At 39.5% G+C, this 61,169-nt stretch overlaps 1 protein-coding gene across 1 annotated transcript; it reads left to right on the top strand.

The window, feature by feature from the left end:
- The first annotated feature begins 1,810 nt into the window (after positions 1 to 1,810).
- On the top strand, positions 1,811 to 60,467 carry hcn4 (hyperpolarization activated cyclic nucleotide-gated potassium channel 4). The gene is made up of 9 exons (XM_068313171.1): positions 1,811 to 2,490; positions 17,939 to 18,362; positions 29,363 to 29,524; positions 32,367 to 32,585; positions 47,746 to 47,892; positions 48,143 to 48,383; positions 56,195 to 56,359; positions 58,162 to 59,105; positions 59,469 to 60,467. Exons 1-9 carry the CDS (start codon positions 1,811 to 1,813, stop codon positions 60,465 to 60,467), a joined length of 3,981 nt encoding a protein of 1,326 aa, XP_068169272.1.
- The last annotated feature ends 702 nt before the right edge of the window (positions 60,468 to 61,169 follow it).

The raw sequence follows: 61,169 nt of genomic DNA, 5'->3' as shown, positions 1-61,169 counted from the left end.
CATCGCATATATACTGTGGTGAGATGAAGTTTGAGAGCTCCAGTAACTACACTGGCGAGGTAACAATCTGTACTCCCTGGGTGCACAGACGCGAATCCTAAAACAGATGGGCTCCATGTATGCAGACAGAACTGGGATTGTTGATGCATGCTTTCCACTATCTGTTCAGGGTACGCTTGTGAGCATGTTCATGCTCCAAAGCAAGAGTTTGTGAACGTTTGACAGAAAAGTCATTTTAAGGTAATAATATACACATCTTACTGCGGTTTTTTTTTTTTTTTTTTAAAATGTGGATTCTGCGTTTTCATGCATTCTGGCCTTGAAATGAGAATGAAATTATATCACATATATACTGTATATCACATATATATGACATATTTACTCCGATTTCAGTGTTTGATGTGTGTGTGATGCATCCTTCATGCGACCATAATTTAAAAGGCAGCACTTTTTTTTTTTGAGTTCATTAGAAGTTTCCTTTAAATAATTCACACCCACTCACACTGGACTTACATTAAATTGCCCAGTGAATTGACAAGAATATTGTAATTATGATAGTTTGTATTGTTTTAGGCTGGTGGTAATTGGTGCACCGTCTCACTTAACTAATCTTCCATGTTGTTTAACACCAAGCTTGGCTGGGTTTTTGTCGTGTTTGGCAAATCATAGTTAGAGCGAGACCCCTTTTTTTTATTCTCCCACCCAAACACATTTTTTTCTGAGAAAATTCATTTATTCCTGACAAAACTGTTGTTAATAAAGTGATTTATTATGTTTCTCCTGGATTTCATGGACTATGAAAATGCAAGCGCTTAAAACGAACCAGTGCACAGAATAATAAATACATGTTTCGCATTATAGAACACCATAAATTTGACAAAATAAATACATTGTAGAAAAATTAGGTGCAGTTATTGATACTAATTGTTGTTCTCACTCGAATCACATAATATATATATAATAATAGGTAATGACATGAAGAATTCCAGTTTACAATAAGCATACTTTATTATTTGTATTGCAGCTGCATGTAAACAATGCTGATCTATATAATCGTCTGGCTGATAAAACACCGGCTGGTAATATCACAAGTCTTTTACTGTGTTTGTGCGCGCAAATTACGCAGTGGATCAGACCGTCGTAGGGATGGTCAATAGGCTCGTTGGGTGTCCCCGGTGAAGCTTACCACATACCTGAACAATAGGTTTTGCATTGCCTACCTGTAGCCTTAACTCGAGAGAGCATGGAAGCGTTTTAAGAATGGAAAGAGCATTCCCCTTTAAACAAGATGGGCTGAGCTTATTTGCAGTTCTCGCTCCTATGGCAACCTAATATATCAGCATCATGAATATTCACAGTTCGCCAAAACGCATCATGACTGTGGTTGAAAGCCGCATCCTTCATCGTGCATGACCTTTCCCTCCTCCCTTCATCACGGTCCGTCAGCACGTCCCTCTCATGTCACGTTAAGGTGACTTTCAAGCAGTTTTTTCCACTTTTGCGCACAATGTCGGAACGGCACAAAGATGTACAACGGGGACGCAGTGGCCGGGCAGAGCTCACAGGCTGTGCGTGAGGACATATCCAAACTGTCAGGTAGTGTCATTATGAAACTGAGTAGCTCTCGTCTGTTTCAGTAGAGCTACGGTGGTCCGTGTCATGTGTAGCAGGCTTCCATGGATTCAGATTAGCTCCAGACTGATCGCTCTCACAAACAGAGAGGCAGCGCAGGGCTGGTGGCAATAATCGCTCCAATCCAGCCTTACAGCCTGGATTCATTTCATTTTCTCCGCTGTGTCTCAATGTCATAATGGACAGGTTGCACTCCTCCATGCGTAAAAGGCTCTACAGTTTGCCTCAGCACATTGGACAGAAAGCATCAATAATCGGCGAAGGAGAAGACGCAGACAAGGACACGCGGAGAAAGAGCATCAGGATGAAGCCTCTACCGTCACCGTCGCCGACCTCTGGGGGAAGCTGCAAAGGCATCGGCGAGACCAAAAGTGGAGAGTCTGTGATCATGGAGACGGACATAGGGAAACAGATGAAGACCAGCTCAAATGGAGATTGTCGGAGATTTCGGGGCAGCCTCTCGTCAATCACGAGTCGGCATGTGCACGACTCTGACTTGGCGGAGGAGAGGCGCCTAATCGCCGAGGGGGATGTCACCCCAAGCGAGGAGAGCCCCCCTGGAGCCATCGGTGATGGGCCGCCGGAGCCAGGCGCGCAAGGGGCCAGCGGTGGCGTTCACAAAGACTCCCCTGACCAACAGCCGGGGTTTGTAAAGTTGGATGGCATCGATCAAATTCTGCCGGACGACGAGAGATTATATCAAACTGGGTTCATACACAGACAGTTGGGAGCAATGCTTCAACCAGGGGTCAACAAGTTCTCCCTAAGGATGTTCGGAAGTGAGAAGGCGGTCGAACGGGAACAAGAGCGGGTTAAATCCGCTGGATTTTGGATAATTCATCCGTACAGCGATTTCAGGTAAATGTGATACCTTCTGCACAGCACTCCAAACAACAAAAGCGTCACGTCAACGTCATGCATGACAGACCCAGATGTTTTTCTCAATGTGTGGCTCGTTTATTAATGGCGTTCATCAGCTGACAACAGCTCATTCATTGTTTCATCGAACCACATGGCACTCTCTCAACATGTTCGACTGCTTTTCACTGAAATGATGTTATCACATCGAAATGTCAATCTCAAATTAATTTTCTTTTGAAGATGAGATGTCTTACCATTAGTAATCATTAAATAGATCGTTAAGGGATTTTCAGTGCTGTAGTTATTCTCTTGATTTTAAAGGCACGTAGTAATATTAATCAGGAGGTCTTATATACATGATCATTTTTATTGTCTTCCATGGGGGAGACAACTTTTACTGATTATCTATTTCTGCAATACATTATTCATGAAATTACATAGCTGAAGACCTTCAGTGTTTATCTAATTTATTTAAGAAAAACTTGTGCACAAGGGACTTGATTTATCATGGATTTGGGTTAGTGATCAGGCCTTCACCTTACATTCTCCTCAAAGGCTCACTGATCTTCTCATTCTCTTTCTACATGTGCGCTTTTGAAAAGTGGGTTAAGTCATTTTATTTGTGCTAATTTATGTTTTGTGGTTATTTTTAATTGATCGACACAGTGAGTCACTGCATTTTCTACACTTGTCTATTCTTGTTATAAATAGACATAACTTAACAGAGAAACTTAATGCACTCCTTTGATGGTAAACATATTTTACCTTGTAGTTATGCGCTTGCGTTTGTTGTCATACACGTCTATTTACGTCTATTTTGCAAGCGACTGGTCAATTTTAACCCTGTAATTAAAATGTGTCATGGACACTTTTAGTAAAGCCAATATCTAAAAACACAAAAAACAAAAAGTAATCCTGTGGCTTGAACAACACACTAACACACTATTGTACACAAAAGTTTGTACAGTAGTATAGTATCAGAAAGGGGTTTTAATTGTACTCTCAGAATATCTAGCTGAATTTAAGGATAATACAATTTTGTGTACTTCTTAGTTTTCACTGTAAATATTAAAGGTAAAGGTATTACATTATAACCTATCTATAAATGGTCAAAAGGAGGACTGTTCATGATACACATCTGTTTCTCTCTGTCTGAAAAACTGAACGTAGTTCAGCATGTCTTGTGGTTGACTGACTCTGAGGGTGCTCTGGCAGATAATATAGAAACCGACTTCCTCGATCAAGAACAAGATGTCTGACTTGACGGAGAAACATGTGAGTTATGGCGCGAGTTTGTCACAGGCCCGGGGTGTCAGTGGAAAAGGCTAAATGAGACTTTTCCTAGATTAGAAAAAGAACAACACATTTTATCTGGCTGTTAAGCTTGAAATAAATGACACTGTGATGGTTCATATCACTGGATGTTGTCTCCTGAAATTTGTTTTTAGGGTTGACTCTTACATAAGATGTCTTATGTTGTCATAAAGATGTATTCTTTAACTGTGTAATTATACAGTGAGATCTAGACAGAGAAAAGAGAAATAATTGTACAACGTTTCATGTATAATCAGATCTGGGTGATTAACTCGATATTGTTTCACCATTCCAATGTCCGACCGTTTTATTCTGTACAAAGAATCTTTCTCTGTACATGGAGGTTCAAAACCACTCAAAGATTTTACAGGTCATCATCAGCAACAGAGATGTGTATGAGAATGTTTGTAATGTTTGTTATACACCTCCCAGCTGGTTGTGTTTCTTCTGACCTCTTCTGCTTTCTTACTCGCTGTGGTAAATGTCATGAAGAAGGTTGATTTGAGGCATAGGGAGTCTGCCCTCATACTGAAAAGGTCAGAAACTTGGCTCAAACCATTGGTTTTGAAGTGTCTTTGAGCAAGATGCTGAAACAGCGAGTTCATACAGCACTGAGTGAAACAGATGTGTGTTTGATTATCATACCAAGACGAATCAGAGCAAAGAGAGGAATAAAAATGCACCAAGAGTGGAAAATTAGGCTAGCGAACCACTTGTTCGGGGTATTAGCAGAAATACTGCATATTACCATAATTAAACATTCCAGCAAAGTGATAGCAGTTTGCCTGTGGTTTAGTCACTCAGTGATTGCAGACTCACTTAACTCTCAACTTAATCTACAGATGAGTTCGTCAGCCAGATTTGCCTGTGTTCTGGCCAACTCTGTATGACCAAAGGTTTTTCTGCATTTATAACCTACTTGAGAAAGACAAAGCAACATCTTTATTTACAAGTAGACTCAAGGAAAATCGCTCATTACTGGTGGAAAGCAGCTTCGATGACACATATTAATCAGTATTTAAATGCTTTAACTAATATTTGAAGCCCATCTCCTTGTGAGATGGAGAAAAATGGTACCTTATATTAGTCATTATGTCAGTTAACCCAGCATGCTGAGATGATAGCTGCTATTTTATTTTTAATGAACTGAAGGAGAACCATGAAGCATCCTCCCAAATCAGGATCAGAGACAGGATGAGATGACTGTAATTAAAGTACACAAGGAGATGAGTGGGTCCGTTTAATGAGCCCAGAGAAAAGAAGGGTCTCTGTGACTAAATGTTTTATTCCCATGTCTGCATTAAAGCTTTGGCACCATAAGCTCAAATTAGAGTGTCACAAGAAATCATATAGTCATCACCGTACCAGAATTCAGCAAAATCTTGGCTTGTCGAGTTTTGTATAATGCTAAGAAGCAAGGGAGGAGCAATATCTTGCAAGGGGAAAAAGACGGATTAAAAATGGCATCATAATCCAATCTGCAGCCTCATTTCCAGATCCAAGGCTGAACAGCCTCCTTCAGTTCTGAGCAAGCATCTCCCAGATGTGGTCAGTTAACCAGAGAACTATCCCCATCCCAACCCCCCAAAACAAGCAATCCTCCAATTATCTGATTTGTTTGGGGTTTTATAAATAAGGACAAGTATTACTGGGTTAGCTGAAAAATAAAATCAGTGCAAGGATAACTGCCCATTTCTAGTGGATGCTTCTGCAGGATGTATGCTCTATTCTGTTGGCCTACTTGTGTCAGCCTTAAAGATGTGACTTTATGTTTCTATTTAAGAGCTGCTGTATGAAGTACACTCTGTCAATACCCATCAACCTTGGTTGTCCTTGGTCATGTCAAGATTGAAAAAAAAACATGTTAGAAAGTGTTTAAACCTAATGTCAGTACTTAATTAAACATTATCCTTCTCAGAGAATGGATCAAACATCAGATTATTTAATGAAAACAATGACTGTCAAAATTAATACAACATTTTGCAGAGTATTAGAGTATTAGACCAACAATGCCACACAATGTTTAAATTTTCCACTGTTAAAGTGCCTCTGATTAATTTGTAATTCAGAGGCCAAAGGACATATCTGCTGGAAAAGTCTTCTACATTTTCCTGAATAGAGAAGAAAATGTTGTACCGGTACATTAGATCTTATTTTTGGTCTGAAGGTTCTATTAATCTCTTAATTTCCCTTTAGAATCATGCTGTCCATGCAGTGTCTGTCAATCAGTTATTGTATATTTCTCAGTTGAGCCCTTCCATCCCATCTATAAAGTTCACTTTTTTCAATAGCCTTTCATTCCACTCGCACATCCAGTTCTGTGTCCCAAAACGTTTACCTGAACAGTGGCAAAAACAAATCTTCTGACAAAACATCTTGCGATTTTGCTTCTGTTATATTCCTGCAGGGACTAAATTAAATAAAAGATGTGTCCACAAATTGAGGCCCTTAAGGCTGTGTTTAGTTAAATGAGCTTTAACACCAATGAAATCGTGCTTTATGTTCATGAAAGTGTTTGTTACCGATTCATTTAACCAGTTTCAAATGTTGACGTTTTCATCCTGTTGTTCAAGTGAGCTATAGCATTTTAATATGCTCCATCAATCCAAATAGAAACAATGTTTTTCTGGACAGATACTCACAGTATTAGCATAACAATGTATACTTGTGCGTATTTGCATATCACAGTCTTCAAAAGACTGAAATGGTAACGATAAGCACCGTCATCTTGTTGAGAAGAAAGGAGAGCGACGGCTGCTACTTTCACCTAGAGCACCTGCGTATTTACTGTAAGATACTGTGTGCGATTATCAGTCGGTATCAGTGTGTAATGTGTTTGTGTGTGATCAGCTTAAAAAAAGACTAAGCTTTCCATTTCAGTCAAGTTGATTACTGTTGATTTCAGAGTACATTTGTTATTGATTTGTTTGGGTCTCTTGGGGCCTCCGGCTTTTCGTCTCTAGATTTATTGAAAAATGAGATGGAGAACCGTACATGCCTGTGGTGAGGGTGATTCCCCTTCCTGTGGCAGTGGCAGAAGTCATAGCGCAGGTGAGATTTACATGAAGTTAAAGGTGAGATGTTGTACATCCAATAGAGCAATTAGATGGCTGCTTATTCAAACCCCCCCCCCCCCCATTTAGACAGTTTTTTTTTTTTTTACAGTTTTAAGCCTATTTAGTGATGAGTGTAACCAATTTAGGGGAAAATATTCTCCACAAAAGATGAATGAGTTGAGTTGATGCTGAAGATAAGTTTGTGCTGTTCTGGACTATGTCTAGCATTAATAAACCTCATCTACAGGTGAATGCCAGAGCAAAAAGTGTTTTTATATCTCTAAATACTGTAGGTCAAATAATTCCTCCTTTAATTAAGTAAGGTTAAAATACGGGGGATTACAGATGCTTCTGACTAGACCTGAAAGTGGGGTAATCAAAATAGACTGCTGTGCTCATCCACGAATATTAAAAGCAAAGAGATTATTACAGTACAATTTATTTAATGGAGGGAGCCAGTGGGGGACGTTCACAGCCAGTGAGTGGGTGGGCGGACACCTGTCATCGTTGCAGGATGATCGAATGGCACCATATGACCTCACAAGGCAGGCACATTTTTGTGGGAGCGTCAAAATGGCACGTGATCCCAACTGTAAAAAAAAAAAATATATATATATATATATATATATATATATATATATATATATATATACAGTGTATATATATATATATATATATATATATATATATATATATATATATATATATATATATATATATATACAGTATAATGTGTGGGTGCCTCCTCTTGTGATGTGTTATTTAATTTAGCTTTAGATATTAGGCAGAGAGCTGAGTTTAACCTTGGAGAAGGGATGGTCATCTCGAGGTGAGATTATATTGATAGACTGGACATCATATGCATTTTGAAAATGGGAAAGCCTGTCGGGAGCATTTCTGTTAAGCACTACATGTCACTCAGCTGGAAATGCTTGATGCATTTTGGTCACCTGACAAATGTGACGCTGATCTCCTGTTCCACCTTCCTGTGCACTGTTGCGTCAATTTATAATCTTTCCAGGTGGATACATAACACACGTCAGCCAAGAACAGTTATGAATTTTTGTCTTTGTAACACATTTCATGGTTGTTGTTTTTTCTGTTGCCAGGTGTGATTATTGTTCCACTGACCAACATGTCAAAAGAAAATATGCATCTGTTCACAAATGACCATTCACTGCTTTTGAGACAGAGTATACAGAAACAGTGTACGTACTATTTGTGAGCCTTGTGAATTTGACAGCACCTCACATTATGCTTCTTGTTTTGGGAAATTATTTTCAGTGTAATAGCAGTTCTGGTTGTAATAGTTTTACACATTTAGTTTCAATTTCAATCCAACATTTGACATGTAATCAGTGTTGGTCAAAAAGCAATCAACATCAAAAACAGATTATGTGTGTGTAATTTTCCCATGATACCCGAGAGGACATTTTTAAACTGATTGCAGCTACAACAGTGACTCAACCTTCTGCATCATCACTTAATTGATAACCAGGCTGAAGGATGTTCCTGTATTATTGCTTTCCCTAACCCATTTGTGGTTACTGAAGAATTATTGTGAAAAGTGTCAATTTTCTTTTGCTTTCCGTGATCAAGAAATCACAAGGACTTTATTTTATGCTGTGTCAACATGAGGGAATGAATAATTAAGATCTCTTGGGTTAAAATTTCTCTTGTAAGCCACTCATTCTCTTTGACAACTGCCATTCATTCTTCAGGCACCTTGTTTACTGACATAATTGGAGGAAGTATTGTATCGGCTACTTTTTTCCAGTTCCTTCTAAGTTAGAAGGTAGATGGAGGGATTTACTATTTTTTAAAAATGCTCACCTCAATATGTCATTGTTGACCTTGCACGTGAAAGGACGTACAAATGCCTTCATTTTTCACCTCATGTCAATGTAAATTAGTAACAAAATACATTTAAATCCTGATTTGTCCTTGGTTGGAGAATAGTAGACCAGTGTTTATTTTCCCTCCCAAATCATTTAATGTTTCTTTTTTTGGTACAACAAATCGCCCAATCCCATTGGTTGACCTCTGCATCCCCACAAAGGTTTGTCCGTATGTCATATACATTAATCTTTGCAGCCTATTCTATTCTATTCTATTCTATTCTATTCTATTCTATTCTATTCTATTCTATTCTATTCTATAGCGCATGGACACAGTGTGGGTAACTCATGTTAAAATATAAGATGCAGTTTAAAATAAATGAAAGGGAACCATTTCAATGACAGCTTCACTGGTTGGTTCACTTTAGGTCAGAGTCAATTAGGCGAATATGCCAGGGACAGTAATCAGTTTCTACAGATGAGTCACGGGCAAGACCAGTTTTATGTGACTGATATTTACTTCCCAGCAAGACTGTAATTACCTTTTAGTCTTTTACATCCTTTCTCAGAGTTTTACAAAATATTATCGGATTAGGCTGACAATTTTTTTTTTAATTTTAAAGTTTGGTGTTATGTCTTAAGTTACAGACAGTAAATTAGTGCACAATACAATGATACATTTACTTTCTCCACCTACCACTGCATAAAAATGAAGGCAGGTTAATAACCTTTCTTAGAAAACTGCACAGTGTACTCTCTAAGAATGTATTGATATTGGGCTTTCTCCTTAGAGAAGATATCTAGAAGAGAAGAACTCTGCATCTGGCTGGTGCGATACACAAGAAATTCATCCCTGGATCAATGTTTATTGCCTGGCCCTACCTCACGTTAGGTGTCCAGAATACTCAGACAAATGACGGGATTATGAGACGTGAAATGGTGGGAGACAGATTGTTGCCTCCTCTTCTCGCAGAGGGAGTATATTCTCTTTATTTATCATCACCATGTTGACAGCATGTCCTCTTCTTACAGACATCAACATCATTCGGTCTTACAAAGTTACCTTGTGCTTGATTGAAGAGGGAAGCAGCAGAGAAGTTGCCATGTCCAAATTAATACCTGATTATGTTTAGCATGTACAATCAAGATATTATAGAGCTAACAAGTCAGCATGATAAATCCAGCCCTGTTTGGTTTAACACTCAGATAAGCCTCCCCTTTTGCTCAGTCGTGCAAAAAAACAAACAAAAAAATCGGATATATTGAATCTCCTCTCCCTGACTTGATTTCATTTATTGCTGTGGGTGCATTCTTATTGAATAAGTTCTATCAGCATCCCAGCGTCATTTATTTATCTCCACGACTGCATGATGCTTAAAACACTCATCTGTCCAAAGGACCTCACTGTATCTTCATTCACTTCCAATCTTTGCTGTCCCTACACTTCAGTTTTACAGTGTACAAAATAAAATGTTCTCTCACTATTACAATATGTTCTCTTCCCTCATTTTCTCCTTTTGTTCCCCTTCTCTCCTTGTTGCCCTTTGACCTCAGATTTCAGAGATGGATTGGAAAAGGCTTTTATTACGGCTGCTCCATTTGCTGCTTCCAGCATCTGATGTGATGAAGATAATGGGCCAGTGTGGAGCAGCCTAGAGCAAGGGCATGAGGTGATAGTGTACAGTGTGACCAACTCTTGGTACAATAGACATAGAGGTAGGAAGCTTTTTGCTTCATTTGTCTTCTCTTTCTGGCTCACTCATTTAAAATGGAGCAACATGGAGGATGGATGTGTTTGTCCTCATCCTGTTTGTGTGACACTGGTCAGTGTTTCCTCTGCCACACTTTGTGTTTGGCTGACAGGGGACTGCTTTGACATGACCCGTGGGACCTCTGGGAGATAACATGGCATCACGATGAAACACAGATGCAATTAGCGGCAGGATGACAGTCCACGATACTGGCGGCAGATACTGGCATATGCTAGTCGGATAAGTGCATGGTGATGGCACCAGCTGTGGATATTTCTGTTTACTCTGTCTTTTACTGTATAACCCTGCTACTCAGTGTCTCACTATTGAATGCCCCATGGAGGACTGACAGAAGACTACTTGTGCAGACTACTTGTGCAGATAGATAGTAGGCTGTGCTCTGGGAAGCCATGAAGAAATATGAAGGGTGGCAGAAACAAGAACCAGGAGACACAGTAACCACCAGTGGTACCAGGTATCTCTGCAGAAACAAAGCAGCAAAGAGAAAATCCCACAGGTATGGGAGGGGGACAAGAAACTCTGACATGGCTACTTCAGAGCAGTCCTCTCAGTGGGATTACATCTGCTCTGTTTGCAAAGGGGTTCTTCTGGTTTCATGAATTAGCAGCACAGAGGTCCTCTTTGGACCCCCATGCTGCTGGTCACCACTGATGACAATCAGTCTCCCATTTGAATATATTGGGGTCTGTCTGTCAGGGAGCTGGTGATATTCATGGACAGCATCTCTTCCCTGCAATCTAGTACTGTGGCTGGCTGGAGTGGGTTCAGGTGGAAGCTGTCCGTAATAAATAATTGTAGGATAAAAACATAGCAACACCCGCGTGGAGCAGGGGAAACCTGCGGGCTACTTGTGTACTTGTTGTGCGCAGTAGTGCAAACTAGTATCGAGCATTGTTGCTTGTGTATATTCTTTTTACTTCTGTCATTGCTCATACCTTTATCTGTTGGAGAAAAAAAAACTGCAATGAGTTGACATTGTGTTTAGCACCGTGTTGCTTTTGCTTTTTTGAATAATGATGTGAATAAGGAGTCCTACTTTGAAACGTTACCTTCATGTCCTGCCACAGAACTACCTGTAATCTTATTTATAGATCTCTTTTAGCAGTGTTAGGTAAGATTAACTTCTTTCAGCTGATTTTGCTTCTCTTCTCTCCTATTTACTAAATCCGTCTGTCAAAGCCTGAGGTTGGGCAGATTTTCCTCTCCCTCTGATGAAATCTTCTTAACCTAGGTTTGATAAAACAGTGTGCCTCACCTAAATATAGCCACCTTTGCCTGCACAGCCACAGTGTCAGTGACATGCTTGCAGTGTGCCTGTTGGCAGTGCTCAGCAGAGAAAGCACCATTATGACAGTTCATTGGAGCGGGTGACAACAAAAATAGGATTAACCCTTTTAACCTGATTTTTCTTTTCTTAGACATTCAAATCTTTGTTTGTCAACTGGCTTGTTTAAAACCAATGGGCTGTTCTTTTCCAGGCAATACACACATTGTTACAGATGTTGTTCTCCAGTTAAGTGTGACAGCCTTTTTCATAGATTGCCTCTCCCTGTGGCTAAGTGCGGTTTATATAAATTGAGGTGATTTTTTTTTTTTTTTCTCACAGAGCTTTTTGTGCTTGATTTTCATTTTGTCTCTCTCATTCATTCATCATTACAGAAGCCTGGGTTAGCATATTAAACATCATAGATGGCAGAATATATTTATGCACTGAAATTCGAGCAATATCAGCATTACCTCAAAGATAGATTTAGAATCTTTGCCTTTAAGTAACTTTGTGTGATTCAGGTTTGAATTGTACAGATAGGATAACATCTAATGGTTGCTAATTGGCCTCTGTAATTAAATACAAATCAAGGAAACATTGTTAAGATGCATCTCTTTTCATATCAATTGTATTACACAAGAATGGGAAATTCCATCTCTTACCCAAGTAGTTTTATCAGCCCAAATTTAAGCAAATCATTACCATATTGTGACAAAAGAGAGAACACTCCAGTTTGTTTTAGCAAGTCATATTGGGTTGTTTTATTTAGAGGACCGTAAGAATGACTTATTTGTTAGTTAAGGTGATGATAAGTTGGTGCCAATTTTTATAATTTTCACGCATTCAAGCTTAAGTCCTGTATGCAGTTATACGGTAATCCAGTGCACAATGCTATATAGATCAGGCAAAAAATTTTCATAGAGAAAAGCAAAATACAGCATCATGACCATAGGTCTTGTGAACATTTCTGCTTGGAATTCCTCAATTTAAAAGGCTCACTCAAACCTGACTAGTTCTGGACACTCAGCTATGCTAAAAGCAGTGCATTAAAAATAATTTTAAAAAACCCCAGCTTGTCTTGAATTGGCATATTTGAATAAGCTATAACACACTCATTTACATATTAATTCTGGAATTTGATGCTGGGACAAAATATTTGTGAACTGTGTAAAAGGTAGCCTGACTCACACACAATTTAATCAAAAGGCAAACTGCTTTTTCATGCAAAAACTTTATTTTCAATCATTTAATCAGCCCAAATCACATTTACGCTGTGCACTGTTGGAGCCCTTTTTGGAAGTGTCATCTGGGAACATCCACTGATGTTCTGCTGTTCCCATTCAGTCAGTATGATGCAGAATGAAGGAAGGCACTGCTAAATGCTGTCTGCCACTACCTGACATGACAGCTACTATGCCATCACGCCAAATACGATAGCTAATTTCTCTCTCCGTCTCGTTTTCTCTCTCTCTCTCTCCATACACACAGACATACTAGCGGTAACCTGTGGAAATTCCATGATTAAACAATAATATTAGACTTAGACTTAGTTTTTTTCTTTTTTCTTTGATGCCACTTTGATGTTACGGCTTCGTCTGATACCGCTATGTGTGTGTGTGTGTGTGTTACCTGGGGTAAAACTGAGACACCATCTTTTCCTCGCTGCTCAGGATGGGGCACCCTGGAGCATATACTCAGTAGCTGGCCAAAGACCCTTGAAATGGTCGCTATGACTGGCGCAATGTCCAGGTGCTTGGGGCTGTTGCTGACAACATAGCCAACACCATCAACCAGGAAGGGCAACTTCAAACATAGAACTATCAGGTTCCATTGAGCTGGACAGAAGCCCAACATACAGTCATGGTTGCATGGATGAGGCCAACTAGAGGAAGTGTACCAAGTACCAGGAGCTGGTGGAAGAATGCAGGAGGCAAGGCTGGAAAATGCTCTATGAACCTCTGAAGGTGGGCCGCTGGGGCGGAGTTTTCACACGCCTGGGACTCATTGGGGAGGCAAAAATGGAAGATAATAAGTATAGTTCTTATGTTGTTAATCTGTGCATGCGATATCTATTGTTTCGTCTGTCTGCTCCTGGAAGAGGGTTCCCACCTCTGCAGTCTTCCTGAGGTTTCTCCCATCCAATTTTTCCCCCCTGTTAAAAGGGTTTTCGGGGGAGTTGTTCCTTATATGATGTGAGGGTCGTACTGCTCGCAGTACACAAAGGTCAGAGGGATATCGTCCATGTGCAGATTGTAAAGCCCTTTGAGACATTTTCTGTGAATCTGTGCTATACAAGAATAAATAAACTTGAAACTTGTATTAGATGTGCAACTGAAGCCGCAGAGAAAGCCACGGGGTGGTTTGGATCAACAGGGCAGAACCATGGGCAAATGCTGCTGGGACATAGGCCGGGGACTGATCACCCCGGCCTGTTCACCTGATGTTGAAAGACACAAAACCCCCAGTGACTTCTGGATACATCACTGATGATGTGTCTCAGCAGATCTGCAAGATGTCATTTAAATACTAACACATAGAAGCCACTTACCCGCTCACTGTGCTGTATTTTGCTTTATTGTTTGGCTTCATTTGGTTTGGAGTCATGCATGTTTGTGCTTTGTTTTCATAATCAAATTTAAGTCATAATATTGATTCATGTAGACACAAAAAAAGGCAGCCATTTTCATTTTTCTTCTCTCTTAAAAAAAGCATTAGAAGCTTTCATTAATATAAAATATATGCATTCATATATTTTCTGTACCCGCTTTTTCCGCCTTTGTGGATCACGGGGTGTTGGAGCCAATCCCAGCTGACTGTGGGCATGATGCAGGGGACACTCCGGGCGTGACGCCATTGCACCAGGGAGCCACATAGAGATAAAGGGAGGAAGCCGGACAGTGACAGCACTACTTACTTTGCCACCCTTATCAACTATATATACGCTTCAAAATTGTATCCAGGGTTCAGCACATTAACACAATTTTTTTTCATGCCGCTATCTAACAATACTGCCAATACTGAGTCAAAAAAACAATAACCACAAATTAGATATTTTCCTCCACCTGAAATATTACCTTTATCTCACCACTGCTAAGTCAGTACATTTTCATTATATTTCATAACGAAGTGCGAGTCTGCTTTATGGGATGCACACAGATATTTGAGATGTGTAATGTCTTTGAAATGTCCACCTCACATCACACGTCCACCCAGCCATATTTATAGAACAGTGTTCTTCTATGTGGGGATTCTAGTGCATAATAAAGCACAGCAAATGGATCCCTACTATGTTTAGGTGGTCTAACCCCCATTAGGAGGAACCACAAGACTGAAAAGAAGAAACCATGAGCGTACACTTGCATGCACGCACACATACACACTATTGAGCAAGGGTACGTTCATCACTATACACAAGGATTCTTCAACAGTTTCTTGATATTGTGCAAGTGTTTTGTATTCATATCCCAAAGAATCTTCCTGTAGTAGGTTGTAGATACAGTTTTTATTTTTGTTTTTGAACATGTAATTCGCTTTTCCTAGTGAGAAAGATGCTATTTCAACAGTGTCCCACTGATACCTATTCAGGTGGCAGCAGTAGCTGGTGTTTTTCCAGAGTGATATCCACAAGTTTTAACCATCAGCAGCCTTATTATGTTTTCTGGATAAAATAATAATAATAATAAAAAAAAAAAAATATTTGTATACATATACTGATGCAGTCTTTTAAGTGTTAAAAGAAGTGTTGTATAACCTGATGAAGTGCATAGTATAGTACATCCAGTACGGGCAAGAGGCGAGGAACACCCCGGACGCGTTGCCAGCGCATCACAAGGACACAATATAGTCCATGACTTGAAAATGTTACAGCAACTCAAACAAATAATTGTATTTCTTTATGGACAGTCCTGTTGAGTACTGGGAACAAGTTTACAATTGATTATACAGTAAATCTGCATGGCATATGCACTGATTCTCATGATATGTAAAAAAAAAAAAAATCATTTTGTTTGTGTTTCTTTCACTTTTAACACAGGCAAACAATGTTGTCAAGACTTGTCTGAAAATACCTCCTCTTGACAAGAAACTGAACCAGTGCATACCTCATTTTGAAGAATTCCAATTATCGACACTGCTTCCTGAGTGTGTATGTGTATATACACAGTGTATGTGTCTGTGTGACCGACATGCGTGTCTCTGTATAATGTGTATTTATATAATGTGTAAGTGTGAGATTCAAACTATGTTTAACATTTCCTGGTTCTGCTACAGAGCAGCTGTAATATTTTACAGTAGTTATTTATTGAGAGTGATGCACTGATTATCATGATAGAGGGAGCCTCTAAAGACATCTATGGTAAATAATAACAAAATGAGGCTCGTGCTTCCCTTCATTGATAACCTTGGATTTGACCTTATAATATATCCCCAGCAATGTGTAGCCATACTGGCATAAGGACAAAGGAAATAGAACATTGTCAGAAAACAAAGCTTCAATCTATTAGCTTTGATCAGGTCTGCACAAGATGAGACTTGTTATCCAGCCCTGTGAAACATCAGTGATTGTGGTAACACAATGGGAATCCAGCACTGCAATTGAAAGCAGCTGTGTTACCGCTTCATCACAGGAATGTCTCAAAGAAAAAAGACCATTTTAGTTCTTAATAATCATCGATGAAATCATAAATTAAAAATGATCTGAAAAGCCAAGCACAGGGCACAAATTCATATTCACTAACCTTCATCTAATAAAATGTACAGCAATGTTAAGACATGAGTTCAAGGACAACATGACAGACACCCAATCCAGATTAATTTTTAGCTTCATGCTTTTGTTTTGTGAGGTAGACAGTATGTACCGAGCTAAAAATGATCACTCAACCTGATGTGATGTGATGACCAGAGGTATTTATTCACTTATTTACTTCAACAATCTGTGAGTCAATCATGTAAAATGTTGACATCGGCCTCAACAAGAAAGTGAAAGAGCTGATATCACTCACAGAGGTTGAGTTAGCTCCGACTGAAATGTATCCCTAATGTGTGTAATGCCCTTCATAATTTGTTATGGTCCTGCTCTTGAAATTGGTTTTCCGGAGAGACAGAACAGTGTAAGTCATCCAAGTTCACCGGACCAGTACACAATGCAAGAGCCTCTCCATAGCCCAAAATGCATCAGCTTTAACAAACAAAAGAGCCATTCTGGAAGCACTTACCAAGTCAGAAGAGGGAGTAATTTATATCCAAACACACAGACTGGTAGATGGATGAGGTCACGGTACAGCCAGTAATTAACAGTTATCCCTCATTGACTTTTGAGATGTGATTTACAGTCTAAACGTAAATAGGTTTTATGTGCAGCTGCCTCCTGACCTGCTAGGGAGGTTGAAAATGTACTTACACTTCATCATACACTTATGTTATCTTGTTTCAGCCACAGTAGCACAACACAAGCAACACTAAATTGAGCACTTGTATTTATACACTTCTATGGCTGACAAGGTCATATTACGAAGAGGTCATTTTTTGGCAGTAGCTTAATAATTAGCACAATTATAATTATAATAATTTAGCACATTTAAAATGTGTTTTTATCAGCAAGAATTTTGTTTGGAAGTTTGTTTCTATTAACTTTTTGCAATATTTATGGTAAAAATATGTTATGCAATTTCCTCCGGGATTAATAAAGTATCTATCTATCTATCTATCTATCTATCTATCTATCTATCTATCTATCTATCTATCTATCTATCTATCTATCTATCTATCTATCTATCTATCTATCTATCTATCTATCTATCTATCTATCTATCTATCTATCTATCTATCTATCTATCTACCTGTATTTTATTTTTGTTGCATTTTTGGTGATCATCTCCTGCCTTTAATCTCTTTGATAATTTTCTGATAAAGTGCCTTAAATATAGATTATACTATTGTCTATTGTCATTGTAATGCATATATATATATATATATATATATATATATATATATATATATATATATATACACATACATACATACACACACATATTTAATGCAAAGTGATCTACAAACAGAATGTATTTCATATATTAGGTAGTCCATCATATATCAACTACTCAATTTAACATTATACAGCACACACAGGAGACTAATGCTGCTTTTCACTTGGGCAGGACACTGCTGACAACTCTGACTTTCTCTACTTTCTCCAAAAAGGTTTTACTGGGACTTGACTATGCTTCTGCTGATGGTTGGCAACCTTATCATCATTCCTGTGGGCATCACCTTCTTCAAGGACGAGCACACACCTCCCTGGATTGTGTTCAATGTAGTCTCCGACACTTTCTTCCTCATGGACCTAGTTCTGAACTTCAGGACAGGCATTGTCAAGGAAGACAACACGGAAATTATCCTGGATCCACAGCAGATCAAGATCAAATACTTGCGGAGTTGGTTTGTTGTGGACTTCATCTCCTCCATCCCTGTGGACTACATCTTCCTCATTGTGGAAACACGCATCGACTCAGATTTCTACAAGACTGCACGCGCCTTACGGATTGTTCGCTTTACAAAGATCCTCAGCTTGCTGAGACTCCTGCGCCTCTCTAGACTTATTCGCTACATCCATCAATGGGAAGAGGTAGGAAAATGTGTTAACCATATGTAGTCCTGCAGTTCTGCTGAATGTTACCCATCATCCTGTAGGATGTGTGTGGTGGGCCATTTTTAGTTGTCTTTCAAAACTAGATTCCCTACATTTCAGCAGCAATAATTATAGAGAATAAGCTAAAGCTGCAGAGATACCTAGGAAAGTACAAGGAATGCATACTATTTGCTGAAGCAAGTCAAACACTTCAAGTATGTTTGCTGAGCTCTCTGCCATCCCTTTTCCCTTTGCGAAGGAAATATGGATAAATGATCCTTCTGATTACATAAGAGGCTCTTCAGCTGTACCCTAGTCACTAATGGTCTGATGAAGTTGGATTATTGATTAGCATTTTCCATCTGTGTACGTATTGGGTTAGAAGTGGGACCACACAGTGCAGAGAGGCATTGTAGCAATACAGGACTGATTATAACTGCATCATTCATTTAAAAGAAATTATATTTTCATTACTGTCACAGATGAATATTGTTGTGTAGTTTCTGAGGTAACATGAAGCAGCCTGAAGTCAATAGGAGGATGCCCAACAAGCCTTGACTGTTTAATATGAGACAGTCAGAGCTGCTCTGGCGGGTCAGTGACACAATGAGAGGAAACACTGGATAACAAATGCAACTCACGAGTAGGACTAATTCTTAGAGGCTCAACACTTCTGAATATACTACTGTCTGTCATTCCACATATCCTTCCTTTAAAAAGCCCAAGCCCACTACAAGCTTATTTCTTTGAAGCGGTGGCAGCGCACATCAGAGGCTTCACTCCAGGGTTTAGTTTCTCAATGAAGAGTGTGCATGGCCATAATACAGATGTTCTGTTGCATTGCTGCAGTTCACACTGCTGCTGTTTTCAGACTACAAATTTCAATTTTTAATTAACAGAATTTTTGTGAAAATTAATTTTAAGCGTCATGAAAGCTGTCCATGCATCTTATACATGCTGAAATAACTGACTGACTACAGTGTCCAGCCATTCATTTTCTGCTTTGTCAACATATGCGGGTCACAGGGGTTGCTGGAGCCTATCCCAGCAGTTTTATGGGCATGAAGCAGGAGACACTCCAGATGCAATGGTGCATCATGGAACCACACAAAAGATAAACAACCACTCACATGCACACTCACACCTATGGACAATTTGGAAACAACCTGTTCAGCTAAGCTGCATGGTTTTGGGGGTGGAAGGAAACTGGAGGACCCGTAGGCAACCCACACAGACACTGGGAGAACATGCAAACTCATAACAAGACTCAAATCCGGAACTGTCTTGCTGTGAGGCGACAGCTCTACCCACTGCACCACCATTTCACCCAGTGTCCAAGGACATTTCATGTATTCAAAAAGCTTCAAATTACTTAAATTTCTATTAAACTGATCAATATTTTGTTTATAAAATTATGAATATAAAAATATAAATAAAAATAAAAGTAATTACACTGTCTTCATCACAAAGGCATTTATCTTACTGCAATTTTACTGAAATAGTCTTTTTTTGAAACAGTGAGAAACTGATACGCCAGTTGCTGTTGTTTTTTTTGCACTATTGATAGAAATAGTCAAGGATCCTTTCTGAAGAACATATATTTACATGCTGAATGAAAAATTGTTTTCCAAAAAATAGGTCATTTATTCAGCAATGTTGTGCTACAAAATAGATTATTTTAGAAAATGCTCAGAGGATTTTCCAAGGTTACATGATTAGTATAGTCTTTTAGTGTGAACTTTTACTCAAATTTCACATTCAAATCAACAACCCTGTTTTCATAATTCATGATCCTATTTGCATGCAGCTTCCCCCAGCTGTGTGCACCTGAATGCATGAATTGGACAAATGAGAAAAACTGTATAGCAAGCTGGTCTCCAATCAAATAGCTCCACACATGCCCAAGGGCACTTTAAAAAGTTCCTGGTTTTCAAATATTCAGTTGGCACTAGAACAGTTTATGTATGAGTGGTGACATTAATCACACAGGCCTCTGCGGTGCCATTTCAAAGGCAAAGGGAAAGTTCAAATGAACCACTGGGGAAGATTCTGGGCCTCCATGCATGCTGCTGTACTGTCGAGACCAAAATAAAGGAAGGGGCACATGCAGGCTAGGTCATTGTTTAAGAAACCCCACAATCAGCTATCAGATTTTCAGTGTGTGTTAGAGGGTCACAAAGGAAAGCAAGGAGTAGATAGAAGGCAGATGGATGGATGGATGGATGGATGGATGGATGGATGGATGGATGGATGGATGCATAGGTGGGTGGGTGGATGGATGGATGGATGGATGGATGGATGGTTGGAGTGATGGATAGATAGATAGATAGATAGATAGATAGATAGATAGATAGATAGATAGATAGATAGATAGATAGATAGATAGATAGATAGATAGATAGATAGATAGATAGATACTGTAGATAGATCAACCTACTATTCCTCCACTAATGTGCTTTATTCCACAAGTACACAAGTACCAGCTTAGGTCAGCCAAACAGCATAGGATGGTGGTGTGTAGAAGGACTGTGGTGGTGAGGAAGATGAAGAGGGCAAAGGCAGAGCACAGGACGAAATGGTGGAAATTGAAAAAGGAAGAGTGTTGCATGACTTAGGAAAGAGTTAAGACAGGCTCTGGGTGGTCAGGAGGTGCTTCCAGATGACTGGACAACTACAGCTAATGTGATCAGGGAAACAGGTAGGAGAGTACTTGGTGTGTCATCTGGAAAGAAAGTAGATAAGGAGACTTGGTGATGGAATGAGGAGGTACAGGAGAGAAAGAGGCTAGCTAAATGTTAGAAATGGGACACTGAGAGGATTGAGGAGAGTAGACAGGAGTACAGGGAGATGCAGCATAAGGTGAAAGTAGAGGTAGCAAAGGCCAAACAAGGGGCTTTGATGACTTGTATGCTAGGTTGGACAGTAAGGAGAGAGAGACTGATCTATACAGGTTAGCAAGACAGAGAGTCAGAGATGGGAAGGACGTGCAGCAGGTTAGGGTGACTAAGAATAGGGATGGAAGTCTATTGACAGGTGCCGGTAGTGTGATGGGAAGATGGAAAGAGTACTTTGAAGAGTTGATGAACGTGGAAAATGAGAGAGAACAAAGACTAGAAGAGGTGACTGTTGTGGACCAGGAAGTAGCAAAGATCAGTCAGGATGAAGTGAGGAGGGCATTGAAGAGGATGAAGAGTGGAAAGGCAGTCGGTCCTGATGATATACCTGTAGAGGTATGGAAGTGTCTAGGAGAGGTGGCAGTAGAGTTTCTGACTGGGTTGTTCAACAGGATCTTAGATAGTGAGATGGTGCCTGAGGAATGGAGGAGAAGTGTGCTGGTGCCCATTTTTAAGAACAAGGGAGATGTGCAGAGTTGTGGCAACTACAGAGGAATAAAGCTGATGAGCCATACAATGAAGTTATGGGAGAGAGTAGTTGAAACTAAACTAAGAGCAGAAGTGAGAATTTGTGAGCCGCAGTATGGTTTCATGCCAAAAAGGAGAACTACAGATGCAGTTTTTGCTCTGAGGATGTTGGTAGAGAAGTACAGAGAAGGCCAGAGGGAGCTGCATTGTGTTTTTGTAGATCTGGAGAAAGCTGATGACAGGGTGCCCACAGAGGAACTGTGGTATTGTATGAGGAAGTCTGGAGTGACAGAGAAGCATGTTAAATCGATGCAGGACATGTATGAGGACTGTAAGACAGTGGTGAGGTGTGTGTAGGTGTGACAGAGGAGTTCAAGGTGGAGGTGGGACTGCATCAGGGATCAGCTCTGAGCCCCTTCTTGTTTGCTATGGTGATGGACAGGCTGACAGACGAGGTTAGACAGGAATCTCCATGGACTATGATGTTTGCAGATGACATTATGATCTGCAGTGAGAGCAGGGAACAGGTGGAGGAGAAGCTAGAGAGGTGGAGGTTTGTCCTGGAAAGGAGAGGAATGAAGGTTAGCCGCAGTAAGACAGAGTACATGTGTGTGAATGAGAGGGACCCAAGTGGAAGAGTGAGGTTACAGGGAGAAGAGATCAAGAAGATGTAGGATTTTACAACAGTCAACTGTCCAGAGCAATGGAGAGTGTGGAAAAGAGGTGAAGAAGCGTGTCCAGGCAGGATGGAACGGGTGGAGGAAAGTGTCAGGTGTGATGTGTGATAGAAGAGTTTCAGCTAAAATGAAAGGAAAGGTGTACAAAACTGGAGAGACCAGCGATGTTGTTTGGTCTAGAGACAGTGTCACTGAGGAAAAGACAGGAGACAGAGCTGGAGGTAGCAGAGATGAAGATGCTGAGGTTCTCTCTGGGAGTGACTAGGATGGATAGGATCAGGAATGAGTACATCAGAGGGACAGCACATGTTAGAGGTTCTGGAGATAAAGTCAGAGAGGCCAGACTGAGATGGTTTGGACATGTCCAGAGGAGAGATAGTGAATATATTGGTAGAAGGATGCTGAATTTTGAACTGCCAGGCAGGAGGCCTAGAGGAAGACCAAAGAGGAGGTTTATGGATGTCATTAAAGAGGACATGAAGGTAGTTGGTGTGAGAGAAGAGAATACAGAACACTGGGTTAGATGGAGGCAACTGATTCGCTGTGGTGACCCCTGAAGGGAAAAGCCTAAAGGATAAGATAAGAATTCACATAGAGGATACCTCCACCGGGATACGCTGAATCTTGCTGAATATGTGATTCTGCAATAGGAGGTCATAATGATTTGATTGAATGAATAAATGGCTTTACTGGAGTAATGTCCTGGCAATTTTCATGGTATTTTATTTATGATAGGTTTATATTACATCAAGTATTGGTCGTTAGAATAGTTGATGTTATCCTTACAGAAGGAGAAGTGTGAGATTACAGGTAACTAAAAAAAACCATTTATTTTGTGCTCACTCCCGGGCTCTGAATCCCACTGCCACACATAAGGAAGGAAAGCAGATACTCCCAGTTTTCGCTATCGCTGTTATGTTAAAATGTCTTACTTTTACCTGTAACTTGAAAGGATGCTGACTTAATGCAATGTGTTTTTACCAGTATAACCTACAGTTTTTGAATCTGTTATAACACATTTGCTAAAGTGAATAAAGATTTTCAAGCATTTGGAGGCAAATTTAGGAATGACACTAAGAGATGAAAAGGCAACTTGTATCAAATGCAGTTATAAAACAGAGCCAAATTACAGTGAAGGTGAAGAGTTTAAGCATGGAGAAGTTGTCAAAAATTTATACATAAATCATAATGGCCCACTGACCAGACTAAACAGACACCAATTTCAAAAGGTGACATAGCTAATCAGTTTCTCACTATCTCTCTTGCATGACATTGCACCTTTATGACCTGTACTTTCACAGCAAAAGGTCAGTTCAACATATCATAAATGTTTTTTTTATAATCTTTTGGGAACATTTATTGAACTGACATAGAATTGCCTTTGGTCATTGTGTGAGTATTTCAAAAGTAAAATGGGAATCTATCACAGAGGCATAAAGAATCATCATCAGCTTTAGCTCATACATGGGTAAGGTCTATTGCGCTGCTCTTGTGTCACAGCTGATTTTAACATTTTAAATAAATAAGTAAATACATATAATAATTAATTCACACTATCTTCAGTGCTTCCACCTAAACTCAAGAATCTCAGTTTTTAACCAGTGTCCTTTTTGGCAGCTGTCATAAATTAGCTCTCATTGCTTTAATTTCAATTCCAAACACTTCAGATTTTAAGGACATTTTTATGACCGATATCTTGACAGCATGTTGTTTACAAACAAGGAGGTTTTGGTGGTAGAGGCTCAATGCCAGTGAAAGCACCGTCTCACATCAAGACACACATCAGGGGATGCAAATGACACACACACACACGCATACACACTTACACACACACTCACAGAGAGAGAGAGAGAGAACAGACTGCCATCATGGCGTCTTCCCCTGTCTCCCTCCTGTCAGCTTCTTTTTATCACTTTTCATCTGGATAAAAATAAGACTGTGACCGGATATTCCCCTCATTGGAGTTATCTCCCGTTGACGAACCAGTGACTGGGATCAGATTAGTCATCCTGTGAAATCAGATTCAAGGCAGTGCACTAATGATTACGCTCTGTGGGCTTCCTCCCATTTTGCCTGATACCTACAACATAAACATCTCAGCCAACCCAGTAATTTTTTTTTTTTGGCGTGGGTGTAGTTAATTTTGTGTGACAAGTGCAGAAACCTTTACTTAAAAGTTACAGAAAGTTTGAGAGACAAAGAAGGGAATGGTAAAGTTGTGTAGTTAATTTACTGAAGGAGAAATGAAATTGACCACAACACCTACATTTATTTATAACAAGGTGACATATATTTCTTTTAACATCAACATCAACATCTTGAATTATGAAGATTTATGTCCTGGCTCACTGAAGTGGCTGTGTGCTGCAGTTGGGTCCAAACAAAACATTTAATGAGTGAAACACTGAGGTGCTTTGATGGAAGCTAGCTATGTGACTGTCCCATAGGTCCAAGGAAATGAAGTGTCTTTCATTTCCACTCAGTAAATCCATACAAAAACATTTAAATGAGGTAAATCAGCTAATCAGCCCCCTACTCAGTGACCCATTACCTTAGCCAAGGACTGCTCTTTCAGAGATAAGAAAAGCAGGAAGAGCATATTTAATGGGCTATTATTAAGTGAACAATGGGACTTGCCAGCAATAGTGACAGGTCCTCAACACTGAATAAACCTTGTCTGATATCAATACCCACAGAGGATTTGCTTAAAAAACTATTACAGAGAAATGTGTAATCCTGCATAAAGCCAATGGCGCATCTTTGTAGGGAGCAGAGTGAGAGTGGTTTTTGTGATCCGAGCCCTCCAGGCCTGTTCAGACAGATGATGGAAGGGTGTTCCCAATGGTCCACTCCCAGGCCTACTTCTCATTCTCCACGTGTCCTACGTCCACCATGACAGCTTGCATGAGTGTGACATTTTGGCTGAGGGCATTTATAGTGAGAAGTCTAACCTGTGCTCAGAGTCTGTTCCCAGAATCTGCCGTCATCATGGATGGCTAAAAATAACAATGAGACAGACATGGGTTGATTTAATTGATATTCTAAAATACTTATGGAGAAACCATGTGTCACTCAAACACAGGAGGATGAGGATGTTGCAATCAATACAAAAAAATCTAATAAACACCATACAGACAATACTGTTTCTGAAGAATAAATACAGATGGGACATACAACCAGAAACTGCTGATAAGGTTGTTACTAAAATATTAAATTGTCTATTAGGGTATTAAATATAGTACTTTATTAACTATTGATTAATGCAAAACTAGCTCAAGTCAATCAATCAAGGTTTTTAATTAAAGCATATCACTCGACCTTTAAAAGTCAAAAGTAAATGCCCATGAAGTAAACAAGATATTTTACAGATTCAGTTGCAAAATGGCATCAGAAAAACACAAGTGAAGACTTCTGTGTCCTTCTACTTTTCTAGTCACCATCATGGCAGACATTCATCATCATTAGCAGTCTGAGCTGTGAACGCCAGATGCTTCAGAATAGTGCTAAGTCATCTTTGTCTGGGCAGTTTCCATTAACACCATGGGACATATGCATCTATTCTCTCACCTGGCTCCCACTCTTCTCACTCCACATGTCTGATGACTCGGCAGCTACCTTTATCCACTCAGTGCATGTCTGGATCTGATTGCTGGTTCACAAGAAGAGAGGACATTAAGATTAACAAGCTTTAGTTTCATCATACAATGGTACAAAGAACTTGCAAGGTTAAATGGAGAGTTGGTCCTGAGCTGCTACACCCTGGGTGCGCCACCACTGGGAGCCAACATAAACTGAAGTTCCTCAGAAACATGTTTTTTGTGAGGATGGGTGGAAACTGGAGTCCAAAACTACTTCTGGATGGATGGATGGGTGGATGGATGGATGGATGGATGGATGGATGGACGGACAGATAGATAAACAGATAAATACTTTTTTAATCCCGAAGGAAATTGTGTCATTGCATCTATTACTATAGTTGAAGTACTAGCATTGGTCCTAATCTCACCAACTGTAGTTTAATGAACAGTACAAATTTTGTTGTTGTCAACTGTGGTTTTAGTAACTTTTTTCACATGATTAATGTTTGTAAAATACAGCCTCCATCTCCAAGGACTTACAACCACATCATCAACCTTTCATTTGTGTTTATGAAAGCATTACATTGATGTTAATTTAGGTCATTTGACTTGACGCATGTATTTCATTTAAGAAAATCAAGCACAGCATCAGCGTGGTATTTCATATAGAGAGGTCCTAATGAGGGTAGTGAGAGTAACACCAGGCTCCTGTAAAGAAACTGTAGTCTTGGATTTGCATGCCTACATCAATCAAAGCTCTTGTTTATGCTGATGCTAATACTGCCAGACTCTCTTTGTGTCCCTATCAATTACATTGAAGTAGACAGCGATCCATCATCCCCCACATAACACAACATTATGCAATGCAAACGATGTGTGCATTCACATTTTTCTTCTTTCAAGTATTTTATGGTGCAGTACGTTTCCAGAGACCTTCCTCTTCATGTGCCCATTTTCTTATATACGAGAACTTGCTGAATTGAAAAGAGACTGAGAAGAGATACAGCGACCTAATTCCTTTGCCTCGGTATAATGATCCTTCAATAAGGATCCAACTTTGTAACAGAGCCAATCTTGGGAACACTTTTTTTTGTAAGTAGAATAATGTTCCTGGCTGACTAAATGTGAATTGACTATGGCTGTGGAGAGAGATAGAGGAATCACCTTCCTCCAGTGACAGTACAGATTGGGTTACAAACTGGAGATTTGCATGGCATTACTGTGACAGTCCTCATAGGCTTTATTCTCCACACAGTGGCTAAGTGGCAGAGGTCTTTGAGGGCACATCTACAGTGGAAATATAGCAAGACTTATTTGTTGAACAGTAATAAGTCTTTCGTGCTTTGCTTTAAGATATATCTTACTTCATGAATACTGACATTATAGAGTTCAGCAACAACCTATATTATGGGATTAGCAATCCCAGCAAGTAGATCAATTCATGCTCTATGAGTGCAGATATACCATAAAATTAGCAGCTAAAATTTAGGTGATAGATGGAACAAATGTAAAAGAAGAAGACTCAATAGAAATGTTGGAAAAAAGAAAATTGAGCAGCATCTTGACTTTTTCCTTTTACGTACCCAGAAACACAGAAAACTTAGTGCAACTTTTGACAAAAGATAAATGATCTTATGTGTTTCAGTTTAGCTGGAGAATAACTAATCTAATGAGGTTAGGTGCAGTATTTTGTGTCTCCTTAAATCTAAATATTCAGTTTTTATACCATTAACAGTTCTATAGTAAATAATAAATCTTTGCAGCTTCCTGCAATACATAAAAATTGCAAAGATTTATTTTTCATGTCATGTCTTAAACTTCACATGTCTGAGGGCCTGGGGGAAAAGTATTATAAGGAAGGTAAGTTTGCCAGAATGTCAAGTAACTGACTTAAATAAATATGTAAAGAAGGCATGGCCTGATTTTACATAGCTTTATTGAAGCCTAATTTCACAATTTCACTGCAATTTCTTTTTCTACATCTAAGACCAGCCTCATTTTACTGTCTCAAAATCTGGTTTTGTGGACAAGTGTATTGTTTTTAAGGTTGTAGATGGAAAAGGATACCTCATGATTTATTCAGTCCCTCACAGAGTGAATTTATCACTTCAATTCTATGGAAATCTATTATGACTGCAGCTGGCAAGTCATCATCACACAACATTCCCACATTGCATTGCATAACTTGTTCATCTTTGTGAAAATACTGAAAGGCAAAAGCAAAAAACAAAACAGTAGCTCACATTTGTCATGCAGCTGTGAACAGACTGTTGAAAATTATAAGATGTAGGGAGTTGAGTGGGAAAAGGTGCAGCTGGGCAAATGATTCAACTTAGGTGATGTGCTTGGGGCTAAATATTTTGTACTGCAGCCCAGATAGAGAATGGAAGAGACAGAATAGTAGAGAGGCGCATCAAGTTTCACTGTGTAGTGTTTGCATGAGCAGACAGGCAGCATTTGAGCACAAAAGTCCCCATCCACCCTGAGAGAAAGACTGGCTTTGCTCCTGGCTTGGGCATGTGCTCTGTAGCTTACCACTAACCTCATGCTAGCCTGTTGGCGGAGCTAATTTGATGTGATTTGGTGCAGCAGCACCCACACTGTCTTGGGCAAACATAGCAGTGGTCACTGCCAGCCTCCCTCATAACATGTACATGCAATCAGATGGAAGCAGGAAAATAAAGCCCAGTGCTTTAAGAATAAGGACTAAGAGTTGGGTGGACAAATTTTAATATTCTTCATCATCTTCCTTCTCATCATCACCTACTGCTCATCAAAATAAAGATGTAACATTCTCTCCCAGTCACAAGCACTTAACTGGCATTGAGTGGATTTTAATAAGGAGTTGAGTGGTTAGAAGTGCACAATGGTCTTCAATGGGATTAAGCAGTTTTGAATGGATGGGTCCATTAAAATCTACAAAAGCCCAGAAGTCCTGGAGCGCCTTATGAGTATACAGTATTTATCATTAGGATTAACAAATCAAGCCACTGAAGGCCTTACCCCAAGAGGGTAGCCACCCCTACCCATGACCATTATTGTGTTTGGCCAAGTGGATTGTGATAAGAGCGACTCAACAGCAGAGGAGGGAACTCTTGTCCCAGTCAGCAGGCCATCCCCCAACAGACTATTCTATATATCTGCATCTGCTCGCTTATCCATGTTTAGCATTACAGTCTTCAACAGATTAGGTATACGTCATTGTAAAACATGAAAACAATCCTTGACTTCCTCAAAGAACACAAATGGAATTGTTGAAAGTCTTCTCTGATGATGTGTCTATGTGTTTTGCAATCTAAAGTAATTTTAGGGATTTGATCATCAGTATGTATCATCCTTCTATGACCTGTTTCTTACGTAATTCCTCTCGTACCTGTCAGATCTTCCACATGACCTATGACCTAGCCAGCGCCATGGTGAGGATAGTTAACCTGATTGGCATGATGCTGCTGCTGTGTCACTGGGATGGCTGCCTGCAGTTCCTGGTGCCCATGCTACAGGACTTCCCTGCTGACTGCTGGGTGTCCAAAAACAAGATGGTGGTGAGTGAATGAATGAATGAGAAATGGTCACTGTGTTTTTAGTCTTGAATTCAGCCTCATACCCAGCACAGTCATTGGTCAGAGGCTCCAAGTCAACTACCCCAAGAGGATGGTACTGAGACATGTTTCCATCCAAGCAAAATAATGTTAAGATGAAGACGAAAACACAACCACACACAGGTTTCCGTAGATAATACTTCATACCTCCAGTAGTCACATGATTCTGAAAACTGATCTTACTTGTTAATCTGAGAACAATTGTAGTTTGACATAATTCTAGAAGAAAAGAAAAGCATTAATGTTCTGCCTTCGTTGAACAAGTGCATATGTTGGAATACTGACTTTAGCCGTAGAGGAGGCATCCCAGTCACCCCATTGCTGATGTGCTAAAAGCATTCTTGGGAAGCCTGTCTTGGATTCATGTCATCTTAGGCCCCAAATCAAGTATATTTGTTTGTGAATTTTTCCTTCTTTTACTAAATGTTCTAATTATTGCAAAATATTTAGAGTTTTAAATATCTTTCCTGAAACAGGGATGGAAAGTCTAGAACTGCAAAAAGTTTCCAGCGATGTTTCTGTTATTTAGTGTTGCCATAATAATATAAAAGTTTTCATCAGTTTAACAATAGATCAACCTATATTTAACCCTTGAGAAATTCAGCAGAACAGAGTGGTTCCAACGTATCTGTGTGGTGTGCAAGTCACATCAGTGACGAACCAAAACATGTCAAAATGATTTTAAAAAAGTCTGAATTGAATAAAGTTACTGCTGATATTCTAAATCAATTATAGTGTAGGAAAAACAAACATTTTTCATTATTAATTAAAATGAAAAACTGAATATTACAGTAGTTCATAACAGCATGACTAATTACAGCTCCAGAATTATTTAAGCAATTCTTTCAGCAGTAACAATGAAGCAGTAACTTTAGGGCAGTCATCCCTGAGCTTTACATAAATCAGTGTTTAGTCAGTTATACATTCCCTTTTTTAGAGCGGATGTCACATGAGTAGTTACATCGCTTAAGGTATGATGTATTTGACTCATCATGCCTCACTGCCTCCCTGACATGTTCACTTGTTATATGTATTCATAAGAAAGGACAGATGTTCCAAACCATGTCCCTTGAGATGTTTCACACTTTAGCTCATTCTGGCTTGTTTTCTTTACCTGTCTGTGCAGAGATACGCAGTCAGATGAGGCAATCCTGCTCAAAGTCAGCCTTACCAGGCTGGCTGTTTGACCAACATTTCAATTCACCTAACCTCTTTAAACTCAAAATGAATCGTCCCTATCACAATCCCTTCCATTTTAATGTTTCTGCTCCCTGTTCTACCATGAAATATGTATTTTACCACAAGTTCAAGGGGATTATTTTAAATTACATATGGATGACCTGTCAGGCAACACAATGTAAAATGGGACTCATTAAGGTACGTTGCAGGATGCAAAAAGAGGTTGGATTTCACATCTTCTGCAATAATGAAAATAAGGTCTGAATGGGTTATCTTTGGGTTTTATTTGGAAGAAAACCCATCATTTAAACATTTATGTACATTCATATGAATCCTGCATCAGCACCACAACAGAGAATTGTAGATTAGAGATATGAAATTTGAGATATTTGCCACTGTATATTTTCAAATAAGCTTTCTTTCATACTCATCATCATTTTGAAACAAAATATAAATATCCAGTTTTCAATGTCTAACATATTTTCATACATACTGTATATACAGTACTTCATCAGTGAGCAGAAGGAGCTCATGTGCTCATGCCTTGACACCAGATGATTTTGTATTTCATTCTGGCGAGATTATATTTAGCATTTTTTCTCCTTTAAATTTGTATATTTTAGAGTCATGTTTCCAAAGGTTGCACCTGCTGCCTCCACAAATTTCTATACCTAAAGACCCTTGTATGTTTGAATACAGAGATCATAAGATCTAAGCAAGAGCACTCACATACTCATTTTGAAATACCGTGTGAGGGATGCAGTTTCTAATTAAGATCAAAATGGAGTTTGCTTTCTTTCTCACAGAAAACACTGTCTAATTAATCGAATAATATATATGAACAGCTCTGAGTGTGACACAATTACACATATATCTTTTTTTAATAAATTCAAGCCTCAGGTTAGGGCAGCATCTCTGAAGGAACAGTCCACATGTTGTGTTCTGTAGACAAAGAGTTTGTTAGTATTGGCTAAGTCACGGTTGGTCTGGTTCTGATTAAAATCATTATAGGACATTTTTGTCTTCTTTTACAGTAGCTGTCCCATTATCCAGCCGGGTCATCGCTCCTTGCCTTTTCAGGAAGACTCTAATGAAATTGCTGTCTCTCTCCCTGCTTTTCCACTGTGGAAATGAGTTTGAAAGCAATTTAGACATGTCACCCCCAGGAGAGAGTTGATATTGATTTGCCATGAACTACCACCGGGATCTGACGGAAAAGGGGCAATTTATCTACAAATGAGAAAACTCACACAAAATCACATTTTTCTAAATAGCTGACCTACTTAATGTCATGTGTGCCTCTAGTGCCTTGTGCTCCGACAACCTATTCTCAGGGCTCTGTTTTAGGCTCTAGCCCAAATGTCTGCTTGTTCCAAATGTTTGCATACTGGAAAGTATACTTCACTCTGCCAGCTCCTCTTTATTGAACACATAATTTAAAGTCGGCCTTTTGCTTTGTCTTAAGTAAACAGGAAATGAGCTGATGCATGAGCTGTCGGGTGGGTCATTGAACTTTACTGTGTCATCAATGCCTTTATGAAAATGAAGATAGTAGTCATTTCCATGCACTCACTCTAACTTACCCCATGTCCTCTTTTTCATCCAGAATGACACATGGGGACAGCAGTACTCCTACGCACTTTTCAAAGCTATGAGCCACATGCTGTGTATTGGGTATGGCATGTACCCCCCGGTGGGCATGACCGATGTGTGGCTGACCATCCTCAGCATGATTGTGGGTGCTACCTGCTATGCCATGTTTGTGGGCCACGCAACAGCACTAATCCAATCACTCGACTCTTCTAGACGGCAATACCAGGAGAAGGTGAGTCTGTTTGACATGTTACTGATGGAAGTGTTGATTTATTTTCAAAAGAAGGTAGTGTTGGTAAGGTATGATGCTGGCCCATCCTCATTACCGTGTTTGTTGCTTAATGCAGGAGTTCTCAAAAATAATTTCTTTGCCACTGCTGAAAATACATTAAGATGATACTTCTAAAAAGGGGGAAGGAAAACAAAACCATTATAAATCTCACACAGCTTGGGCTGGTGCAGCTTAATTCTGACTCACATTTCTGTGTGACAAAGGCGTAGTCAGGCCTTGTTACCCTGCCTCTAAGGTTGCAGTGGGGACGGCAACAGAGGCAAATCAGACATATGAATAAAATCAAGGTGAAAGGCAGCATGAGGGTGCGATGTCTCCCTGACTATTATATAACTGGATGAGTTAAGATGCAGCCAGAAAAAGTAGGATGCTATTGCAAATTTAAACAAAATCAACCAAAAACATGTTGGGGAGACACAGCAAGCTGCTGGGGCTCCTTAATCCCCCAACAGAGGACATTGACATTGCTATTTAAAAGGAAAAGACATTGTTACACTATTGTTTCATTCAGTTTAAACAAACTAAGGCATTACTTATTTAGGCTTTTGTTGTCTTACTATTGCGTGATCTCACTGTATAATGGACTTCTAGAGTTCTTTAAAGCACTTTCAAAGTCTGGTACTTAATTATGCTGAGCTAATTATCAGAAGTTTCGGGTTTACGCTAGACTTGTGCATAAGCAGACAGATACAATTGCATTACTTTACTGCTGAACTAAAGTCAGTAAATGTGATGATTTTGAAGTTAGTCATTTTGGAGTATTTCCAAGTTTTAAAAAAAAATACTGTAAGTGAAGCAAGTTTGAGTGGCATGTTGTTCATCCAATGAGATTTTAAATGATCCGATCACAATGAACATTTTCTTCTTGAAATTTCTTCAACAATGAACAAATTGCACTGTAATTAGGGATTCAATTTGGTGTAATTAGGCGTGCATCTCATCTGCTCCTGCAAGGCAGCATTTTAACTTTGTCTGAATGCATTTTTGCACGGAACCATCCATCTAGAGAGAGAAACCACAGTCGCCTGAATTCAGTGAAAGGAAAGCTTTGACAGCTGGCAGTGAAGACTGAGCTGTGTTCCACAGTGCCATGCCCTTTGTGAGCCCAGCGTGGGCGATAATGAGCTGAACTGCCAGGCCGCCACATTGCCTACTGTCTGTGGAGGGGTGAAGTAGGGGAGGATGACCTCCAGGGAAGGGAAGGAGGGGCTTTAGAGATCTCACCAGACTGAAAAAGGGAAAGTGGTAATGAAAGAGGGTCGAGAGAAAGACCCAGGTAGACAATCGGAGTGATGGGTTAGCTCATATCTGAGAGCACCCGATAAAATAACAGCTTGAGTTCTGAAGCAGATTTTTCAAAAGGATTAAAAAAATCCCAAAAGCAGAACCTAGAAATAATAATAACATATAAAATAACATTACTGCTGATTTAAGAAAGATACCGTTTGAAGGAGTAAACATCTTGTCTTCTGCTCAGATTTTAAACTTGACTTGACTCATTATGTGTCAGCATGTGCCAACAAAGCCATTTACGGCCATTTTAAGAATCACCTTTGTAAGCATATTACGAATGCTCTAGTCAGATAAAAAAAACAGTCCTTTGTGCTCCCATTGCTTCTCACAATGCCTTCCTGAAGGAATGATTTACACAGACTGACGCTGATTTGAAGGAAAGTTTCTCTCATTTATATTTCCGTGTGCCATAGTGATGAGGTGCATTATACATGTCACGACATTGCTTACATAGTTTTGGCAAACAGATACTAAGTAGATAGGTAGGTAGATAGATACTTTATTAATCCTCGAGGAAATTGTACATATCCACTGCTCAGGCATTATATAATGAATAAATACTGGATAAACACCAGGAGAAAGAGAAACACTGACATCACAGGACATACCACAAGACATACACTACACTAACAGACACATACAGCATTAACAGGACATATTTTAAACTATAACTAAAATATAAAGAATGTAAAATTAAAATATAAACTCCTAAAATACACTATACAGTACAAAATACAGTATAAAATTAAAATATACACTCCTAAACTATATTAAAAAAATAAATCCTAAAATATAAAACTCCAAAAATATAAAATACAGCATTAACAGGACTTTTTTATATATATACTAAACAATAACTAAAATATAAACAGTATAAAATTAAAATATAAAAAGTATAAAATTAAATAAAATCCATTCAATCCATAATTATCTTTACACTGTCCAAGTAGTCTTCAAGATACAAACAATCGACGTACAAACATTCGTAGATACAAAGAACTACACCCTGGCAGATCCGACTACCGTAGTTCCCATTTGTGCTACAACCCACGCCAAGCAGCGTAACATTAACACCCCATTGAATAAGTTTTCTCATCATGTCAACATAACTCAGCAATTTTGAGACTAAGTTTAAGACTAAGTGAAGTTTCCTCTGATGTGAGACTTAATGTGGCCTTTTTGGCTTTCCTGTTGGCACATCATCTGCAGCATTTCATCCTTCTTTTATCCATGAGAACTTCTGAGCAGGGATTCACAATGTCTTTACATGTATGTAGAAGTTCTCAAACATTGACAGTACCGTCAATTTTGGGTCAGGTTGAAAGTTTGTGTCAATAATGAACACTATAGACTACTTGTAAGAAAACCCTGTCACAACCTGCCTGCTATTTCATATTTAAATTAAATATTGGTGGGGTTGTCCCCCTGTTGAAGCTGAATGATGTAGGAAACACGTTTTTTCAGGTTATGTTTCTGAAGCGCATCAGTGCGTCATTCCTGTACTGTAATTGCGATGGAATACCTCAGTGGCTTAAAGCCTGGCTTTAAGAGTAGTAATGGCATTCAAATGACTTCATTGATCAAAACTTAATAAACAACAACTTACAAACAATTCAGTTTAGTTTCAGTTTCAGTTGAACAGCCTCTTGGAACCAATTGTGTTTGTAGGTTGAGGATCACCTTTATTTTACCCACTCCTCCTTTATGCATATCAGGGTTAGTTCCTTGAAAGACATTCAAAGATACTTTTTCCATCTGCATTTGTATCAGCTGTGCAACAATGGAATCTGAATCCTGTACATTTCCTTCGTATATTTCTGTGTTAAACTAATATAATAATACATGCACCCTGAAAAGCACAATCCATTGGTCAATCCCTGGAGTTTTGAGAGGACAGGTGGCTATTTGTGATGACCACTGGGCCACTGCAGACAGGGACAGCTGTTCCTGTCTGCTGGGACTCAGCCTAGCGAGACTGTGCTTGCTGAGACATCCCAGATTCAGAAGTCTGTTGTCATACACCAAGTGATTAAACACACCTGTCTCTTTAAAGGATGATTTTATGCTGTCTCATTAGATTAAGTAATCCTAGAGCCTCTTAAAGCAGCAAGCCTAATGTGCGATGATTTTACTCTGGTAGGCTTACTGTAAATCTTTTGTTGTTTAGAGTCATTCTTTTTGTATTCCAGTTACATACTAATTCATTGTAGCGTAGACTTTTGAATTTACAGACTATGAACTCTAAGAAATCCCTTCAAAGGCATTGAATCAAATCAATGAGTTAATGCTTTTGATTAACCATGACATGGATGAATGAGAACCTTCACAGACATATAAGGAATATGGAGTCTCTTTACTGTTGGTTGTTGGTAAAACAAAAATAGGTGTCTTGTTTGCAGTTTGGGTATCCTTGTGTTCGGAAGACAAAAAGGCAGCATTTGCGTACGACCCAAATCTGTGAAGTAGCGTGAGAATTAACTGTGACTATCTGAAATGATGCAATGTACATACAAATCACTGTTTTGTTTTGGGTTTTTTTTTGGTTGTGTGCAATGCACTGCAATCACAAAATTCACATTCGGATGAGAGGAGACATAAAAGCAAAGTGCTATATTTCCTTTGTTTTGTGCTGTAAATTCGACCATGAGCCAAATTATTAATAAGCAATGAAATCACTTTTGTTGATGTGAATGGATTAAAAGAAGTGCAATAAGTTGATCAGTGGTCATCCAAAAGTCACCACAACAGCCTCCTATTGGGTTTGATCTGACACAAGCTTTGTTTTCAGTTATTTGTCATAAGTTATTTGCTCTCATACAAATAACTTGTAAGAAGTAAGAGATGTCATACATATGGTTGTATGGTCAACATGGGAGGCCATCTGTCTGATTAGCATGCAGAAGTAATGTCCAGGTAACAGTTGCATTTAGAGAGATATGCCATTCTCTGTGGGTGTGGGTGAATAAATCTATTTGTATAGATGGAAATTACAGCAGCAGAGGAGATGAAATAAGCTCTGTTGTCAATGGTGGTGGAAATTATCATTAGAAAGCTCGAGTATAATCTTTTCTGAATAGATTTCTCTATTGTATGGGGCACCATGTGAATAGGGCCAGGCCATCAGAATCAAGCAAGCAGACCTAAACGAGCTCTTAAATGGAAATCAGTCAGTTAACTGGGAGCAACAACCACACTGAATTCTGAGGATTGAAGCTTGCACCCACAGAGATAAAATATCTGTTTTGGAATAGTTTTCATTCTGCTAAAAATATATGCCTGATGCTGGTTCCCCACGTTGTGAAGCCGTGGGTGCAGATTAAGTTCCTGAGTATAGAATACTGGAATACATGCATTTGTACCTGTGGAATAGAATAGATGTATCTGACTGCATGGATTAAGTGTGAGGCATACCTGATCTGAATGGAAAATGAGATGGAAAATGATAAGGGTGTGCTTTCTATATCTTCAGTGAAGAGATCCCCATTTTCACATTATTATAGTTGCTGATTGTTTCTGTGAGTTCACAATTGTAAACAGATGAGTGTGATCTAAATCTGAACTCTGCAAATCAAATTGAGTTTAACTGCCAAATATGGATCTTTCTTTTAAAAAAAAAAAGGTTTATGCAGAATGACATTATGATTGTTCTGTTAATCAAGCATAAAATATTTGTGGTGCAGAAAAAAAATGTTCCAATGATAAGATTAAACGTTCACTTTGCCTGCCTTGATTAGTCAAATTAACAAAAATAGAAGTTCAGACTTGTACTCGACTTGTATAGAAAATAAAATAAAGTTTGCTCCAAGAGACTTTGCGGTTACATGTCAGACCTTCTGATGCCAAAATGCTGGGGCAGTAGGGTGGCATTGTTTGTTTAGGTGGTGACAGCACTTAGAATTACATATCCAGAGTTCCAGAATCCAGACTTGGAGAGTTTGCATGCAATATATGTGAATCGGTGACTCTAAATTGTCCACAGTGTGATCGCCAGTATGTGTGACAGAACGTTTTGGTGTTGCTGTTTTTACACTACAGACCTTGAAATGCGATAGTGATTTATCGCTCATATCAAACTATATTGATTACTTACCTGTCTACTGTTAAAGTTGACCTGTAAATATTTGTATTTACACTGGTTAACTCGAGTTTCACCTGTAAAAGGTTTAGGCTGAAATGGAAGTAAAGCAATGCTATTTACAATATAAACAGATGAGTGTGCTGTAGGACTAATTACTCAGCTTATTTCTCTCTGAAACATTTTAGAAGTGTGCAAAAACAAAGCCCATGCCCTGATTGCAGCCTGGCATTTTTAATGTTGTATGACTAAAATTGGAGGAAATATCCATCCATCCATCCATCTACCTGTAGATGGGACTTTCACGATTGTATTGTCTACAGTAGCTTTTCTGCTTTGTGGGTCATGTGAGTGCTGGAGCCTATCTCAGCTGGCTAAGGGTGAAAGACAAGGTACACGATAGGCTCACCACGAGGCCACACGAAACGCAAACAAGCACTCATGCTCACACTCACACCTGCAGACAATTTGGTGTGACCAGTTCACCTAAGCGACATGTTTTTGGAGGTGGGAAGAAGCCAAAGTACCAGAAAAGCACCCAAGCAGACAGGGGAAGACATAAAAACTCCACACAGAAAGGAATGGAACCCAGAACTTTCTTGCTGTGAGGCAACAGTGCTACCCATCATGCTACCGTCCCACAAGAGGATATATCCAATCTGTTTAATTAGATGACAGATGCGAATGAACATATCCGAATCGCATCATTCATAGGTTTCAGCCAGCTCTTCCATTTCCACACAAAACCATCACAACCATGCACAACCATGCAAAGCACAAGAGGTAAGATAAAATAGCTGAATAAATGTTTGTTACAAAATGCAAATCGGACTGATTGGAATCTCTTTACAGTGTTATTCAGTAATCTGTTGAAGCCTCTCATCCTCACTGTTTATCCCCTGTATTACCCAGAAATCAGTCCTGCTCCACCTCACTCTAAACATGTGCGCTGGAATGGGTTAACAATCGGCCATATCCTGTGATTCCTTCATGCCAGGGGCATGTTCAGAGCCATTATCACACAGAGGAGTACATCTATACAGAGGGGTGGCAGAAGATGGCTGCAAATTGTGATTACTCATATGTGAGATGTGTGCTGCTCCAGCTCTCTATAGATAGATAGATAGATAGATAGATAGATAGATAGATAGATAGATAGATAGATAGATAGATAGATAGATAGATAGATAGATAGATAGATAGATAGATAGATAGATAGATAGATAGATAGATAGATAGATAGATAGATAGATAGATAGATAGATAGATACTTTAATGATCCCAGGGGAAATTCAGGATAAACCACTATAAACCACTACATTTTGATACTGGAAATGCATTAATAATTTCAGTCATTCTTTTGGTAAGCAGTGAACTATCATCTTCTCCTACTTTTGCTTTTTACCCACTTTTCATTAGTGTGCTTGTATGTGTGTAGAACAAGAAAGGCAGATGGATTCAGTAACGGTTTATGCAATTTATTTACAAATGCATGACTTAAAACAGAAAGTATATACCCATATTGTAACAGTGAACTCTTGCTGCTCATTTATGGTTTCTTCTCACTTTGTTTTATACATGTGACCACCTTTCTCACATAAATGAAGACAAAATTAGAGGTGGTCTCCACAGTCCTGTCTCTATTCCCTAACCGAACCTCACCACAACACATAATCGTGATATACAGTACATGTATAAAACTGTGAAGTAGAGCTTACAATTAATCATAATGTTGATTTTTTTTATTCCATAACTTTATGAGTGAGTTCTTTCAGATATTTGTAGACTCATTCAAGTCATGGAAGACCTGTCTGTTTAATAGTCAAGAGGAACTGAAGAAGCCTGTTGGATTAAATACGAAACATCTTCAAGCCTTGTCGAGTTGATTTTATTCAACAAAGAGGTCTTCAAGATCACAGCAGCAAAATACCTGGTAGTAAACAAAAAGTTTGGTAAAATTACATTTATATTTAAGTTGTACTGCGGCATTAAGACATGACCAATTTGCAGAGCACCACATCATTTGATCTCTGTTAAGATACTTTAGACGATTGAAAGGATTTTCGGCTGCCAGAAAAATCTTACTTTTACCCATGGCCATTGCTGTTGTCTTGAGTCACATCAACAGCTCTATTTGATGTGTCTATAAGTTTATCCTTGATGAATTCTTATCATTCATGATTCATTTCCAAATCAGTCCAACATCAACAGTACACCTCATTGAACCGCCAACAATTGAAGGGCTAAGTTTAACATGTATATATGGATCATACATAGATTCTTGTAGAATGTTCCAGATATTTGAAGCATTTCTGATTTAAAAGAAAAAAAAATTTCAAACTGTGATTGCTTAGAGATATTGTGTCAGCAATTAGTAGTAAGTAACGAATAGGGACGCCCTGGAAGAACTTGTATATGAGAATCATGTTGTGGCATGCTAGTCCCAAATGGCTTTGGATGGAAATGGCATTGGGCTGCAGCAGCCCACACCCCTCTGCAACTCCAATCAACACTTGGCAATTAAATATAGCCTCTGGGAAATATTTAGCAAGGGCCTAAAACTGATTATTTGAGAGTGAAGAGACTCTAGTTGTCTTTTAGTCTTCCGTCCCAATCCCTCAATACAATAGTAATAGAAATAGTAATAGTATCGTCTTCACAAGAAATAAATCATTTAATACTCTTACATTATGCACAACTCTATTGTGTAATAATTGAATTGTAACATGTATTTGTTACATGTTTTGATGCATTTTTATGCTTTATAAAACATTTATGTCTGAATTTTAGGGGCTTGGAACAGATTAGGGCATTTGCATGGAAAATGCGTCTCTACTTACAAAATTTTCTACTTAAGAAAGTTCTTCCAGAACCAATTAATTTTGTAAGTAGAGGTACCACTGTGTGTGTGTGTGTGTGTGTGTGTGTGTGTGTGTGTGTGTGTGTGTGTGTGTGTGTGTGTGTGTGTGTGTGTGTGTGTGTGTGTGTGTGTGTGTGTGTGTGTGTACATATACTATATATATATACACACTGTAGGGAGACACGGTGGCGCAGTGGTTAGCGCTGCTGCCTCACAACATGGCGGACCCGGGTTCGAGTCCCGCTCTGTGCGGAGTTCACATGCTCTCCCCGTGTCTGCGTGGGTTCTCTCCGGGTTCTCCGTCTTACTTACTTACTTACTCCCACTTCCAAAAGCATGCTCTTCAGGTCGATTGGTCAATTGGTCCCAAATTGACTGTAGGAGTGAGTGTGTGTGTGTGAGTGATCGTTTGTTTCTATGTGGCTCCGCGGCACACTGGCGTCGTGCCCGGAGTGTCCCCTGCCTCACGCCCTGAGACTGCCGGGATAGGCACCGGCTCCCCCGTGACTGCGTAAGCAGATTGAGCGGGTGAAATGACTGACTGATATATACTGTATATATATAATGTGTGTATGTATGTTTGAATATATACTATATATATATAGAGAGAGAGAGAGACAGACAGAGAGAGAGAGACACACAGTTTTAACTCATGAAATACATAAATTTTCCAGAACTCATAAAATGTACAACTTTTTACTTACCAGTAGGTTTGATATTTTGTTATATCTGTTAATTTTGAAGTCCTTAAAAACTCAATAATAATGCAGCGATAATAAACAGTAATTCCAGCATATTTTGTCAAGGTTAAGTCATTGTTTCCTCACACAATCAACCCAAGGACTCAGCTGTCAACAAGTTGAGGAGCTTAAGTCTAATTCTGCCTTACAGTAAGAACCATTTTCATTAGTCATCACCTGCCCGATGACATTAAAGTGGTGTGTTACATTCCCCGTTCTCTCTGCCACACAACTTTCACTGCAGATTCAATGACTGCTGATATGCCCAAAGGATCTCCATGGACCAGCTATTTGTTAATCTAACCCAATGAAAAGTACAGCCATTATAATGCACTTAATACCACACCAAACACCACCATGGTTATCTCTCCACCTATATATTTGATTAAGCTCACTTGAAAACCTCACGCTGTCACATTTCCGGCGTCTACCGGTAGTTCGGGACTCTAGCTGAGCCTCCAGATAAAAAGGCAGGATCTCTAATGTATCCTCACAGAATACTAATCATCAAGGCATGCATGCCACAAGTGGGAAGCTTGTTGGTGAAAGAGGAAAAATGAGGTGATTCTCAGCATATCTATGACTGGAACCTTCCATGCTAGACTATGTATTTAGTACAAACCCAGTGAGAAGCACTCATGTTTGTCGCCATGATTGTTCAGAGTATCAATCATTTACTGTTGAGGCTGCAAATATAAAAGGTCTGCATCAATACTACAAGAAAATTTAAAACTGGTAGGGTCAATATCTGTAAAAGTCACACTAGAAAGTCAGTAAAGTACACAAGGGATTTGCTGGTAAGGATAAAACATGGACATGTCACAAACTGGCACATGTAGGTGGGTGGAGACTTAACACAATAGGAGATTGGGTTAACAGGACACCAGTGAGGAAAATCAGAACAATCATGTGACACATCCTGCACCACGTGCATCAAAAAGCTACAGGTGAAACATTTTATGCAACTGCTATTTGTCTGTTATCCATTTTCTCATTTTGTGTGTTAGTTAACCGCAATATACAGTATGCTCCCTTACATTTTCATCAGGCATTAAGATAATAGACTAGGAGGAGAATGAAAATGAGAATTCAAATTATTCATGTTATTTTTTATCCAGCCCAAAATGTTCATCTTCTTGGACAGTAGCATGCGAGAGAAGGGTATTGGACAAAAACTGAAAGCATGACAAAAGAATAAATATTAAGCTAGAATTCATTTGGATTTTTATGCATTGAAAAGAAGTGGAGACGTCATCATCTGTCTTCATATTCAGTGGCAAAGAAAGAGCAAGAAAAAAACCAATCTAATGGTTCTCATTACCTACTTTCATGTTGAGAGTCAAGAGTCACACTGTAGCCTGACCTCCTGGTTTTCAGAGTGCATCGATGGAGGCTGATGATGGATGATTACCTCCTCAATACTGGCTATGATGTGATTATTCCCAGTTGAGTAGGGAAACAAGGATTTTCCATGTGACAGTGTGATGACAGCTGCAAAGCACTCATATAATTTCCTGCTATGGGGAGCGTTATCAGCCTATCACACTGTAAGAGAATTCAGTCTCCCCATGGATGGTCTCTTCACAGACCTGTCAGCCTCTCCTCTTAGAACCATCAGATTAAATATGAAATAGCTTAGAAATAGCTTAGTGAAACACTGACCTAGAGTTGTATTCATCAATGTAAAAGCAATGGGGAATCGTCATGCATTTTTCACTTGACTAATTCCCTTTGATAGGAGAATAAAATTGGATCCTGGTGCAAAGCTGTGGCTAAATGTCGGTATTATATGTTAGCTGTGCTTTTTTTTTTTTTAAGACTTAGGCGACAATCTCAAGATTACAATTCATGTTATGTCATGTCTAATGTCTTTATGTCACTCACATAAGGTGCAGGATATGGGTTACACCTATCAGCTGCAACCTGGTAGTAGCCCAGACAGGCTGTGTTCAAAGTAGTCTGACAGCTATGACACGCCGCGCTGCACAGCGTGGGATTATTTGCAAAGATGGCAAAACGTGTTGCCTAATTTCACAGCTGTTTTACACAAAGCAATATTGGTATCTTCTTGCCTTCTTTATTAAGGACTCAATGATCAAAATTGTTGAAGCAGCCCTTTAACTTTGGAAATGTTCCCGTCCCAAGCTCGGATAAATGAGGGTTGTGTTGGGAAGGGCATCTGACATAAAACTTTTGCCAAATCAAACATGCGAATCAAATCTATGATTTCCGTACCGGATCGGTCAAGGCCCAGGTTACCAATGACCGCCATCGGTGCTGTTCATCGACAGGGTACCGGTGGAAATTGGACTACTGTTGGTCAAAGAAGAAGAGGAGGAAAGTGTGTTCATAGGAAGAGAGAGAAGAGGAACGCCAAGAGTATTGGACTGAGACTAGGGTCGTTGAATGGTGAAACTATGACAGGAAAAGGTAGAGAGTTGGTTGACATGATGCAGAGGAGGAAGGTAGACATACTGTGTGTCCAGGAGACCATGTGGAAAAGTAGCAAGGCTAGAAGTTTAAGAGCAGGGTTCAAGTTGTTCTATCATAGTGTAGATAGGAAGAGGAATGGAGTAGGAGTTATCTTGGAGAAGGAGTTTGTTAGGAATGTCCTGGAGGTAAAAAGAGTGTCGGATAGAGTGATGAGTCTGAAGCTAGAAGTCGAAGGTGTGATTTTCAACGTTGTCAGTGGGTATGCTCCACAGGTAGGATGTGAGCTGGAGGAGAAGGAGAAATTGCCAAGAAATTGGTTGGACTTTGATGAAGTGATGCAGAACATCACTAGCAGTGAGAGAGTTGTCATTGGTGCAGACTTCAATGGACATGTTGGTGCAGGAAACAGAAGTGATGAGGAAGTAATGGGCAGGTTTGGTATTCAGGAGAGGAACGCAGAAGGACAGATGGTAGTTGACTTTGCAAAAAGGATGGAAATGGGTATAGTGGATACTAATTTCCAGAAGAGGCAGGAACATAGGGTGACCTATAAGAGTGGAGGTAGGAGCACACAGGTAGACTACATCTTGTGTAGACGGTGTAATCTGAAGGAGATCAGTGACTGCAAAGTAGCCGTAGGCGAGAGTGTAGCGAAACAGCATAGGATGGTGGTGTGTAGGATGACTCTGGTGGTGAGGAAGATGAAGAGGACAAAGACAGAGCAGAAGACGAAATAGTGGAAGCTGAAAAAGGAAGAGTGTTGCATGACTTTTAGGAAGGGGTTAAGACAGGCTCTGGGTGGTCAGAAGGTGCTTCCAGATGACTGGACAACTACAGCTAATGTGATCAGGGAGACAGGTAGGAGAGTTCTTGGTGTGCCATCTGGAAGAAAAGTAGATAAGGAGACTTGGTGGTGGAATGAGGAGGTACAGGAGTGTATACAGAGAAAGGGGTTGGCTAAGAGGAAGTGGGACACTGAGAGGACTGAGGAGAGTAGACAGGAGTACAGGGAGATGCAGCGTAAGGTGAAAGTAGAGGTAGCAAAGGCCAAACAAGGGCCAAACAACTCACTCCCCCCTTCTTTTAGCAGCTGTCAAAAAAAAGTAATCACCCTTATAGTTCCAGAATCTATTGCTGACTTCCTGACTTTATCAGTCACACAAGGCAACCGGGTCTAGTTTAGGCCCATAAGTTATAGAGTGGCCTGGTAAGATGACTTCCTAAATGACTTCTTGAAAGGATTTCCTGACATCAACAGTGAAGCTGCTTTATTTTAGGAGTTTAGTGAAGGTGTGTAATTTACCTTACGTTAAGGACAAGTGGAATATACATAATAGGATTAATTGTATAGTATGTAAAGTTCTTATTTTTAAACAGCATGATATAGATTAACAGGTTATTAGTATACATGGCAGCCAATAGGACTACAACTGAAAATATCTGCATTTGTTTTCGAGAGCTCTACTTCTCTTGGATTAAAAAATATATATTTCACCATGCATATATTTTATTTCATCACATCAGTATACACTCAATTTTATGCACAAGGGTTTATGAGGATCATAACCCAATACTATAACTCATGATATAACTCATCCATATCCCCCCACGCACACTGAGTTCAAGCTTATCTTATCTTCAAGCTTATTTTCTCTTCTTATTCTTTCTTCTGTAAGAACTTTAGCTTACAGCTTGCTTAATACATATGAACTAAAAATTTCACTTGAAGCGTCTATGAGTTCATAGTTTATGTATAAAATTAAAGTGTTGCGTTGTTGTTGTTTATTCTTATTATTATTGTGAATTTCCCAATTTGGGATCATTAAAGTATATCTAATCTAATCTTATTTGGCAATTTTTTCATTTAGCAGTTGTGATTGTTGTAACAATTTATTAAATGAAGAATTTATTACAAAAATTTACTAATGTCTGATTAAAGTAGATAAAGTATCATCTAATCCCGTCTTTATGGTAAGCGATGGGAAAGGCCTCCACGAAACATGGAGTTGGAAACAGAAAAGAAAAGATAGAACATGTATATACTGTATATGTTTCTTCACAACGATACTCACGTCTCTGATTAACAAGAAGCCCGACAGCTTCTCTGGTTCACAAAAAACACTCTGACTTTCATGAGACAGCTGCCCTTATTAAATGTGCTATATTTCCAAAAGATTGGCCTTTTGATGATCTCCTCCAAGATTAGTGATGACTACAGTATTAGAGTGAGATCAATGAGGGAGACAGCCGGGGTCAGCTATGCTATTGAGTAGGAAGGCTGTTGACATTAATGATATAGTGATCAAAGAACACCTCCAGTTTTATCTTATGAATGTTTTTTCTTCTCTCTCTAACAAAGATCAATGATTTTGCCTGTTTGTATTCAAGAAGAACACTTAGCATGCTTTAATCTGCACCTTCACCTCCTTTACTCCAGAATAAACGAAAGGACATTCACCAGATTTCAATGAAATAAAATAAAAAGAGTAAAGGATAGTTATAGTGCAATCACTCAAAACTTTACATGAAATACAGCCTTAAATCCTTGGAGCTTTGATTGTGTCTTAAATTTTAAATACATGAATTATTTTCATGATATATCAATAAGACGCGGCACAGTAGTGCAGCGGGTTGCGCTGTCATTGCACAGGAAGGCAGTTCCGGAATTGAGTCCCGCTCTGTGAGGAGTTTGCATGTTCTCCTCGTGTCTGTGTGTGTTCTCTCCGGGTTCTCCGGCTTGCTCCCACCTCCAAAAACATGCGCTTCAGGTTAATTGGCCGGTCCAAATTTGACTGTAAGTGTGAGTTTGTGTGTGAATGCTTGTCTGTGTATTGATGTGGCTCCGTGGTGCACTGGCGTCGTGCCTGGAGTGTCCCCTGCTTCTCGCCTCCAGTCAGCTGGGATAGGCTGCAGCACCCAGAGACCTGCGCAAGCAGAAGACAGGGTCGAGAAAATGAATGAATGAATAAATTCTGTATTTCACAGTGGCCTGCATCATTTATATCATTTATGTTTTATGAGATGCTGCAGCAAGTGTGGATGTGAATTACCTGAGTGGCATAAATGTATCTTCTTCTAATATTCACTTCAAAAAATATGTGCCATATATTCATGATGACTTTATTTAATCATTAAATAAAGAAATAAAAATAGCTTGCTTCCATCTGGAAATAAGTAGGCCAGATTTTTAAAAAAAACAATAAATTATTGTTTGCGGGATCTCAGATTTTCAATTTAGCAAGATCAAATGAATTCACATTGTATTCATCATACTGCTGAATACTGTTGGGGCATATTTACCTTAAATAATAGTTCCGTAGTGATTCAGACCATCAGCAGTGGAATATTGTACTTTTGTACAAGCTCCTCTGGATTTTTATTGTGAGAACACTTCTTGTCAATGATTATACCTCTCAGAACTCTCTTGTACTTTTAGAGATGCAAAACTATAAAGTTGCAATAGTATCCCACTATTTAGTCACAATGGAATGCATGACATAAGATTGCTTGCCGCTTACTGAGACAGACCGTATGAGAATTTATATAAATGACTGAAAAACTACCCACGTGACCTGCATGTAGCTGTCTCCATGTCCTTGTGTGTCTGACCTCAGCATCTGGTTTTCCCTGTGGCTGTGTTTTTGTTCCACAGCACTACAGCTTTTGAGTAACTTGTCGTGTGCCTCTGCATCCCCACAGTACAAACAAGTGGAGCAATACATGTCCTTTCACAAGCTGCCAGCAGACATGAGACAGCGAATCCATGACTACTATGAGCACCGTTACCAGGGCAAGATGTTTGATGAAGAGAGTATCCTGGGGGAGCTGAACGAGCCGCTTCGAGAGGTAGGATAAGTGTTCCTGTCTGCATATGTAGTTGTGACATCATCAAAAGTTTGTGTTTGACATTTCCCTTAAGAACAAATCCAAATAAGAATATATTATATCTTAGAACAACTGACATTTTACCTGTTAATTGACCTGTTGCTGTTACTATGATATCTACCTGAAATTGTGAGATGTAAGTACATTGTTGTGTAGCACCATCGCTTCACTGTTGCCTTTGTTAACTGCTTTTATTTCTCTGCTCTCACAGGAAATCATCAACTTTAACTGTCGAAAGCTGGTGGCATCCATGCCTCTGTTTGCCAATGCTGACCCCAACTTTGTTACATCCATGCTTACCAAGCTGAAGTTTGAGGTGTTCCAGCCTGGTGATTACATCATCAGGGAGGGCACCATTGGCAAAAAAATGTACTTCATACAGCATGGGGTGGTCAGTGTATTAACAAAAGGCAACAAAGAGACCAAGCTTTCAGATGGCTCCTACTTTGGAGGTAAGATGAGCTGGAAGTGACCACCTTAATGGACAAGTGTTTTAGATTTGATCGAAAGAAAGCAGATCATTATATGGGATATATCATGCAGAGCTTGCCCTTCAGCTCAAATTCTTGTGCATGGCTTATACAAGACTTTTCTCTTTGCTCAAATCATACACAATTAAAAAAACAGTTTCAGAGGGTCAGAAAGCTATAAAATGACATACATGATTACTGCCCCAGTTATACTATATATACGTAACTGAGGGTATAATCATAAGTCATGAGTTATTAGTCAATCATAAATTATTCACTTAGCTGGTGTCAAAGTATCAATCATAGTAAGATAATGTGTAGCTTGTTATGGTCCCACTGCGCCTTCGACACATGTAGTAGACAATGCATCCATACTGCCCTCACCAAATACCAATTAAGTTGTCCAGTGACAGCATGTCATTTAGACCACACTGTTAAGTAATGAGAAATAGCGGCACAGCTTTTAACAGCACATGACCTGCCTGTGGAAGTGTAATTACGCCTTCCCTGCTTAAGTCCATCTTCATGCCCTCTCTCTGGAGGGCTCCACAGAAATAATGAAAAGATGGCAGGATGTCTTTCTCTACATATGCCAAAACTAATCAACATTTTAGAGAATTTTGACCTAGTTTTTCCTCTGGGCTATGTTGTCTCAAATGTTGTCCAAAATGTTTCCTCCTTTGGTCCCTCATCAGCAAAGTAGAATTCAAATTTAAAGAGAGGTTCAGTGAGCTTACGGGCTTATTTTTCAGCATATGCATGATTGCGATGGCACAGTGTATGACATTCAGCCAGTCAAAGATGCTGAACTGAGTGTACTCTTGATGACAATATCATCTGAATGTCTTAGACTGGATGCATTGTCTCTACTCAGCTCACAGAAGTTGGCTCAGTTTAACCAGAAATACAGACACACTGGTTTTTAAATTGTTTCTACCTTCTGTACTTTAATTTTGAACCTTGGATCTGTGAATAACTTTGCCCTTTTGCGCATTACAGGCAGTAGGATTTTGACTCCACTATCCTATGACTATTCCTGGCAGTGGCAGTCCTCAGTGGGAGTAAAGGTTGAGGCATATTAGATAGAGCCACCGGGAGTTTGTTACCAAACATTAGTTAGTCATTCATGAAATTAATTGATGCTGTATCAGCACAAGGATTGTGTGGTGCATGTTGATCTTTGTGAGACTGTTATGATCAGAAAGCAGGAGCTCAAAAGCAGTAAGTTTTTTCTATGCTATGTGCAGAATAAGATAGGCTTCTAGTCCTCCAACACCATTTCTTGTCAAGGACTCCAAGTGCCAGCAGGCTCCAGTTTACACGATAGTAAACAAGTTGATATCATCATCTGAGCAAATTCATGTAATATAACACTAATTCAATGACCTTAATTAATCAACGACCTTAATCAATGATCTTCATTATTTACGCAATTACATACTCGGCAGTCTGCTCTAATTTGCTGGCTGCTGGATTAGCCCAAACCTTAGAGCCTAAAGTCTAAAGTGGACACAACATGTCCTGGATGGGAGCATTGGCTGGGCTCACAGCAATCCAGTGGGGAGAGGAGATGTAATGTGACTGCAGAACTGACGTCAAAGGACACATGGATCTCTGCCAGGCCTGCTCCTTCAATCCTGCTGTGGGCTCAGTAAAAAAAACAAGCATCCTCAACCCTGCTTCTACTCCATTTTTTTCTCCTCAAGTTCAGTATTGAAATACATATGCAACCATCCCTGCTGCACTCTCAGTGCCTTGAGTAGGTAATTGTGTCATTATAGTTCCTCCTTTGTTGCCTGCAGAAATTGAAGTCTTGCAAGTTCAGATGGCACCTCTTTCTCCCTTGGAGTAGATCGCAGTGCCCCTGTGGTGACCCTTCATGCCAATCAGAGGTGCTTATCAAAAGCTGACTTTGATTGCACCCCTGATATATCTTACTTTTTGATTAACTGGCCAGCTGTGACTGTGGATTAGGTTAGAAGAAAGAAAATACAGCAACACATAGGAAGTACAGTATGTAGTTCCTAACAGAGAAAGTGAGAATGTTAACTGCACAGTTTGCAGTCTCCTCTTTTTTCTTGGTTGTGTGTACTGGATTAATTAATATTTATCCCATCTGCACTGTCTTTTAGTATTTTGTCTTTTTCCTTCTCTGAGCCCAAACTGAGCGATAGAGGTGCCAACGGGCCACCCTTACTGAGCCAGTTTAGGAGAAGTCAACCCGCCCACAACTGTACGTCTCATTTTGGTACAGCATTGTCTGAAGATTGAGGCACTGTAACTGACTGAAACATACATTATGATCACTTAGAGAGAGGGTCTAAATGATTATTGGACATGTTACAAAGGCAGGAAATATAAAAACCATTGTTTGAGTTTATTGGGCTCATTAAAAAGGGTCCATAAAAATTGCCTTTCGACTCGGGGCACCATAAATAAGCTCAATTTATTATTGAGTACTATGTACTTACATTTTACATAAACTAAAATTATATATATATAAAATTTTTCATACACAAACACACACAAAAAAACAAAACACGTCCTGGTTTTTGAACCTTTTTTTTACTGTGTCTTTTGTTCCTCACTGCACTCTAGCGGAACAGAAGGTGTTTGCTAAGCTATGCTAATGCTGTAAGGGAGTGAGTATGGAATGTCACAGGGAATCAGGGAACCGACTGTGGATGTTTCTGCTCCGTGGGCTGGGACAGTGTCAAGGAGGGAGATGGGACCTGACAGCAGGATTCAGAGTCTGGTTGAGTTTTCCTAGACAATGTTGCAGAACACATTATCACAGAACAAGATGCCCCACAAAACATAAATTCACCTCCACACAAATGTGTATGCAAAGACAAAGGCAGATACATATATAGAATCATATAAGGTATACTGTGTGTACACAGAGATGGAAGCTCGATTAAAATAATAGTCAAAGCAGAAAGAGAAATCTCTCATTTCCATGCACAGAAGTTTATAGGTCCAGATATTTTGATGTTATATTCTCTGTGTTTATGTTCATGTATATCTGTAGATTTTAATGTAGCTCTGAAATTACAGATGTTAGAAAGTACTTAGTCAAGATGCTACATTAATGTTTACCACACACAGAATCCCTGTGATTATGGTCTGACTCTATTTTGTGCAAGCATATTGTTGTACATTTTGCTATACACTTTACATTTGATTGCTATACACACACATATAGGTATACACGCATTCTGCACTGCAGCCACATTACTATCTTATTCAAATTCTCTTTTACATATAATGTGTTCAAGTCATTGACTAAATCAACAGAATAACCTCGTACCAAGCAGTCTTACCCTTTGCCCTCTGATATTAGAGAACTACCTCTTGGCTATTGATATTAGGTATTAGAATTTCATTGAAGATCATATCTCAGCACACCAAACTCTTTCACTTTAGACTTTACTCATAAACTGTTTTGTTGTTTTTTTTTAAATAATTGTATCATGCTCCATGTACATATAGTCCATAGAAAGTTGGTGGAAACTTAGAGCACAGATTGTTGCCCGTTTTTATCTGTATGTCTCGCAGACATTTTATTATATTTTGAACACAATATATTTATAAACTGAAAAACAGCAATACAGTACACCCAAAATGTCTGAATTATTTTCCTTCCCCTTTTCTTTCCTGCACACACTCACACACTAACACTGTGAATGCATTCTGCTTTTAGCTTTAAGAGCCAGTGCAAGGACTCAGGGGAAGCATCTTCCCCAGTAAGGGCTCAGAACACACGGGCAGCACCATCCTACATAAGACTAGTCATGTGTGATCTCACCAAGGTCACAGCATATGATGTCTTAGTTGTCCTTTCCCTGAGCAACATCCAATTTTAATTAGTGTCATTCAATTTTGATGAATGCATTGTCCCTTAAGTGAGAAAACGAAACACCAATCATGGCAATAACAAAGCAAGACTCTTTGATACAAGAATTTAGGTTATATGGCCATTTTAAGAACCAAACATACTGAGTAAAGGAAATGATTAATTCATGGACTATCATTCATCTTCAGTCATGATGATAATTTGAGACAACAAAACTCACAGTTATGACTCATTCCATTGAATGTGGTGACCTTGCCCCAGCCAGGGAACCCTCAGAAACAACTTTTTGCCCTTTCAGGTGTATTTCTATACTTTCAGGGCCCCTTAGACATACATTTTATGTTCATAGTATTTTTTTCTACTCATAGTAAGTCGTCTTTTATCAAACCAGTTTTTTTTTTCCTAGTCTTTAAATCCCAATTTCATTTTTTTATGTGTTGTTGAACCTAATTCCAGATGCCTGTATTAACCAAACCCTAGATGTTGCTTAATCTCTTATCGTTTCACTCAGAGTATGTTGAGCCGAGTTCAGAATATGCCGCGGATTTTTTGTTTCTTCCACAGTTGTAACTCAGATAACACTGCCAAGGATAAGGGCTTCACTTTGCCTCTGCAAGACAGTTAGACGAGGGTATAGTTGTTCACTGCAGCTCACTGCCTCTTCCTGGCAGTGTTGTCTTCATCCAGAAAGTTACGGGACAAGAGGATTTAATACAGAGCCATGGGGTATTATCGGGGCAGCGCTGCAGGAAATGGACTCCCAGGGCAGCTACAGCCTGGCCTCCCTTGCTAGGTCACACCCGCATTACACAAACATGTGTAAATGTACAGAGTGCAGAAAAACACATTAGAAAGTCACATTACCACAGTTGTTTAGCTACCATTGCCATTTTTCATTCACCCATGATCTATTTCACATACGTGCCCACATAAATAGTAACATATTACAAAGTTATTCATATGCTTCATTGTACAGTAGAGTGCATTGTTCTCATTCACACTCCTGTCAAATCATAAGCGCTGCAGTATTCTCTTCACTTATCTAATTTTTTTCAAACCATCACACACAGTCATGACCACTTCACAGTCAGTGACCAGAAAAATATGTCCTGTGCAGTGGAATGCAAACCAATACAATTGCCATGGAGTAAATTTTACATGCCATTTTCCCCCAGCTATGTGTCAGTTATTGAGGTCATGTTTAAAGGTGTTTTTTCTTTGCTTTTATTATACTGAAAGGTGCGATTGCAATCCCTACATCTTCTTCTTCTCCTTTGGGCTTTTCCCTTCAGGGGTCGCCACAGAGAATCAGTGTCCTCCATCTAACCCTGTCCTTTGAATCCTCTTCTCCCACACAAACTACCTTCATGTCCTCTTTCACTACATCCATAAACCTCCCCTTTGGTCTTCCTCTAGGCCTCCTGCCTGGCAGTTCAAAACTCAGCATCCTTCTACCAATATATTCACTATCTCTCCTCTGGACATGTCCAAACCATCTCAGTCTGGCCTCTCTGACTTTATCTCCAAAACCTCTAAAATGTGCTGTCCCTCTGATGTACTCATTCCTGATCCTATCCTTCATCTTCATCTCTGCTACCTCCAGTAATCCCTACATATAGTGTATAATTCAGGTGACAAAATGTAAATTTTAATTTATTTTTTTTAAATCGTATGGTGATAATCGTTTTTTTCACTTTGACAATAAATTTTAGTCCTTGTTAATATCAAATGGCAGAGTGGAGATTACGTTTCCGAAGCTTAGCAGCATCCATCACTGTTAATGACTGTCATGCTGTGACTAATTAAGTGAAAGTTCTTTCACTATCAGTAAATTTAGTCGTCATGTCACCGTCTGACAGAGCTGTCCTCAAGAAAAAAAATGTTTCATGTCCAGTTCTTGATGTGAGTTCTGTGCATTATTTAATTTAATTCTGCTTCTTGACAAAATCAATCAGCCCCTCATCCATTCAAACTCATTGACAGAATTTGTTATCAGGAAGCAACAGACATACAGCTTAGCTTAGCATATCAGATTGACTACTGTGCACAAACATGCATCCCACCAGGGCAACACATGCACCAACATAACGTTCAAAGAAGCTCATGCTATGTGGGGTGGGGGGACTGCGTGTTATGAAAACGTAAACACATAAACACCAAAACATCATGAATGTGCATCATCCAAAACCAACGATGCTATCTCCAAGGCACTCCACTTAGCCCTCAGGACTCGTTATTTTAGAATGCTGTTCATAGACTTTATTTCAGCATTTAACAAAAATAAAAATAAAAATTGCGAGTGACCACACACCTGTCCAACAACCTCTTCAGCCTCCTTCCAATTGTGCAACAGCTAGGGTTAGGGTTAGGGTAGAAATTTGCACTCTATTACATTCAGGTCCTGAAAAGATGCTTTATGTAGATTAGCACTGTCACCATTTTGTCTTTGCCTCATGATTGATTGTATTTAAATTTTTAGCTCTTAGCGTTTATGTCTTTGGGTCGACACAAATGTAATTTCAGTTCTTGGTATATGTATGCATGTGGCAGAACCGACAATAAAGCTGACTTTGAACTTTAAACAAAAGGATAGAGCCCAATCAGGTTCAATAGAGAAGAATGTCATTAGAGTGGAAATCACACAGTGGTGTGTCTATGTGTGTGTGTTTTATATATACACTCAACACAGGTAGTCCAACTGGGACAGTGAATGTGTGTCAGCAAGACAAATTATTCCAAAATAATCCAAAAAATATTCTACCCATATAAATACACACTTTGTTATGTGTGTTAAATATGTTCAAATTTGGATGTGTATACACAGAACGTGTAACAGACATTTCCCAGAACCGGGTTTTATTCAGACCTTACTCTTTAGTACTGGCTGGCTCTCATGAATAAATCACTTGCATGCATAGACACAAATATAGTACATTCTCTTGCACCTATGGACACACACGCACACACACACACACACACACACACACACCTTTAAAAAAATTAAAGAAATTAAGGTGATAAACTGTCAATATATCTGAGATGATTTTGTGGAATATTTGTATCATTTTTCTTAATATTATAGTTTGGCTTTTGAAGCATCGAAATTGAGGCTGTAACAACCTAATAGAGGTCTGGGATCATTTTTTTTTACAGAGCAAATGTCATTTCCTGTATTCTGATGCCTTTTGTCAAGTAGTTTGATATTTTCATCTGGCTGTAGCTGCTGCAATTTCGTCCAGAGGAAGTGGCTGGCCCTAGGTCGCTTACTTGAATATATTAAAAACTAAATGTTATAAGAACCTAGTAATGTTTATTTAAACCTTACTAGGTTAAACTAGTCTGCTCTTTCCTCATGCCTTTCTATGATGACCATATGTGGCCCACCTTAGCCAAACTACTGTGTGTGCCATGAAGAAATCAGAAATCAATCACCTGAGCTAATCATTTAAGTTATCTCTGCAATGCCTGTGGAACTGACAGCAGTTAATAAATATTTTTTGTATTTGCTGCTGTCATAGGCCTGAAATAAGCCGATCCAATCTTTTATTCATTCATTCATTCATTTAGGGGTTGAAGGGGGAGTAAACTCCGGGCGCGATGCCAGTGCACCGCGCAGCTCCAATCATTTAATTAGGCATTAATTAAAAAGCAGCGTTGAAAGTACCTTGATTCTAACATGCTAGCATCAGTAGCACTGAAGTACCTGCAGACTTGGTGTGTAGTTCTGCTTCACAGACTTTTCTGTGCATATTCTCCCTGTGTTTGTGTGGGTTCTCTAGCTTCCGCTTTCCCACCAAACATCAGTAACAGAAAATGACTAAGGTAATGAAAGAATGTGTGTCACATAACTCCGTTGTGTCAACAGTTCTGTTACACTTCTGAGTTTAACTTACAGGGTTCTCAGTTTAATTTTTCAATTTGTTGATGTTTTTTGTAGAGATTTGTCTGCTGACACGAGGCAGAAGAACAGCCAGTGTCCGGGCCGACACGTACTGTCGTCTGTACTCACTCTCTGTTGACAACTTCAATGAGGTGCTGGAGGAGTATCCTATGATGAGACGAGCCTTTGAGACTGTTGCCCTGGACAGGCTGGACCGTATTGGTGAGAAAGTCAAGAAAATTTTAACCTTAAACAAATTTTTCAATGTCTATTTTTGATATTTGCGTCAAGCCTACTTTCATTCTAAATTAGTACATCAAGTCGATTTAGTTTTTGAGTTTTATCAGGTTAGTTATTATGTTTCTGCTTTTATTTCTTTATACATGTCATTTAACCAATGCTGAAACAGAAGACATAAATATTAGAAAACAAAACCTCCTAGAAAAGTGTAGTATTCAAATTATCAGACCAATACTCAATTACCAAAACCATTTTTAAAGTCATCGTTATATAAACATGTAACTACAACGTTGATCTTGAAATCTCTAGGTGACTTCTCTCGCGTAAAATTGATATTCTTTTCATATCCATTACTGTTCCCAAGTTCAGCCTAAGCAGATGAAAAATTCACAATGAAAGACTCCTGTGTAGCATCACTCAGCCTCACTGCATGCTCTATTTTATCCTCAGCTATGTTTAGAACAGGAGATAGAGAAATTGCTTTAGGGTGCCTTTTTGTGGAAAATGGCTGCTTTGAAAAGATGCGGTAGGCTGATAGCAAGGTTTCCCCAAGATGGTCTCTGATGTATGTCCTTTCTACTGGACATTATGTTCATGTTCACACTTCATTCTCACCAAAAAAGTCACTCACTCAGCAATGATTCGCAAATCAATTACTGGCTAATTGCCCTTTGGTTGGAGGTGTCTAGGTGATGCAGGATCATGTGGTGCAAGATTGGAGTGAGATGAAGATATAGCACTTCACTGAAACACCTTTGCTAACCTGCCGCTGGTCATAAGAGAAAATGAGGAATTGATCTAGTCTTAATTGTACTCACCTACCTGCTGATTTAACAGTCTTTTTGTTCATATCACATTGAAAATGGTGCTGAAGTGAATTCACTCTGCCATTGCTACTACAATCATTCAACTGGTGAAATTTTTAGGTTAGAGTTTAACACATGCCAGAAGTTGGGTCAGCAGTGAACATGTAATGATGCAACTTCATCTTGTCTCTTTGACCCTGTGTACTGTTAACTTGCCCTGTTAACTTCAGAGTCCATGCTGTCATGGAAAGAGCATGATTACAAGCAACAAGAACACATAATATTGGAAAAAGAAAATAGTAAAAGAATTTTCTTGTTATAATTCTTGTGATTTGATGTCCTAATATTTTAAGGGCTCCGACATGATTTGTAATGCAGATGTCTTGTAGAGATGGTTTTCCAGTTTTTTTTAATGGATTTTCAGCCTGCTTTTCTTTTACATCATTTGTACTTTAACAGTTAGAATATGTTCCCAAAAATATTTTTAGCCCAATGATTCGTTATTTTTGTACAGATCACACTCTATCTCACGCAGACCTTGCACATTTTAGTAGCCTACAATGTTTTCTCTCTGTTTTGTCCCTGTGACAGCAGCAGTCACAGTAAGCTCTAGTCAAACATAAACCACCTTCACCTTAAATTGTCAGGCATTCTGAGCTGCTGTCTCTAAGTAGTCTTTCACCTGCCTTTTGCTAAGTCATTTTATTTCACATATCCTTTCTCATTTTCTTTTTTGCTTTTTACCCAACTTGTGATTTGCATTTGCTTCTTTCTTTAGTTGCTCTCTTTATCATACTTTGAAAATCACCTCTATTTAAAAGGTTATTGGAAAATTGGTTGGTTGCGCAAGTATATTCAAATGTCAACTCTATTCTAACTGCCTATATAATGGATGCTGAATGCTCTTTTAATTTCTTTCTTCTCCCACCTGTCACTCTGTGTTTGATCATGTTCTTGTGTGTGCATTTGATTTCACAGGCAAGAAAAATTCAATCCTTCAACACAAGGTGCAGCATGACCTCAGTTCTGGTGTGCTGAATTATCAAGAGAATGAGATCATCCAACAGATTGTTCAGCATGACAGGGACATGGCCCACTGTGCCCACCTCATGCAAAATGTCCCACCCCAGACTCCGCCCTCACCTACCCCTGTCATTTGGGCCCCTCTCATCCAGGCCCCTCTCCAGGCAGCAGCAGCTACGACCTCAGTTGCCATTGCCCTGACACACCATCCTCACCTTCCACAAACTCTTCTAGGGCCTCCAGTTTCTGTTCTTGGGTCTGTAAAGGACCCTTCCAACAGGTTTAAGAAGTTTCATGCTTTTGTTCCCCCATCTACAGCACCAGGCTCTGCAGGAGGCTCTCCTTCTAGCACACCTTCAAAATTGTTCACTGGGGTGGACATGCCATTGCTCACCTCTTTTCGGGGCCAGCATATAACGTCAAGTACTGGGGCTACTGGCTCTAGCAAACAGGCCTTAGGTAGCAAAGACCAGTGCGGACTTACAGGGGCAGTGTGTGGGTCTAGTGGAGGAGGGACCGCTGCCTTCCAATTTGGACTGTTCTCCTCCTCTGGTTCACCGTCATCTAGTACGGCCCAGCTACACTCCCAACCACAAAGTCAACATCCCTTCCGCTCTAACACTCCACCCCTCTCCAACATCTTCCTCCAAGAATCTACAGGTGGAAGCACAAAATCAGGAATAAGTGGAGGGGCAGTTGGAATCTGTGGTGGTACAACAGGGTGGCCTTCAGGTGGAGCAGTTGGAGGGTCTGTAGAAAGAGCCATTGGAGAAGACAGTGCTTGGGCTGGAGAAGACTTTACAACGGGGGTGACAGAGGCTACTCCACGAGGACACTTTATATTTGGAGGAGCAACTGGTGGATCAATAGGAGAGATCTCAGGGGAATCAATAGGTGGGATATCTGAAGAATCAGTGGGTGCTGCTTGCGGACGAGTACCTTGTGGGTTATCTAGTCTACCCATGGGGAGTGTCACCTGTGGGTCAGTAGGAGATGTAGCCAAGAGATTAATCAGAGCAACTTCAAGAGGATCAATGAAGAGAGTATCTGGAGAATCAGTTGGAGGATCTTCTGGAGAGTCAATTGTAGCGGTGACCACTAGAGGGTCTGTAGGAAAGGTTTGTGATGGATCAATGGGAGTGGTTTCTGCAGGTTTGCCTGTGAGGGCTTCTGGGGTACAAATAGGAGGGATATCTAGTGATTCAGTGGTTTTGAATCCTACAGGATTGGTCAGAAAGGCTTCTTTTGGATCAACATCTAACCATTTAGAAGGAAGTTCAAGTCGGTTTTTGGGAGGAATGAATGCAGGATCTATCGACAGTGCAGTGGGAGGGGCAGTAGTGAGCCATATAGGAGGGTCTACCGCTTGTCCTTTAGGCAGTACTTCTGGTGGAATTACAGCTGGGCTCATTAGTTCCTCCCGTTGTCAAAGTCCTATATCTACTAGTTTGTCCAGCCCTATGACTGGTCAGTTTCCCCATAGTCAGCCACCTGCAAATCTTCCTCAGTCAACTCCTTTACAGAAATTTCCTGAGGAAGAACGGACTACCAGTGGTTTAAAACTCTTCCATTCTCCCCCACAAGGCTCCCCAAATCGAGGACAACATAACCAGAAGCCAGTTGAGGGCTCCCCATCATCTCTCAGTCACTCTAACATAGCAGCCCTCCAGTCCGTAATCCTGCCTCACCAGATGTCCATGGAGAGGTCTGCCCTGGCCTCCTTGGCCCAATATGGTTCAGCCAATGCCTCCCCCTGCCTTACCCCTGTGGCACCTAGCCCTACAATTCAAAGCCCATTGACAGGAAGGACTTTCCACTACAGTGACCCCCCCAGTTGCACAGGCTCCAACAGTTCATTGCTTATGCCCCAGTCTACTCTCTCCTCACTTCTTCCCAGCCAGCCACAGCCTACAGGCAGAGATCTTCCATTTAGCCATTTTTCTGAGGATCTAAAACTTTTATCAAGCTCCCACCCATCTCTGCCCCAAGACGTGACCCAGGTTTTGGCCCACCATTCCCCTCACTCTTCAGTGGAAGCAAGATATAACCCCTCACCCTTTTCTTCACCTACTCTTGTGCCCAAAACTTGTCACTCAGTGCCGGGGCGCATGACTCCTCCAGTCCAGATGTCACCAGGGCACACTAACCAGACTCAGGCACCTGGGGCCTCCATGGCCTTGCCTCTACGGAGGGGCTCTGCTGCCCACTCATTAGATCTAGAACCTCAAACTGTGCGCTCTAAACTCCCTTCCAATTTGTGAGGATTGATCACACCCTCCTATGATCCCCCAAACTGAAACACACTTGAATTTTCTCCATGTGTGGCTTGATTTTCTGGCTTTTTTCAGAGTTCACTGTGTTTCACCTCATTTTACCAAAATCTTAAATTTACTGTGATTTAAAAGACATTTTACAGGTAACACTAAGCTCTCTCTATTTGTTTTACACATTGACTTTGGTATGTTGAATTTTTTTTATTCTTTCAAATTGTATAGAGGTGTATTTAAAAGAGTTAAGATAAGGACTAGGAGGGTGTGGAAAATCATCTCCATTTAATGGACAGTCATTGTCTTTATTTTAGTACTTATGCCAAATTCATCTGATCCTTCGGGAGACAACTGAAAGGACTACAAAATATTTCTCTTTTATCAGCAGGAACCTATGCACTAATACCTGCATGTATAAAGGCTTTTGTGTGTTTCAAAAAAAGAGTATTTACATTTTTAGCTACAACAGGCTTTGAGAAAAGTTGACTCTTGTACCATCTCTTACAGGATCACATATTGTTGATCCTTAGATGTATCTAGTAGATTATACATATTAATCCTCTGTATAAACTTTTCAAAACTTTATGAAAGATTGAGAAAAGATTTTAGGAAACCAAAAAACTTTTATGTCGGGGTAAAATTTCACCTCCTCTTGGCCCGTCAGTCTTTTTTTTATTTTTTTTTTATCAAACTTTA

This window comes from Antennarius striatus, chromosome 1 (assembly GCF_040054535.1).
Source record: "Antennarius striatus isolate MH-2024 chromosome 1, ASM4005453v1, whole genome shotgun sequence".
NCBI classification, from domain to species: domain Eukaryota; kingdom Metazoa; phylum Chordata; class Actinopteri; order Lophiiformes; family Antennariidae; genus Antennarius; species Antennarius striatus.
The sequence above is the reverse complement of the archived record's forward strand: the minus strand, read 5'-3'. Positions and strand labels throughout refer to the sequence as shown.

Excerpts from the sequence above, each read along its gene's own strand:
- hcn4 (XM_068313171.1), top strand. The coding sequence starts at position 1,811 with ATGGACAGGTTGCACTCCTCCATGCGTAAAAGGCTCTACAGTTTGCCT. Across the intron at positions 47,893-48,142 it reads TGAACGAGCCGCTTCGAGAG|GAAATCATCAACTTTAACTG; the intron begins GTAGGATAAGTG and ends CTGCTCTCACAG. Across the intron at positions 56,360-58,161 it reads GGACAGGCTGGACCGTATTG|GCAAGAAAAATTCAATCCTT; the intron begins GTGAGAAAGTCA and ends TTGATTTCACAG.